The following is a 61,105-nucleotide window of genomic DNA, read 5'->3' as shown; positions in this document are numbered from 1 at the left end:
TAAAAACAGATCAGCTCTGCAAAGTCTTTCATTGTGAATTTATCAATTGCATCTTACAGATTCGACTAATTCTCTACTAGTTACTGTTTTTTAACTCACCTAAATATCACATGCAGCCCCTGTCTGCATAGGACAATAGGATTTACCCCATATAAGACTCATTTCTTTGGTGAAAGAGCGCCACCTTGTGATTCAGCGTGAACATCATCCCTTTCTTAAATGTGAAATGTGTCATTTCTGTGACACCAAACACAATTGTAACCTCTCTGAGCAGCCCGCCATTAAGATTAGCTCAACCAATAAAGATTTTCAGTGAATAAAGACTTAAATTCGGGGTTTGTTTCTTACACAAAGGTTCTATTATGATATTTATGGTGCTTTGTCTTTTTGGAGCTTGACAGATGTGTTGTATGTAACGTTGTAAAAGAGCTGCATCTTCTTTTGTATTCCACAGGAAAAATAACCGCATACATGTTTGGAACGACAAGAGGGTGAGTAAATAATGACAGAATCTTCACATTTATGTGAATTATTTCTTTAAATCTTTGGATTGATTTAATTATGATTACACCTGACAATACAAGCACAGGATGATTTTTAATCATTAATGTATTTACATTTGAGCAATCAGCTTTAATATATATATATTTAGTAGTGAAGAGCAGAACATTTCAAAACTGAGACGTTAACAGAATTAACAACATAATTGTGAAAATAATGAAGATTTGAATGTTTATATTTGAGCTGCTTCTAAATGGTTTATTAAAGGGACAGTTCACCCAAAAATGAAAATTCCCTCATAATTTCCTCACCCTCATGCAATCCCAGATGTGTGTGACTGACTTTCTTCTGCAGAACACAAATGAAGATTTTTAGCAGAATATTTCAGCTCTGTAGGTCCATACAAATCAAGTGAATGGTGACCAGAACTTTGAAGCTCCAGAAAGCACATATAGGCAGCATAAAAGCAATCCAGTGTTTTAATCCATGTCTTCAGAAGTGATATGATAGGTGTATTTTGTGAAGTCCTTTTTTATTATAAATTCTCCTCCCTGACCAGTAGGTTGTAATATGCACGAAAAATGTGAATCGACAAAACCAAAAGAAGAAAGTGAAAGTAGAGATTTATACTACAAAGTGACTTAAATATTGATCTGTTTCTCACCCACACCTATCAACATCACTTCTGAAGACATGGATTAAACCACTGGATTATTTTTATGCTGCCTTTATGTGCTTTTTGGAGCTTCAATGTTCTGGTCACCATTCACTTGCATTTTGTTGTATGGACCAACAGAGCTGAAATATTCTTGTAAAAATCGTAATTTGTGTTCAGCAGAAGAAAGAAAGTCATACACATCTGGGATGGCATGAGGATGAGTAAATGATGAGACAATTTTGTAATTTTTGGGTGAACTGTCCCTTTAAGTTCAGAGTCAACGCTTCTATTTTTCAAGCCATAATAAACTCGTCCTGATGTTTTATATCCTTCGTGCTGTGTTAGTAGAAGTCGAGTCACTCTCTGAGCACAAGCAGAATGGGAACGTCCCGCAGCACGGCTGTAACCACGGTTTCCACAGGATGTTCGCCCAGGTCAGCTGATTTTCCGCAGGCATTAGTGTTTTGCGATGCCCCTTCACAGCCAGCTCGACTCGCTGCAGCACCTCAGCGTACCGTGGTTCAGTTTCTGCTGAGAGAGGACGGCTTTCTGACGGATCCCCGCTGAGGTCAAACATCAGAGGAGGGTTGTGAAACGTGACAAACTCTCCATAACACTGGCAGATCTTTGTGTCGTAACAACCAACGGCTCCAGGAGGAGAGAAGTTTGGAGTGAAGAAATGTACCTTGAAGACAGAGTCACCTGAATAGGTAAAGAAGACAACAGTCTTTATAACGATTTCAGCCGTTTGGCTAACTCCAGCTTAGACTAAAGAAGACATATCAGCCAACCTGATGTAAGCTAACCTGAATATGCTACATGATTGACAGGCAGAGAGTAATAAATAAAAAAATCACATACAGCACCTTTAATCTTAATTATTAAAATGAATAACAATATGCTATTTAATTACATCTGTAGTCTATGATTAGTTATGATAACCAGATGAACATCTTCTCAACATGATATCTCAATATCTCTTTAGCTAACAACACACAGACAATTATAACCTTTCATGTCTTTATTGAACACATCCCATTAAACAATCACAGTGCTGTGGAAAAAGTATGTGAACCTCTAGGCTAAAGACATCAACAAAAGCTAATTAGAGTCAAGAGTTGGTAAACCTGGCATCCAGTTAATAAAACGAGATTGTAGGTGTAGGTTAGAGCAACTTTGACTTATAAAAAGCACTCACAGTGAGACAAACTGTCTATAAATGGAGAGGATTTAGTACTATAGGTACTCTCTCTAGAAGTGGCCGTTAGATATTCATCTGTCCACAGTTAGACAAACTGTCTATAAATGGAGAGGATTTAGTACTATAGGTACTCTCTCTAGAAGTGGCCGTTTGATATTCATCTGTCCACAGTTAGACAAACTGTCTATAAATGGAGATGATTTAGTACTATAGGTACTCTCACTAGAAGTGGCCGTTAGATATTCATCTGTCCACAGTGAGACAAACTGTCTATAAATGGAGAGGATTTAGTACTATAGGTACTCTCTCTAGAAGTGGCCGTTAGATATTCATCTGTCCACAGTTAGACAAACTGTCTATAAATGGAGATGATTTAGTACTATAGGTACTCTCACTAGAAGTGGCCAGTTAGATATTCATCCGGTCCACAGTGAGACAAACTGTCTATAAATGGAGAGGATTTAGTACTATAGGTACTCTCTCTAGAAGTGGCCGTTAGATATTCATCTGTCCACAGTTAGACAAACTGTCTATAAATGGAGGTGATTTAGTACTATAGGTACTCTCACTAGAAGTGGCCGTTAGATATTCATCTGTCCACAGTTAGACAAACTGTCTATAAATGGAGATGATTTAGTACTATAGGTACTCTCTCTAGAAGTGGCCGTTAGATATTCATCTGTCCACAGTTAGACAAACTGTCTATAAATGGAGGTGATTTAGTACTATAGGTACTCTCACTAGAAGTGGCCGTTAGATATTCATCCGTCCACAGTGAGACAAACTGTCTATAAATGGAGATGATTTAGTACTATAGGTACTCTCTCTAGAAGTGGCCGTTAGATATTCATCTGTCCACAGTTAGACAAACTGTCTATAAATGGAGATGATTTAGTACTATAGGTACTCTCACTAGAAGTGGCCGTTAGATATTCATCCGTCCACAGTTAGACAAACTGTCTATAAATGGAGAGGATTTAGTACTATAGGTACTCTCTCTAGAAGTGGCCGTTAGATATTCATCTGTCCACAGTTAGACAAACTGTCTATAAATGGAGGTGATTTAGTACTATAGGTACTCTCACTAGAAGTGGCCGTTAGATATTCATCCGTCCACAGTGAGACAAACGGTCTATAAATGGAGAGGATTTAGTACTATAGGTACTCTCTCTAGAAGTGGCCGTTAGATATTCATCTGTCCACAGTTAGACAAACTGTCTATAAATGGAGGTGATTTAGTACTATAGGTACTCTCTCTAGAAGTGGCCGTTAGATATTCATCTGTCCACAACTAGACAAACTGTCTATAAATGGAGATGATTTAGTACTATAGGTACTCTCTCTAGAAGTGGCTGTTAGATATTCATCTGTGCACAGTGAGACAAACTGTCTATAAATGGAGATGATTTAGTACTATAGGTACTCTCACTAGAAGTGGCTGTTAGATATTCATCTGTCCACAATTAGACAAACTGTCTATAAATGGAGATGATTTAGTACTATAGGTACTCTCACTAGAAGTGGCCGTTAGATATTCATCTGTCCACAGTGAGACAAACTGTCTATAAATGGAGATGATTTAGTACTATAGGTACTCTCTCTAGAAGTGGCCGTTTGATATTCATCTGTCCACAGTGAGACAAACTGTCTATAAATGGAGATGATTTAGTACTATAGGTACTCTCACTAGAAGTGGCTGTTAGATATTCATCTGTCCACAATTAGACAAACTGTCTATAAATGGAGATGATTTAGTACTATAGGTACTCTCACTAGAAGTGGCCGTTAGATATTCATCTGTCCACAGTGAGACAAACTGTCTATAAATGGAGATGATTTAGTACTATAGGTACTCTCTCTAGAAGTGGCCGTTAGATATTCATCTGTCCACAGTGAGACAAACTGTCTATAAATGGAGATGATTTAGTACTATAGGAACTCTCTCTAGAAGTGGCTGTCCAGTCAAGATGACTCAAAGGACACATCGCAGAATGCTCAATGAGGAAATAAATAATGATTTACACTCCACAACACTACTGGGAAAATGTTTTGTGGACTGATGAAACTAAGGTTGAATTGTTTGGGCATAAAAAGGGATCCCATACCAACATGAAAACATAATTCCAACGGTGAAAAACGGTGGAGGGAGCGTCATGATTTGGGGCTGAACCACTTGCCATAATTTAGGGAAAACTGAATTCCCAAGTTTATCAAGATACCCTACAAGATAGTATCAGGGTGTTTGTGTGCCAGCTGAAGATCAGTAGACGTTGGGTGATGCAGCAGGACAATGACCCTAAACATCGAAGTTAATCCACTACAGAAGGACTTCAAAAAAAGAAAATCCACCTTTTGGAGTGTCCCATTCAGAGTCCAGACCTGAACCTAATAGAGATGCTGTGAGTGACCTCAAGAGAGACACCAGACATCCTAAGAATATGAGCTGAAGCAGTTCTGTAAGGAAGAATTATCCAGAATTCCTTCTGAATGATGTGCAGGTCTAATCCACAGCTACCCAAACACTTGATTGAGGTTATTGATGCCAAAGGAGGATCAACCAGTTATTATATCCAAGGGTTCACTTACTTTTTCCACAGCACCGTGAATGTTTAAAGGGATGTGTTCAATAAACACATGAAAGATTATAATTGTTTGTGTGTTGTTAGTTTAAGCCCACGGTTGTCAAACTGGGGTACGCGTACCCCCAGGGGTACGTGGACTGATTTCAGGGGGTACGCGAAAAAATATCTAAGGGACTGTTCGTTTTTTATTTAAGGGGCTACTGGAGGAGTTTTGAGATCTGTAGTCAAAAAAGACGTGACCCTCCCTTCGCCAGCAATAATTTTTTCTATAACCCTCCAAAATGATTGTGAAAAAAGGCATGACCCTCCCCGATAATTTATTGATTACTTCTGTACTGGTTTGCGCTTGGCAAAGATGTTCAGATAGCCATTGTTTTTTTTGCAACCAAACGACTAAACTCCTGCTTTCTCATCTTACTAGGGCTGTAACGATAGACCAAACCTACAATTCGGTTCGTATCACGATTTTTGATTTTAAATTTGAAAAAAATCATGTTTTCGGTGCTGATGCAGTGGTGACGCGTTCATGTAACATGCAAGGGTGGCGCTGCCAATAAAGTATCTAAAAGCTGCCACAAAGAACCGGCAAAAGTAATGATTATGAATATGTCAAATATAGCAAGGAGACATTTTAATTGTTTATTAATAAACAAGTGTTTGTCAGTGTCGGCTGCAAAGATGAAGTTGGCGATGTTGACTCGCGATCTTCAGTAGTGAACGCGCCAGAGAGAAATGCGCATTTCATACAGATTACATAAGCAGAGAGTCTGATTTCTTTTGTTTTGAATTGTTCTGTTAAAAAGTAGACATTTCAAGTTTTCTATATATTTCTCAGGCCTGTGAGGCAAGTACCTTATACGCTGTGTTTCGGTTCATTTATTAGACGAGAGTCCAATTCACGCGCCGGCGCCTCCGTGTCATGATGATCTATTTTCTACTATATTTACTTCTTATTTATTAAATCCAGGCAATTGGTTGATGAAACATTGATTAAAATTAAGATACAATTAATAAAAAACGAAATTCACTTTAAACAAAGTTTTAAAGTCACTTTCAGAGCGGTCATGTCCGTAACGGAGAACTGTCACGTCCGTAACATTGTTTTTTTCCTCATAAATGGGAACACGAAAAATTAAATAAAAATAATATTTTAAGTTCTGTGGAGGCCGACCCTCATCCGGTGGGTAGTATTACTTTTGTTTTGTGCAGTGTAGTTCATAGAATTACTAAAACATATTTTGCCACAGGTCTAAAAGTTAAAGATTTTTTGTGTCACGTCACATGTGTATTTCCCTCATATTAAATATAAAACGCATGTGTAGACTGATATTTTTCTAATGTCTGGAGCTTTATTAAGGGAGTATGGATATATAAACAGACATTTCAGTATTAAATGCATTTTCTGAGAATTTATATTTCAAGTTTTGACTGCAAATGTCACGTCCATAACGCTGGAATTGCCCAATTTTAAAGAATTTATCCTCAACTAGTTTTTTGCCGTAGGTCTACGTATTTTATTATATTAACTTCTACTAATAGTAATTTAAAAATGTGGTAGCCCTACATCTAACACATCACACTCCACTGTTATGGTGGCAATTTCAGTAGATTTACTCACTAACATTGTTGTGGAAACACAATAAGAATGGAAACTAAAATATGGCAGTATCGTGCTACAGCGCACACATCAGCTACAGTTCTGGGTCCTCAGTCCCAATACTATAAAACTCGACGTAGCCTACGTTCACTTCACATGTTAATGCAGCGGTAGAGTTACACTCACATGACACTGCACTTATTCGCAATCACAAAAGTTCATTATTTGCTCGTGCTTTAAAGCTTTGCCGGGTAAACATTTCATTGCCGTTCTGATCTGACATGATCGCACTTTTTCTATTAACAAAATATTCGAGAGTGGAGATTGGGTTCATATCTGTTTAAAATCATTATATTCAGCACATTTGTATCATATGTTGACTTTTGATGAGATTTGTATCATATTTTTATGATTCTATTCACTATTCTCGACAAAATTGATAAAAATAAATATTATCAAATAAAAAAACCTTGTTGTTAACAATTGGTGGTGTTGGGGGTACTCCGGAAGATCTATAATGTCTCAGGGGGTACATGCCTGTTAAAAGTTTGGGAACCACTGGTTTATGTAACGTCTAGTGCTGACACAGGACAAGACGGACAAGAGGTGCCGTAGGGGCCTTTAGGGGCGGAGCCGTAGGAGGCTCGGTAGGCGGAGCCATAGGAGGCTCAGGAGGCGGAGCCGTAGGAGGCTCAGGAGTCTCTGGGAGCAGAGCTGTAGGAGGCTCGAGAGGTGGAGCCGAAGGCTGCTCGAGAGGTGGATCTCTAGTAGGTTCTGGAGTCTCTGGGAGCAGAGCCGTAGGAGGCTCTGGAGGCGGAGCCGTGGGTGGCTCGAGAGACTTGAGGGGTGGAGCCCTTGGAGGCTCGAGTGACTTGAGGGGCGGAGCCCTGGGAGGCTCGAGAGGCTTGAGGGGCAGAGCCCTGGGAGGCTCGAGAGGGGCCCTGGGAGGCTCGAGAGGCTTGAGAGGCGGAGCCCTGGAAGGCTCGAGAGGCTTGACAGGCGGAGCCCTGGAAGGCTCGAGAGGCTTGAGAGGCGGAGCCCTGGGAGGCTCGGAAGGAGAAGCCCTGGGAGGCTCGAGAGACTTGGGAGGCGGAGCTCTGAAAGGCTCGGGAGGAGCCCTGGAAGGCTCGAGAGGCGGAGCTCTGGAAAGCTCGAGAGGCAGAGCTCTGGAAAGCTCGAGAGGCGCTGACTCTTGGACGGGTACGACCACTGGCGCCGGCTTTTGGACGGTCGTGGCTACTGGCGCTGGCCCTTGGACGGTCATGGCTACTGGCGTTGGCCCTGTGACGCTCATGGCTGCTGGCGCTGGCCCTTGGACGGTCATGGCTGCTGGCGCTGGCTCTTGGACGGTCATGGCTGCTGGCGCTGGCTCTTGGATGGTCGAGGCTACAGGCACTGGCTCAGGGACGGTCGAGGCTACAGGCGCTGGCTCAGGGACGGTCGAGGCTACAGGCGCTGGCTCAGGGACGGTGGAGGCTACAGGCGCTGGCTCAGGGACGGTCGAGGCCACAGGCGCTGGCTCAGGGACGGTCGAGGCCACAGCCGCTGGTTCTCTGACATTTGGGGCATCTGGCTCTGGCTGGTTGGCCGTGGCATGCGTGGGCTTGGGCTCGCTGACCAGGGGTGACGTGGGCACAGGCTCGCTCACCGTGACAGGCGTGGGCTCTGGCTTGCTCACGGTGACAGGCGTGGGCTCTGGCTCGCTGACCGTGGCTGACGTTGGCCGGAAGGCGGAAGCCCGTCTTCTTCTCCTCCTCCGGGCGGACGAAGTCGACCGTGTTGGCTCATGGACAACGACAGGCGTGGGGGCGAGCTCGCTGACCGGTGGGGCAGGTGGAAGAGGACGAGCCAAGGACGACTGGAGGGCCACCGCCGTGGGAGGAGAGGCAGGATCCTCAACCACATCCACAGTAAACAGTGAGCCGCAGTGTAGTGTCTCCTCCATGAACTCACAGAGCGTCCAGCCAATGGGCGAACCGGTCAGGCTAGCCTGGAAGAACACCACCAGGGAGGAGTCAGGATAGTCGGTGGCACTCGCTAGGTGCAGGAAGTCCCTAATGTGATCCTCCACCGGGCGGCTTCCTTGCTTCAGGTCCAGGAGGCGGCAGCATGCCCGGATAACCGCTGGATCCATATTGGTTCGATCGTTCTGTAACGTCTAGTGCTGACACAGGACAAGACGGACAAGAGGTGCGGATCCAAACGCGGTTTTAGTCAATGCATAATAAATAAAAGGGTAAAACACAAAGAAAAGTCCACGATAGGAAAACAGGCAGCTGAAACACAATGGAACAGATAAAACACGAGGAAGCAAAGTACTAACAACACTAGGATTTAACACATAAGAAATAAAAGGGTAAACACAAAGAAACATCCACGATGGGAAAACAGGCAACTGAAAACACAATGAATCAGATTAAACATGAGGGAACAAAGACACTAAACAGAACTAGGAACTCGGGTAAAGGATACAGACCAGGCTAGACGACATACCGGAAACAAACAACGATCAACAGTGATTAACCAAAGAATCAGGGTTTAAATACACTTACAATGTGGAGACTGAACGAGACACAGGTGAAAACAATGATGAATGCAGGCGGTAAGGGAGGCCGGGAATTGTGGGAAATGTAGTTTAGACAAGGACAGTGAAACACGGGGCGAACAACAAGGAAAACGCGACATGGAGCGTGAACGGTGACGGGTGAAACGGAAAACACGGAGCAGACCAGGAAATATGACATAAACGTGATAGTGCGACAGAGAACACAGGGCAGACAACGGGGAATCGTGACAGTTTAAGCACATTGTGTTTGTCTATACATGTGACTTTGATGAAGTTTAGATCTCATTTTATGAGCAAACCAGCTCATTCCAAAGGGTTCACATACTTATTCTTGCCACTGTATATAATTACCGGTATGCATTGGCTCTGAAATGGCTCAAACATTGGAACAACCATCATTTTATCCAAACATGCATTGTAGGCAAGTAGATTCAAAATATTTAATTAAGTAAAAATCTAATAATTAATAATGTAGGCGTGTAAAAATTACATTAAATAGTTTTCATGTATATGCACCAATATATACAACATGGTTATAAAAAGCTATATTTACCTACATATTTTACTACGGTCGCATTTTTTTATTTATATAATAACGTGAAGCACCTTGAACTGCTCTGAGCCACGATCACAATGATTTTAATGCACTTTTATTTTGGCCAGTGAGTTTCCTGAAGAGTTTGTCAATACAATAGTTTCATGATACCAGTCTCAAAAGTATGAGAGCATTAAGATCAATTCATTTCTGTGACAAAGTTCAAACTGTCCATTTTAATGAATTGATTCATAACTCTGATTGACTTATTTCATGTTATGTTGTGTACGTGCTGTGACTCACTGTCGGGAGGGTGCCAGCGTGCAGCGTTGAGATACATGCCACAGTAATGAAACATGAACTCGTGCTGCGAGCGATCCGTTCTGCCCTCTAACAGCGGCATCAGATCATGACCGTCCACAATTCTGACCGCAAACACACACAAACACAATCACTTCACAACATCATCATTCAATTTTAAATAAGCATTTGCACAACTGAAGAGTCAATGGCAAAATATGATTGGCTACTTGCTATTGACTACAAATATAATTACAAGCTAGTGTTATTTTACCGGTCTTGTGGTAGCTCTCCGCCCGCTAGCTTGACCAGTGTGGGATAGACGTCCATCAGACTTGTCGGCTCAGTCACTTCTTGCCCCACGGGGAGTCGCCCGGGCCAGCGGAATATTCCGGGCACGCGAATGCCCCCCTCCCAGCCACCCATAGCTTTACCACCTACAAACAATAACACACATTTGCTGTATCAATGGTCACTGTAAACACTAGGGGAGACAATATTTTGTTTTAATTGACTGTTACAGATTTTCATTCCATCATTTTGGTATTAAATACTTGAAATATATGTGCAACATTTATAGAAGTTAATATAGCTGCAAGCATCAATTACAGGGCCAAGCTCGCCAATAGCAAACATTTTGATTGAATTTAGAATTCCAATGATGATTTTAAGCTGGGTGGTGAAAAAAGACACTTAAAGTGTATATATAATGTGCTAATAACTTTTGACCAATAGGTGGCACTGTCACCAAATTGATACGGTGTTGTCAGGGCTTGGGCACAATGCCACATAAGAAGTTTCATGCCAGTATTCCAAAGCGTTCATGAGATGAGAGCCTCAGATCCTTATTAGCATCTTGCCTTATCATTTGTTTATGTGTTACATGAGAACGGTTTGGTCTCATCAAAAATTGCTTTTTGTCACGAGTGTCCCTTGCAAATTTAAGGAAGAAGTAGGGGGGCATTCATCAAAAAAAGGTTGAGAACCAATGTTCTAAAGTGTTGTGAAGATACAGCCTCACATCACATCCATTAGTGAAACTTTGAGTTGTTGGTGGCTCTAGAGGGTTTGAGTATGAGGCCCCAAATTGTAGTTTAAAAGCCAAAATTGAAGTTATTTAACTGCTTTTAACCAGTACGCTGTGCTGTCACCAAATTTATATGGGATTGTCAGGGCATGATCAAAATGACACATGCACATTTTCATGCATCAAACATCTTAGGTTCGTTAAGTAGGGTCTGAAAATTATCTGACCCAATAAATGCTATAGGAGGAGTTCGAAAAAGTAGGTTTTTAAATAAGCATTTTTTTTTTTTCATTCTGTTATATTTTTTTTACCACTAGGTGGTGCTGGCCCTAAACTTCTCAGGTACCTTTATGGCATGGTGCCGATGATACATACCAAGTTTCGTAATGATAAGCCAATTTGTTTATAAAATATAGCATTTTTTTGTTAATTAGATTAGGCATCATTTGACTCTGTAGGCCAATAGGAATATTAAGAGATCAGTCTCAATTTTAGTCCAAACTCCAAACTATTCAGAAGTTAGAAGCAAAAATAGCCATATTTCATATTTCTTGCCCATTAGTTGGCACTGTCATGATGCCTGTGACATATACCAAGATATATCTCCACAACATCTTTTTCGTGCTCACCATCAAATTCACTGAAGCATTATACGAGAACAGTTTGGTCTGTTAAAATGTTTTGTCATGAGGGTCCCTGGATGATACATGCCAAGTTTTGTGTAAATCAAACATATGGCTTAGGAGGAGTTTGAAAGATTAGGTTTATCGGAAAATGTAAAAAGGGCGGAAAATACGGTCAGGCGGAAATTGTAACAATGGTGTCCATTCGACTCAGCATAAAAAGAAGTCCAACTTTGAACTTATGGTGGTGCTAGAGGGTTTGTGTTAGAGACCCAAAATTTTCTATAGTATAAGTTCAGACCGTCCTCTAGTAATGTGCCAAATTTTGTAACTTTCCTCCAAATGGTTCTATGGGATGACATAGACTTCAATGGCGGAAGAAGAAGAAGAAAACAGTTACAATAGGGACTCCGTACATTCAGTGCTTTGCCCCTAATTACAGAAGTGACAAAAAGTCAAACATACAAGAACCTCCATGTTTTAACCAGCAGTCCTGTCCTGTGTGTGCAATGTGAGTCTTTTTATGTATATTTATGTAAATCGACTGTGTTCTCTCTGTATACTAGTGTGGCGTTAATCCAATGTCATGATTTCACAGCATACCACGATAGATGCCGTTCCAGCCTCCTTTCTGACTACGAGCATCTGAGTCTTCGATGTAACCGCCGTGATCAGATGTGAAGTACATCATGGTTTTATCTGACAGGCCGAATCTTTCAATGGTCTGTACCATTCGACCTAAAACATCATATTTACTGTGAGTGCATACAATCAAACATTTAACCTTTACTGAGAGTCACAATGAAACAAATAATACTTTGAAGCTTTCTAGACATTTCTGTCATTACACATATTATACGCATCTGCTAAAGGACATGGGGGAAATTACACCTCCGCTAATTGGGTGAGTGGGCACAGTTATTAGCTGAATCTGATACATCTTAAAATAGCCATATTTGGGTAGATTAATCAGACAGGTTAATAAATGACTCTATAATCAATCATGACATCTGTTATCTCTTACCAACCATCCAGTCGACTTCTTCAACATTGTCTCCATAAAGACCATGTTTGCTCTTTCCGGCGAAACCCTCGGACACAAACAGTGGCGTGTGCACGTGTGCAAATGACAGGAAGAGCAGGAAGGGCCTGTCTCTGTGTCTGTAATCATAAATCAAATGATCGATAATCACTTTCAGCAGAAACCAGAGAAGTTCCCTGCCTAGGGCACATGAGCGTCAGCAAATGTGCGTGGGAAGACAATGAGGCTAAACACTGATCTGTCAGGACAAGTCGAATATTTTCTGCATTAGCACACTGACTGTGATGAAGTACGCAAGCATGCATGCTAATGAAGACAAAAATTAGGGCATTCCTAGTGAATCAAAATCTCAAATCAAACAAAGAAATTATATTTTGCATGAAGAAAATGAAGGACCATTAAGAGTAGGGATGGGAATCGTAATGATTTTTAACAATGCCATTTCCTCTTAACAATGCTGGATCAATGCTGGATCCTTCTTTTAGTATTTTTGAGGAAGAAATGTTTGGAAATAAGACAGTATTTAGGGCCTCTGAGCAATCTGTCGCCACATTCTTACAGGTGTTTTTAAACCGACCAATATATATATCATTGGGGGCCTGGGTAGCGAGTATTGACGCTGACTATCACACCTGGAGTCGTGAGTTTGAATCCAGGACGTGCTGAGTGACTCCAGTCAGGTCTCCATAGCAACCAAATTGGCCCGGTTGCTAGGGAGGGTAGAGTCACATGGGGTAACCTCCTCGTGGTGGTGATTAGTGGTTCTCTCAATGGGGCGTGTGGTGAGTTGTGTGTGGATCGTGGAGAGTAGCATGAGCCTCCACATACTGTGAGTCTCCGCGGTGTCATGCACAACGAGTCACATGATAAGATGCGCCGATTGACGGTCTCAGAAGCGGAGGTAACTGAGATTCGTCCTCCACCACCCGGATTGAGGTTTTGACAAACGGCACCTGACCTTTCCAACTTATCGCCTTCCATTGGAACAGCTGCTAATCAGACATCTACGTATGTATATCTATGGTTTCAATAGAACGGCTTGGTTCAACAGTATAACAGCAGCCTCTAGAGGTTGTCAATGTCAATGTATCATGCAAAGAAAAGTGATTACTTCAAACTACAGTCTCGCATAGACCTATATCCACACTTTGCTTTAGCTCTGTTCCAGCATTGGAAGGTCAAATATAATACACATTCTCAAAGTTTGTAGTAAAACAATCATAACTGTGTCATTTTAATTATGCAACCTCATCTGTCAGCATGATGTCGGTGTACGTGTGTCACGTCATTGTTTTGGATGCTCACGTCACTGTAACTTAACACTTCAGTTCACTTAACGGCCACAGGTGTCACTAATAACAAGCGTTTCTCAATCGTACATACTGCACCTGAATAAGAGATGTGTGAAACACACTCGCACCTTAAGAAATTTGACAATTAATATGCCAATTAATCGCGAAAGCCCTAAAAGTGTCAATTAATCGTCATAATCGCAATTAGTTGCTTGATAATTAATCGTGACAGCCCTATCCAGTAATGAGAATCTAATAACTGAAAATAATGAGAATTACAAGGATGCATTACAGTAATCAGAATTTGTGGTGAAAATGTGCTTAAATGTAAACCGACTTCATTTTCATTGTTTATCACCTCTCCACAAACTTCTCTGCTTCCCTCATGAGTCTTGCGTTGAGCGTCTGCAAGTTTATCGGCTGCTCCACCACCTGCTCATTCCTCATGATGATGCAGTTCCACATGCGCAGGAGTTTAAAGGGCACGTACCACACCATGAAGCACAGAACTGCGAGGACGGCGAGGAACACCAGGAGTCTCACGCTGACCTCCAGCAGGCCGACGGCTCGCACCAGCAGCAGCGTTAGAAACCCGAGTGACACCAGCGCCGACATCTGCCACAGCGTTTGCTGCAGATCCACCAGCACGTCTGAACCTTCGTCCGGCTTACAGTCGTTAAAGTTAGTGAAGGGCAGACCGTAGAAGAAATCAAAGCCGTGATTGTTGGGATGGTGACAGTGATCGTTTCTGCTCTCACAGTTCACACCTAAATGCCACTTACCTGCAGAGGAAACATCATTAGGTCTCTTTCCAGCTCTTTCGACATTTAATCGTGCAGGATATCAAATATAGATATTGATCCCACTTTATATTAAGTGTCTTTACTATGTACTCACATTAACATACATAATACAATGTGAAAATTTTAATGTTAATTTGAGATATCTGTGATGTGAATTTACCTAGTAAGAAATTAAAGATAAAAAATGAGTGATGTCATAATTTTTACTATAACAAATGTAACTAATGATATGCATAAAAAAACGATTCCATTCCCAATATCAGGAATTAGCATTATAACTTGCGATAATTAAAAAGTTGATATCTATAATTCATATTTTGCATGTGATTAAATGTCGAAACGGCTTGCAATATTTCCCACGTAATGACAGTTTTACTAGTAGTAACTGTCTCCGGTGGTTTAATCCATGACTTCAGAAGTGATATGATAGTTGTGGGTGAGAAACAGATCAATAATTTAAGTCCTTTTTGCTATAAATTCTCCTCCCTGACCAGTAGGTGGCGATATGTAAAAATGCTACTCACCAAAAACACAAGAAGAAGAACTCTTAAAAGAGATGAGCTCTTAAGTGGCGTTCACACTGACAGCGACTCCATCCCATTCATTTTCAATGAGAGCACAGCGACTTCCGGCGACACGATCTGTCACGACCATTGGCGACCAGATGTGACCGTGTCCAGTGACGCGACAAAGTGGAGACAAGTTTAACTTTATTCAAATGAAGAGCAATTTACGGGAGCGACAGCCAATAGGAGAGCAGATACTAGAGCTCACTTGATCCTTCTCTCTCTCTCTCTCAGCTCCTGCAGTAATGGAAAGATCAGGGGATCCACCCTCTGCAGCAGCTCATCAAACTGGGTCCTGTCAAGCCTAAAGTACTGCTGCAACCGGACTTCATCCAGCCACAACTCCTGCACCAGCCGGTGGTACTCACCATGCTAACTCAGAGATTTAATGGTTTTGTGGACCCTGACAGACCGGCGTTTGCGTTTTCGCCGCAGATAAACAGCCGCTATGGCAAACAGCACGCCTTGTTTCTCATTCATCTTTGATATAAAGCATTTTATGTACTGATTCATTTATATTTAGTCTTTTCCCTCCAAAATGTTGCTTTTAGCGCCAAGAAAACTGATTCGCTGTCAAGAGCAATGGAATGGCATCCGTGAATGTAATTTATAAACGTTACTAGGCAACCGGTAGTGGGAACGCCCACTAGTGACCTAACCGCCACCCACTGGCGACCTGCAGCGATAAAGTCACTGGCAGTGTGAACGCAGCTTTAGGAGGGCTCTTTGAAAGTGGAGATTTATAGTAAAAAAGGTCTTTAATATTGATCTGTTTCTCACCCACACCTATCATATCACTTCTGAAGACATGGATTAAACCACTGGATTACTTTTATGCTGCCTTTATGTGCTTGTTGGCGCTTCAAAGTTCTGTTCACCATTCACTTGCATTGTGAGGATCTACACAGCAGAAATATTCTTGTAAAAATCTTAATTTGTGTTCAGCTGAAGAAAGAAAGTGTCACGCATCTGGGATGGCAAGAGGGTGAATAAATATTAAGAGACTTTTTTGGGTGAACTGTCCCTTTAAGATATCTATCTTCTAGGAAAGCCTTGATATGTATGTGTCTTACCCACGATGCCAGTGTAGTACCCCTGCTGTTGCAGACGTTTGGCGAAGGTGGTTTCATTGGGTGGAAGCCCTCCAGATCCTCCCAGGAATAAAATCACCTGCACTCTTCCTGTGCTGCCCAATCCTGTCACACATATAAACATCTCACATTTACATACGTTCAAGTACCTCGGGGTCTTGTTCACGAGTGAGGGGACAATGGAGCTGGAGGTTGGCCGGAGAATCGGGGCAGCGGGGGCGGTATTGCACTCGCTCTATCGCACCGTTATCACGAAAAGAGAGCTGAGCCGGAAGGCAAAGCTCTCGATCTACCGGTCAATTTTTGTTCCTACCCTCACCTATGGTCATGAAGGCTGGGTCATGACCGAAAGAACTAGGTCACGAGTACAAGCGGCCGAAATGGGTTTCCTCAGAAGGGTGGCGGGCTTCTCCCTTAGAGATAGGGTGAGGAGCTCAGTCATCCGTGAGGAGCTCGGAGTAGAGCCGCTGCTCCTTTGTGTCGAAAGGAGTCAGTTGAGGTGGTTTGGGCATCTGGTAAGGATGCCCCCTGGCCGCCTCCCTAGGGAGGTGTTTCAGGCACGTCCAGCTGGGAGGAGGGCTCAGGGAAGACCCAGGATTAGGTGGAGAGATTACATCCCCACACTGACCTGGGAACGCCTCGGGGTCCCCCAGTCAGAGCTGGTTAATGTGGCTCGGGATAGGGAAGTGTAGCCAGAGATTATTTAGCAGAGACGACCCACTTCTATTCAAATGAATGGGAGAAACTGGAACGCTCAACCAATCATCTCTGAGCACCCAATGGTCAATGGATGTAGAAAGGAAGTCTCGCCTAATGGTGCGTTCACATACATAGTGAAGCGAGCGTTCCACGCAGCGCGTTTACATACAAAGTCAATGTAAAGATGTGAATAGACACGAATAGATGTGAATGAATGGTGCAACTTGAACACCAGAAATCGTTTTATTCGCACAAATTGACATTTTTCAGCTCGAGCGAAAAATCCGCATGACGCGTTGTCGCGAAAGCCTATCAGCATTGAGATTATCCGGATGTCCCTTACATACTGAAAATTTACTTTGCATTGTATGTGAACGCACCATTAGAGGTAAAAGAGCCAATCACCTTTCAGATACAGACATCACCTGTCAATCATCTCTAAAACGCACATGCGCAAGCCGGGAAAATTGCATTTTAGCATCATATGAGGTCAAGAAGCACAATTTATGATTCCAGTGTTGTCAGATTTTATTGCTGATTTGAAATATGTTCTTTGATCGTATTCTTGACTAGCCGTTTTTTAGATTTCTCCATTCAAGTAGAGAGGAGCTGCAAAGCCATGACTGGAAATAGCGTCCCGAGAGCGTTCCCACCCACATTCGTTCCCCGTAAGACCCCCAGGAAAAAGGTGGATACATTTCCAGTAATGCCAGTGCAGCACATATCTACTTGGATGGGAGAACACTGAAATCTCAAAAACGTCTTAACTGGCTCATATTACACTAAAAAAGCCGTTTTCCCGGCTTGTATAGTTAATGTGCATGCACGCTTTAGAGTTGAGTGACAGGTGATAACTGTATCTAAAAGGTGATTGGCTCTTTTACCTGTAAGGCGGGACTTTCTAAGTCCGTTGACCGTTGGGCGCTCAGAGCTTCTTGGTTGAGCGTTCCAATTTCTCCCATTAATTTGAATAGAGTGGCCCGTCTCTGCTAAATAATCTCTAGCTCAATGCTCCTCCTTTGTTCAGGTGGAACTCCAGCATCTTATAAACACAGAAATATAAAAGAGAAATGCTTCACGTGTTTGACAGACTGTGTTTGTGTTACCTGAGCGTAGAGCGTAGCGGCCGGTCATGAACGCCGTTCTGCTGGGAGTGCAGAGAGGCGCAGCCGCGATGTGTTGAGTCAACTTCACCCCATCTGCCGCCAGTCCGTCGATGTTTGGTGTTCTTCAAACAGATGAAAACAACTGTGACTGTCGCTCACTTTCGAAGAAAGACATTTACAGATCAATTAACCTTTCGCTAAGCTCCTCCCCTCTTAGTTACTATTGCTAGGGCTAGAGGTTTCATGAACAGTGCAATCTTCCATAAAACGTGCTGTAATATATTCGCGTGAAGGGTCAAAGTAAGTGTAGCTTTATTTACCTGATGGTGTTGTTTCCATAGCAGCCGATATCTCCGATGCCCAAATCATCTACCATCATGAGAACAAAGTTTGGTCTGGTGTCATCAGCTGCATTTGTGAAATACTGTCTGGAATGGACAAGGACCAGAAAACCAAAAACATACGACCTGCAAATGCACACAGCAAAATTACATTCGTTTAATCTAATGAATCAAGCACTGTCAAATCATCGTTAATGAAATATGCAAACTACACTTACCTGCATCTTATCATTTCCATCAGCATCTGTGTAAACTTCTTCTAAAGGGCACATAAGATAACGTGTTAAGATTGATGATCCGTTATCAATCCGTTATTGTTAAACATACTGATAATCCAAGAACATTTATCATTCGTTCAAAATTGTGTAATAAATAAAACTTAAAACTTTGGTAATTATGGTCACTGTAATAAAAACATAACTTTACTATAGTAGTGCCATGTTTTTTTGTTTGTGATGGAATCATGGTTTTACTATAGTAATATTGTTGTAACCATGACTGTAGTAAGCTAACCATGTTTGGGTTTTATTTATTAAATTTATTTGACCATAGTTTTCGTTTTCTTGTATTATTACTGTGGTTTCTATGGAGCCCCTAAGAGGACAGGGTGGGAATTGCTTTTATGAAATTGTTTTGTGTTCCCTTGCAGTAAGTTTTGCGTTCTCTCGCAATAGTTTTAAGTTCCCTGGCAATAGTTTATGTTCCCCCTCAATAGTTTTACGTTCCTTCACAATAGTTTTGCATTCCCTCGTAATAGTTTTGCGTTCCTTCGCAATAGTGTTACGTTCCCCCTCAATAGTTTTGCGTTCCCTCGCAATAGTTTTGAGTTCCTTCGCAATCATTTTTTGTTCTCTCGCAATAGTTTACGTTCCCCCTCAATAGTTTTGCGTCCCCCCTCAATAGTTTTGCGTTCCTTCGCAACAGTTTTACGTTCTCTCACAATAGTTTTGCGTTCCCCCTCAATAGTTTTGCGTCCCCCCTCAACAGTTTTACGTTCCCTCACAATAGTTTTGCGTTCCCTCACAATAGTTTTGCGTTCCCCCTCAATAGTTTTGCATTCCTTCGCAATAGTTTTGCGTTCCCTCTCAATAGTTTAAATTCCCTCGCAATAGTTTTGCGTTCCCTCTCAATAGTTTAAATTCCCTCGCAATAGTTTTGCGTTCCCTCTCAATAGTTTTGCGTTCCCTCTCAATAGTTTAAATTCCCTCGCAATAGTTTTGCGTTCCCTCTCAATAGTTTAAATTCCCTCGCAATAGTTTTGCGTTCCCTCTCAATAGTTTAAATTCCCTCGCAATAGTTTTGCGTTCCCCCTCAATAGTTTTGCGTTCCCTCTCAATAGTTTAAATTCCCTCGCAATAGTTTTGCGTTCCCTCTCAATAGTTTAAATTCCCTCGCGATAGTTTTGCGTTTCCTCTCAATAGTTTAAATTCCCTCGCAATAGTTTTGCGTTCCCTGGTGATAGTTTACGTTCCCTCGCAATAGTTTTGCGTTTCCTGGTGATAGTTTACGTTCCCTCGCAATAGTTTTGCGTTCCCTCGCAATAGTTTTGCATTTCCTGGCGATAGTTTACATTCCCTCGCAATAGTTTTACGTTCCCTCGCAATAGTTTTGTGTTCCCTCGCAATAGTTTTGCGTTCCCTGGTGATAGTTTACGTTCCCTCGCAATAGTTTTACGTTCCCTCGCAATAGTTTTGTGTTCCCTCGCAATAGTTTTGCATTTCCTGGCGATAGTTTACGTTCCCTCGCAATAGTTTTGCGTTCCCTGGTGATAGTTTACGTTCCCTCGCAATAGTTTTGCGTTCCCTGGTGATAGTTTTACGTTCCCTCGCAATAGTTTTGCGTTCCCTCGCAATAGTTTTGCGTTCCCTGGTGATAGTTTACGTTCCCTCGCAATAGTTTTGCATTTCCTGGTGATAGTTTACGTTCCCTCGCAATAGTTTTGCGTTCCCTGGTGATAGTTTTACGTTCCCTCGCAATAGTTTTGCGTTCCCTGGTGATAGTTTTACGTTCCCTCTCAATAGTTTTGCGTTCCCTGGTGATAGTTTACGTTCCCTCGCAATAGTTTTGCGATCCCTGGCGATAGTTTACGTTCCCTCGCAATAAATTTACCATGCCTTTACTACAGTAACTATATTTTAACCTTATATTTGTAGTGAAACCATAGTAATTAAACAGGAAAGCGAAAACTATGGTAATAAAAATCAGAATTTTGTTGTTATTATGGTTTTACCACATATACCATGGTATTTGTAGTAAAACCATAGTAACCACAAGATTAATCATGGTTAATCTATAATAAAAATAAAAAACATGGTTACTTTTCAGTTACTACAATATTACTGTAGTAAAACTATGATTTCACAATATATATTTTACCATAGTTTTCATTTTCCTGTATTATTACTATGGTTTCACTAAGAATATCATGATTCACATATGGTTACTGTAGTAAAACCATTGTATAATTATTGCGAGTACACGCAAACAAACCACTGATGAGGGAACCACTGATCTATAATATACATCAGTGGAGGGAATGCAAATCTATTTTAGAAAATAAATAAATAAATAAATAAATAAATCCCAACCTGGTACTCTGTGTTTCTGTGGCCCTATTATCATCATCAAACAGAACTGCAAAAATAAACGTTGTTTCCAAACAGATTTCCGAATACGCCCTCCGCCTGCTATTGGTCATACTAATAGATAGTCCCGCCTCCAACTCACGTCATTGCTCGAGCCAATGTTGCAGTGATTCCGACCACAAAGCCAACACTTTTAGGTGAAATCAAATCAAACTATGAATGGTTTATGTAAAGTCGTCTCTGCATACTAAACTAAGATACGAGAAAGTATTTCAGCATCGGATAATAAAAACATACATCAGCGCTACACTTTAAAAAACGCGTCTCGCGACACCCGCGTTCTGTTATACAATTTGCGTTGCGTCACACTGTTTTTAGCGTTCGGTCTGAACCACTTTTGGACCCTGTCTGTAGTGTGTACTTCAGTGTACTTCTGTACTTTTGTGTACTTCAGAAGAACAGCAGCACAATATCCGGGATATTTCCCTGTTGCTGCGACGTGAATGAACTAGTTCGTAACATTAACAGACAATTGGTTTCAATTGACAGTCATTCATACATACAAATAATAAATAAATATTTAATACGGTTATCTATACTTTATGTGCACAAAGCAGACCAGCAGCTTCAATTATTTTATGCTTCATTCATGGGCTTACCTTCATAAACACCGATTGAATCGCATACTTCACTTCTCACCTAAGATTTCACATTTCTTCTGCACGCGAGAAATATTTACCGTAAATGCTGATGTATGTACACCAACACATTAACAATCACACCTTAAAAATGTAAATAACTTGTAAAAGTCATTTTAAAATGTATATATAGTTTGACTAGTTAATGTGTTCCAGCTGTGCTTAAATAAAAGCACAGATATAAATGTACACAGTTCATTAAACATTATATTAGACACTGTACGGTAGTGATGAACAACGGTCCATTCATTGCGCATATTTTTAAAGTATGTGTGACTGGAAAAACTGTTTCTGAACAACTCAAGTATTTATATATAAATGTGTGCAGTAATTGATTATTTGCACAAATATTAAAAGATCTAAATCTTGAAAAAGTGTATTTTATATACATTATTTAACATAAGAATTAACTTTATTATAATTCATGTTATTATATATATATATATATATATATATATATATATATATATATATATATATATATATATATATATATATATATATATATATATATATATATATATTATTTAACATAAGAATTACAATTATTATTATTATTAATTATTCATTACTTATTTTCATAAATACTAAAATATATAAATATTATAGAGTTATGAAATATTATTCAATGTATTACAAATTAATATAGTTGTGAAATATTTATTATTATTGATCATAAACAGCAAGTGTACTCTGTGTGATTTGTTTGAAATAAAACTAGTTTTCACTTGTTTGTATAGTTCTGGTTCGGGACATTTAATTTACAATTTGAGATTGCTGAGCTATTATTTGCACAAATATTTCAACATAAATATTATTAAAAAAAAAAGATAGATATTATTTAATATATAAAAAATATTGGTATTATTATGTATTACTTATCTGCATAAATGCAAAAATATATAATTATATTTTCTCATGAAATATGAGTCAATATATAACAAATAAATGTTATGAAATATGTATTATTATTGATCATAATCATCATAGTTATAATAACGAAGTGCATTCTGTGTGATTTTATTTAGATAAAAGTAGTTTTCTCTTGTTTGTACAGATCTTAATTTACATTTTGCAACTGTAATAATGAGCTATTATTTGCAAAAATATTTAAATAGAAATTTTGTAAAAAGTTACAAAAAGAATATTGTTATTATTTAATATTTATTACTTATTTGCACAAACGCTATAAGACAGAAATACTATAAAAAGCATTCATATTAATTAATTCATATGATTTAATAACCAAAAAATATGAAATACAGTATGATTTAATATATAACAAATAAATATATTATAAAAAGAGTTATAAGATATTATTCATTATATATATATATATATATATATATATATATATATATATATATATATATATATATATATATATATATATATATATATATATATGTTATTATTAAATATTATTATTGAGATTTATATCATCATACACTGAGAGATTTGTAGTCTTCTGGTTGGTCATTTTATTTTCATTTTGAAACAGTGTGCAATTAACTGTACAGTCATTTAAACAGAATCAACCCTTTATTCAAAGTCAAAAACAAAGTATTTACAGAATTTAAAAAAATGTCTATTTGGTCAGAACAAAATTTCATTTTGTGAATTATTCCACAGTTTCAGGTCTGATTTATACGTATCAGTGGCTGCTTGACATCAAACAAAACAATGTGATTAACGATATAGCAAGAAACTAATTTTTAATTAAAATGAAAATGCCTCATCCAAAAAAGGCTGTCATGCACGCACACACACACACACACACACACATGCACGCGCACACACACACACACACACACACACACACACACACACACACACACACACATGCACACAACACACCATTTAAACTGTGAAACTACATTCAAAACAAAAACAGTCCTTGTTAACTAGAACTGTAGTCGAAACAGAAGGAAATGAGATTATGAATAAGGACTGTTATCTGACACAGGGACTTTAAATGAATGTGAAATTGACATTTGTGTGTTTATCCATTCAACTGTGAATTTATGATGAAAACCCATTTATTTGTGAAGGGCAGCATGATCCTTAAGCTGTGTAGATATGTGTTGTTATAACATGCTGTTCCGATGTGAACCAGTTCACAGTAGCATCATGGGAATTCAGCGCTCGCACGACACGTTCACTGGTACATTCATGATGAAGGCAGAAGATTGCTTAAAACTGCACATGACAAAAACAAAAACACACATCAATATGTCAATATCATGTGACATTATTTGTAATATTGATTAAAAACTGTTTTTGACAGGTGAAAATGAGCTGTCAAGGAATTGAAGGCTAACCTTGAGGGTCGTTCTGTGTGCCGTTCTCTTCTTTGGCGCTCTCTGGGTCACCTGAGGAGAAACGGACGTGTTTGATGACTGACTGCTGTGAATAATAGAGCTGATCACAATCAATAACAATCACAATTTGTCGCAATAATTCCATATTTGACGTAAATATATAAGCGGTTCTCACGAAAACTGTCCTGGTCGTATTTAACCCATATCAATAATCAATACACAAAATAAATAATGAAATTATATTTTGCATAATTAAGCCAATACATTTAAACAGAAGATTTTTTTTATTTTTTAGCATTGTAACATTATTTTCAGGACAGTTAACCCTTTAAGCCCTGATGAAGTTTTCAAAGATTTCTTGTTTCAGTTGCATTCCCAAAATTAAAGAATTATAACTCGACAAAACAAACAAGCATGTCGACTGTATCTGAGAAACATTTGTGTTGATACGACAAAGCAATCAAAAGTTCCAACATTACAAATATAATTGATCATAGTGTCCAAAAACATCTCCAAACAAATAAAAGATAATAATTGTACATAAGAACTAATTACACATGCAAACACAACAATGACTAAAGGTTTGCATAGCATGCACACATGATTTTAGTCATGAGATTTCACAGAATGAGTTTCATTCTGTGTCATTTGAGTCATCATTGAGTCTGTGTCATGTATTTGGCGCCATCTCCTGGTGGCCATATGTAACATTGTGCTTCATGTGGATTATCTAATGATCTATACATCTGATTATCTTGTGTGTGGACTCGATAGAATGATAGACTCTAAATAATCATATGTGAGATTTTATGTTCCGTTGATCTGTTGTGAAGTTATAAGCAAAAACGCTACATATAAGCAGCGCAACATAATTGTTAAAGATGAAGCTCTGCAGAGATGATTTTCAGTATACAGTATAATATATACAGTATAATATATACTAGAGGTAGACCGATATATCGACAAATCTGTCAATAGTTACCAATAGTTTTTTCATCATTTCAAAATAAAAGTCCTCTGTGTGTTTCAGGCTTGTTTGTACTTATAAGTCCCACGTTATTGGCCAAATCTTCATTTTTTCTGGTTATTATTGGGATTTTAATTGAACAATAAACTGGATCTGGGATTTTATTCACTTTGTATCTTTGTCTTTGTCCATAGTAAAGACATAAATTGACATTTCATTAAAAACAATATATATATATATATATATATATATATATATATATATATATATATATATATATATATATATATATTTTTTTTTTACATTCAGCCAATTAATCAGTTATCGCCCTTTCACACCATCTTATCGTATCGGCAAAATCCACTATCGGTCGACCTCTAATATACATTATATACTGGCTTCATGATCAATCAAGACTGTGATGATGACTTTGTTGTTTATTATAATCAGTAAAATATTGTCAAAGACATATTCTAATGAAGCTACAAACCTCTTTGGACTTTGAAACACAGTTTTTTCTTCTGATATGTGAAGTAACCTGCAATTGCACCCACGGCCGCCACTGCGATTCCACAAACAACACCAACAACAGTACCAGATCCACGGTCTGAAACACACACGAGAAGAAATGTGAGAGCTTTGATCTGTTTGGTTGTTTACTGGTCCACCAGATAAGAGTCTCTATAATATTCTGCTCTTCAGATATGACGAGTCTCTCCTTCAATGTAAGTCTATGGGAGTAAAGCAGCAGCACAACTCTCGTCAACAACAGTATAATTAATGTCTGGAGCACAAACACTGCAGGACGACCTAAACACTGAATGTTTAATACTTAAGAGTTAGAGGTTTGATCAAATCAGTGACAGATGAATGCATATGATTCGTGGGCCATTTATAAAACATCATTTTGTGAAGGAAATTAACCAGTGACAGAAGTTCTGAGAGATACGCATAACCCTCCACTAGATGGCAGCGTTACATTAGACCCACTTCAGATCAAATTCAGAATATGCAACATGGACAACTGTAAGTACCTCCAATAAATGCAGCAGTGTCACTTCAAATCAACATGAAACAGTTCACAACCCATCTTAACAAAGACGTTTCAAACATAAAATTTGATCACAAAGGTCTATGACACTCATTCATTTATTTTTTTATAATGAATTAAAATAAGAGTAATTTGTTAGTGAATCAGACTACACTGATCAGCGCTGTGTGTTTCATGCTTTAGATTCAAACGAACTGACTCATAAGAGTCATTTGTTTGGGAATCAAACTATGCTGGTCACACTGTGTGTTTCATGCTGTAGATTCAAAAGAACTGACTCATAAGAGTCATTCGTTTGGGAATCAGACTACACTGGTCACGCTGTAAGTTTCATGCTTTAGATTCAAAAGAACTGACTCATAAGAGTCATTCGTTTGGGAATCAGACTACACTGGTCACACTGTGTGTTTCATGCTGTAGATTCAAAAGAACGGACTCATAAGAGTCATTTGTTCGGGAATCAGACTACACTGGTCACGCTGTAAGTTTCATGCTTTAGATTCAAAAGAACTGACTCATAAGAGTCATTTGTTTGGGAATCAGACTATGCTGGTCACACTGTGTGTTTCATGCTTTATATTCAAAAGAACTGACTCATAAGAGTCATTTGTTTGGGAATCAAACTATGCTGGTCACACTGTGTGTTTCATGCTTTATATTCAAAAGAACTGACTCATAAGAGTCATTTGTTCTGGAATCAGACTGTAGGAATCACTATCAGAGTATTTTAGTCTGGTGTTCCATCTGCATCAGCAGATAATTTCATATTTGGGTTTGGAAGGACATGAGGGTTAGTAAATGATGACAGAACATACATTTTCCCTTTAAAAATGTGTTTTATGTTCTTGTTTGCACTAGTGCAGGTGTGGCACTTATCAGCAGTCTTTGAACAGAAAGTCATTAGTACACATGTCACAGTCATCCCTCTGGAAGCTTCTCTAGAATCTGACAAAGCGCAGCAAGAAATGACACATTCACTGACTGGAATGTTTGTGTGCAAAAACCCCTCAAAACTAATGACAGGCAAGACTGAACCTGTGAACCTGATTTATAGATCCTACAGCAGATAAACAAGTGAAAGTGATGCCCAAAACAAAAGAAGCTTAACAGCAGTTTACAAGAAGTAAAAGAGAAAGTGTGGCTTCTGTCATCATTTACTCACCCTAATGTTGTTCCAAACCTGTATCACTTCCTTTCTTCCGTGGAACACATTCGAACACATTTGAACACAGTCGTGGTCATAATAAACTATAATTATATGGAATTTAGCTGCATGAAGAGTCTTCAAAATGTCTTGGAACTGACATGCGGGTGAATAATTAATGCTGAACTACTCATTTAAATGGAACAGGAAGTAATATGTGCAATAATTGCTGATTGTTTTCACTTCAGTAAACATAAAGAGAAGAGTTTGTGCAGTTTGCTTGGGTGGGGTAGCAGGTCTGTATTATAGATTATGAAGTCATGCAGTAGATTCCGATGAATCATTTGTGCTGTTTGCTAAGTCAAGCATCATTACATCTATTGATCACAGTGACTTAAAGTGTTAAATGTTCTGTGTAAGTGGTCCAGCAGTGGTTGTGCTCCAGACATGAATCACGTGTCTTGTTGTGCTGTTACTTTACTAAGAGATCAAACTTACCAGTTTTACCTGAAGAAAAGAAAAAAAAAAGGAAAACGCCCATAGACTTACATTGAGACTTGAGGGTGCACCTGGAAGCAACAATCACTCTTCTTAAAAAAAAATGTCAAAATCAAGTTAAATATATCTTACCACTTGGGCCAGACGATGCTCCGGCACTGTGTGCTACAATGAGAGGACAGACCATAGAAATGATTAACACAAGATTTTGGCAACAACCATATAGATAAGAAACAAATGACAAAACAAGCCGAACCTTTCCCAGGACCGCTGTCACTTGCGCTGTGCGTGTCTGCATCGCCAAATTCATTCTCTGCTTTAAACAAACATCTATTATTGTCTAATTCCACTGGTGTACAACTGAGGCCAGTTTTTATAAAAAATGACTATGCAGTGTAAAATGTCCCCAAAGGTATATAAAACATGCGGATGCATGAAGGATTCGGAGTTCAGCGCGTCAAGCGCCCCCTACAGGAATAAAACAGTATTTCTCAAAAGACACAGTCAGTGGCTGACAACATGTGTAATTTCGTTCTGTAGGTCTGTTAAGCACACAAAACCTTCATATGTGGAGTTAGTGAAGATGTTAAAGGCGTCCATAACCACCCCCCCCCCAACAGTGGCATCTTGGTGGTGCTGGGGCTTGAACCCCCGACCTTCTGGTCAGTAACCCTGAGCCTCAACCACTGAGCCACCACTGCCCCAGTGCCCCATTAACAGCATGCATTAAAGATAGCAATGTATGTACATGTCCAATTCTAAATCCAATAAGCACATTACCTAAATCCTCTTCTAGTTGAGGGTCCTCATCTACAATAAAACATACATGATAAATTCTCTGGGAATGGATTTGTTTATTTGCACCGTCTGCGTCACTTTACTGCCATGATTCACTACAGTAATTATGCAAATCATGTGCTAGTGCGAACATGCCCATTAAACAGGAGCTGCTTGCACAACATGATCACAAACATATAGATTGACTAATAATCTATTTCAATTTACAGTTCTCGAACAAAGCAAGCAAATGGGTGTATGTTGTGATCACATGGGAAGGTGCAAACTAGAAGTTATTGGAGACACTAAACATTCGTTTTTCATTTCTGCTACAACAATGTGATCTTCAGCTGTTACACATTATTCAAAATCGTCTGATTATTTATTCCGATCACTGTTTAAATTCCAATCACATATTTTCATCCAATTAGGAGAATTTAAAATAAATACAGAAATGGCGTTCAAATCAAATGTATGTTTTTAATGTTTTTAACGCAAAGCGCTCCGGTTTTATGTGCATATAAAATCAAATTTGGGTTGGCAGAGTTCAGCTACACTAAACGGACCAAAAAGAGAAATATTTTAAACATTTGTAAACGTTTTAATATTTAAAATACTATTATTACAGACATTTAATCCTGTGCGTAATTTATTTAGAGAGGAAATCATTCATTTAATTGCATGTTTAGGTACATATACATATAGGCTAAAGAAAACATTGTTAATTGCAATTAATGTATTTGTTTGACAATTAATTCTCATCCATAGCATTAAGACAATTCTAGTAAAAAAAGGACACAAATTAAATAGTTTTGTATTCGCCTCTTACCTAAATCAGGGAAAGTGCCAGACAGAGCAAATCCTGCAGATTTTACAAGGAGGAAAATATACATAAACTTACAGCAGAATGCAACATACAGTCAACAGTAGCAAGGCAGGTTTGCAGGTATCAGATGCACGTAACCTTTGACCTACACTGTGTGCAAAACTAAAGACAGCTGCATAGTCAGTGAATGACTAAACAAGCTTTTGTGTGAGTTTAAAAGATGACCTAGTGAATATTTATGAGCTCAACACTCATTTCCTAGTGAAATTACATAATATTAATACTATTAGGTGCAGCATTCAGAACCAGAACTATCAGTTTCATATTGTACTTTAACCCTTTAAGATTTCCTGTTTCAGTGGCATACCCAAAATGAAAGGCTCATAACTCGAGGGTCAAGTGTTTCGTATCATTGTATAGAAAACGTCTCACATTTTTTTAATGATATAGAATATGATATGATGTAGACTGAGACTCTCAGCCAAAGAAACTGATGAAAAATCACAAAACAATTTGAGACATTGAGACAATTGAGATTTCACAGAATGAGTTTCATTCTGTGTCATTTGAGTCATCATTGAGTCTGTGTCGTGTATTTGGCGCCATCTCCTGGTGGTCATATGTAACATTGTGCTTCATGTGGATTATCTAATGATCTATACATCTGATTATCTTGTGTGTGGACTCGATTGAAAGATAATCACAGACTCTAAATAATGATGTGTGATATTTTATGTTATGTTTATGTTTCATGAAGTTATAAGAGAAAACGCAGCATATAAGCAACACCAACATAAATGTCAATGATTTAGCTGTTACTCGCTATATTTTTGTCTGTGAGTAAAACAAATAGGCTGGTTGCATTTTACTCTTTAAGAGCTTTCCAACAACATATGACACATGAATATTTGATCAGTTTGATGTTTTTACTAATTGCAATAATACGCACAATTCAAAACGGAACATTTCTGATTTATCTGCAGATTTTAAAGCACTTGTTCAGTTTTGGTCTAATGTCTACATGCATTATAAAGTAGAACTTCTAAATTATTTTGTGTTAGTCAAGACTGTAGTTATTAATATTTTGACTATTATGTTTTTTCTCACGCGGGCCCATCAAAGCGTAAAGGTTTAATGATAGTAAATGATTGACAGTTACAAACCTCTCCCAGCTTTCGCAATTTCTTCAACTGTTTCCTCTGTTACTTCACTGGAGTCTGCAGAAACAATGCAAAACATGTTTCAATTCAGTGCTGGAAAAGACACTGATAGAAATGACGTTTTTAACATTTTAAAATAAAAAAAGACTCTTTTGTCTTGCTAAGGCTAATTTCATAGCTAACATTTGATGTTTCCTAAATACACACAATTAAATCATATTTTCACACTTTTTTGCATAATTTGGCAAAATTACAGCTTGATAGGAAATGATGCACCCTAAAAAGTGATATTTCACTTTGTTTTGTCTCATATTTCAACTGTGGGACAGTCGTGAGTTTTGACAAATTGACAGAATCATTTTCACACAATAAATATTGAAATGGTTTCTGCTTATTTCACTCTTTGTTTAGATGATCATAGTTTCAAACATGTAATAATTACTATTTTAGTGATGTATTTTCATAGTTTAATATTGAAAGTCTGGGTCAAACAGTCAAATCTACACATAAGAGACATTTGAAAAGTGCCCAAAATAAATGATGATGACATTGTAAAAGGTTTTTTGTATTGCAAAAAGAAAAAGTTGATATCCTGGTGATCGCATTCATTTTTTCTAAATTAAGCTGAAATACATGAATTCATGTTTTAACTCTAATGCTTTCAAGTTTTGGAGGAAATGATTACAACACACCTGTTTCAGCAGGACCTTCAGGTGTATCTGCTTCATCTAAACATGTAACACATGTGGAAAAAAAGTTGAATTTGTTACCATAAACATCAAACTAACGATGCAATGTTTTTAGGAGCATAAAAATACATAGCACACAAATATTGGAGAAGTTAGTACATTTTTAATCTTCTTGGTATTTTTCAGTATTAAATGAATTATAAGTATATTTATAATCCTAAAAGGCATCACCGGGGTCTGTGTATCTCAGTGAGTATTGACGCTGATTATCACACCTGGATAGAGTCACATGGGGTAACCAAATTGGGCTGGTTGCTAGGGAGGGTAGAGTCACATGGTGTAACCAAATTGGGCTGGTTGCTAGGGAGGGTAGAGTCACATGGGGTAAACAAATTGGGCTGGTTGCTAGGGAGAGTAGAGTCACATGGGGTAACCAAATTGGCCCGGTTGCTAGGGAGGGTAGAGTCACATGGGGTAACCAAATTGGGCCGGTTGCTAGGGAGGGTAGAGTCACATGGGGTAACCAAATTGGGCTGGTTGCTAGGGAGGGTAGAGTCACATGGGGTAACCAAATTGGGCCGGTTGCTAGGGAGGGTAGAGTCACATGGGGTAACCAAATTGGGCTGGTTGCTAGGGAGAGTAGAGTCACATGGGGTAACCAAACTGGCCCGGTTGCTAGGGAGGGTAGAGTCACATGGGGTAACCAAATTGGCCCGGTTGCTAGGGAGAGTAGAGTCACATGGAGTAACCAAATTGGCCCAGTTGCTAGGGAGGGTAGACTCACATGGGGTAACCAAATTGTCCCAGTTGCTAGGGAGGGTAGAGTCACATGGGGTAACCTCCTCGTGGTGGTGATTAGTGGTTCTCTCAATGGGGCGTGTGCTGAGTTGTGTGTGGATCGTGGAGAGTAGCATGAGCCTCCACATGCTGTGAGTCTCCGCGGTGTCATGCACAACGAGTCACGTGATAAGATGCGCCGTTTGACGGTCTCAGAAGCGGACACAACTGACACTTGTTCTCCGCCACCCGGATTGACGCGAGTAACCGCGCCACCACGAGGACCTACTAAGTAGGCATTCTACTAGAATTGGGCATTCCAAAATTGGGAGGAAAAGGGATCAAAATAAATAAAATAAAATAAAAAAGAGGCATCACCATTGTGGTCCTACAATATAAAGCTGCCTTAAATTGCAGCCTATGTAGATAGCACACTAGATTTTGAAAAATACAGTAGTCCTGAACCTGAGAGGAATATTGTGCATTATTATTGTTGCATTGAGTCATTTCTATTTTAAAACTCCCGACATTCTCTCACACACACGGACTTTGACAGGAAACACAATCCTAATAATTGATGTCTTATAAAAGAATAATTCAATGACTTCTTTCTTACCTTCACTTGGTTCCTCTTGTGCTGGTTCCTCTGGAGCTTCTGAAAAACAAACATTAACCACTTCAGATGGTTTCTAGAATAAAGCTGGTGGGTCTGATCGGGTCACAGACAGCAGACAAAATGCTAAATGCAACTAAATATTTAATTGTGCATAGTTATAGTGAAATAAAGACTTTTAAATGGGAGGAGATGATGTCAAACGTTGTAAATAAAACCAGTTGAGAAGCACTGATCTAATGTATGGAATTGTAATAAAAGTATAACAATAAACAATTTAGTTCCTAACTAAACAATAAGACATTTTAGTTTAAAAAGATGTATACCCCTGTTTATTGGGTCGTGTACACGTGTGATATAGCAATGTGTTGACTCTGTTATAGTTTAACTGTGGCTATAAAAAGTCGCACATAAAAATGTATGGATATTGTTTCTGCGTAACCAAAACTAAACAGACGTCACAATATAGCTTTGTAAAAAGATGCTATCAGTCTGTGAGATACCAGAGAACAGTAAATCTTTAATTTACCTGTTTGAGTGACTTCAGGTTCATCAACCTGCGGATTGACTTCAGAGAGACGAAAAGATTCAATCAAACAGTCAAATATTCAATGTCTGTTCCCTTAAAACAGCAACTTACAAACATGACATGACATTAACCTGCCTACCTGTTACATCTGCATCGCCTGCAGCATCTACAAATACAATGAATAAACACTAATCAATACAAAATACTCAAGAAGAGAATTATTCAGTATATAAACCAGCAGGCGAGACATGCACCAAACAGAATGCATTTAATATGCTTTAAGCTCTCTCTTTCTCACTTTCCTTTTCTCAATCTGACACCTATATACATGATAAAACATGTAGCAATGCCTAGCTACATGCTAAAACATGCTTGAATAATGAAGATAATGCTAGCTACATGTTAAAACATGCTAGCAACCCGTAGCTACATGATAAGACATGATAGTAATGCCTAGCTACATGCTAGACATTGAAAAATTACAAGAAAGCAGCTCACCGGCATCTGCATCACCTGCAGCATCTACAATTGCAATAAATAAATACTAATCAATACAAAATAAACCATCTAAAGCAAACATCTTCATGCTAAAACATGATAGTATCATGCAAACAACATCTAGCTACATGGTAAAACATGCTAGCAATGTCTAAATACATGTTAAACATGCTAGAAACACCTAGCTACATGTTAAAACATGCTAGTAATGCCTACCTGTATGCTAAGACATGTTAGCAACATTCTACCCATTCCTAGCTAAGTGCTATGATATACTAGCAGTGACTAACTACATGTTAAAACATGCTAGTACTATGCTAGCAATGTCTATCTTCATGTTAAAACATGATAGTATCATGCAAACAACATCTATCTACAAGCTAAACCATGCTAACAACACCTAATTACATGCTAGCAACCCCTAGCTACATGCTATATCATGCAATGTCTAGCTACATGCCAAAACATGCTAGGCATTGAAAAAAGACAAGAAAGCAGCTTACCCGCATCTGCATCGACTGCAGCATCTACAAATACAATAAATAAAAACTAATCAATACAAAATACTCAAGAAGAGAATTATTCAGTATATAAACCAGCAGGCGAGACATGCACCAAACAGAATGCATTTAATATGCTTTAAGCTCTCTCTTTCTCACTTTCCTTTTCTCAATCTGACACCTATATACATGATAAAACATGCTTGAATAATGAAGATAATTCTAGCTACATGTTAAAACATGCTAGCAACCCGTAGCTACATGATAAGACATGATAGTAATGCCTAGCTACATGCTAGACATTGAAAAATTACAAGAAAGCAGCTCACCGGCATCTGCATCACCTGCAGCATCTACAATTGCAATAAATAAATACTAATCAATACAAAATAAACCATCTAAAGCAAACATCTTCATGCTAAAACATGATAGTATCATGCAAACAACATCTAGCTACATGGTAAAACATGCTAGCAATGTCTAAATACATGTTAAACATGCTAGAAACACCTAGCTACATGTTAAAACATGCTAGTAATGCCTACCTGTATGCTAAGACATGTTAGCAACATTCTACCCATTCCTAGCTAAGTGCTATGATATACTAGCAGTGACTAACTACATGTTAAAACATGCTAGTACTATGCTAGCAATGTCTATCTTCATGTTAAAACATGATAGTATCATGCAAACAACATCTATCTACAAGCTAAACCATGCTAACAACACCTAATTACATGCTAGCAACCCCTAGCTACATGCTATAACATGCAATGTCTAGCTACATGCCAAAACATGCTAGGCATTGAAAAAAGACAAGAAAGCAGCTTACCCGCATCTGCATCGACTGCAGCATCTACAAATACAATAAATAAAAACTAATCAATACAAAATACTCAAGAAGAGAATTATTCAGTATATAAACCAGCAGGCGAGGCATGCACCAAACAGAATGCATTTAATATGCTTTAAGCTCTCTCTTTCTCACTTTCCTTTTCTCAATCTGACACCTATATACATGATAAAACATGTAACAATGCCTAGCTACATGCTAAAACATGCTTGAATAATGAAGATAATGCTAGCTACATGTTAAAACATGCTAGCAACCCGTAGCTACATGATAAGACATGATAGTAATGCCTAGCTACATGCTAGACATTGAAAAATTACAAGAAAGCAGCTCACCGGCATCTGCATCACCTGCAGCATCTACAATTGCAATAAATAAATACTAATCAATACAAAATAAACCATCTAAAGCAAACATCTTCATGCTAAAACATGATAGTATCATGCAAACAACATCTAGCTACATGATAAAACATGCTAGCAATGTCTAAATACATGTTAAACATGCTAGAAACACCTAGCTACATGTTAAAACATGCTAGTAATGCCTACCTGTATGCTAAGACATGTTAGCAACATTCTACCCATTCCTAGCTAAGTGCTATGATATACTAGCAGTGACTAACTACATGTTAAAACATGCTAGTACTATGCTAGCAATGTCTATCTTCATGTTAAAACATGATAGTATCATGCAAACAACATCTATCTACAAGCTAAACCATGCTAACAACACCTAATTACATGCTAGCAACCCCTAGCTACATGCTATAACATGCAATGTCTAGCTACATGCTAAAACATGCTAGGCATTGAAAAATGACAAGAAAGCAGCTTACCCGCATCTGCATCGACTGCAGCATCTACAAATACAATAAATAAAAACTAATCAATACAAAATACACAAGAAGATCATTGTTTAGTATATAAACCACCTAAAGCAAACACATTTATGTTAAAACATGATAGTAAAATGCAAACAACATCTATCTACAAGCTAAAACATGCTAACAAAGGCTAACAACACCCAATTACATGCTAGCAACCCCTAGCTACGTGATAAAACATGCAAGTAACCCCTAGCTACATGCTAAAACATGCTAGTAATGCCTAGCTACATGCTAGCAATTCCTAGCTTCATGCTAGGCATAGAAAAATTACAAGAAAGCAGCTTACCTGCATCTGCATCGCCTGCAGCATCTACAAATACAATAAATAAACGCTAATCAATACAAAATACTCAAGAAGAGAATTATTCAGTATATAAAACCTTAAGTTACATGTTAAACCATGCTAGTAATGCCTAGTTACATGCTAAAAATGCCTAGGTTCATGCTAGGCATTGAAAAATAACCAGAAAGCAGCTTACCGGCATCTGCATCGCCTGCAGCATCTAGGCCTACAAATACAATAAATAAACGCTATTCAAAATACTCATGAAGAGAATTATTCAGTATATAAAACCATCTAAAGCAAACATCTTCATGCTAAAACATGATAGTAAAATGCAAACAACATCTATCTACAAGCTAAAACATGATAACAAATGCTAACATTACCTAATTACATGTTAGCAACCCCTAGCTATGTGTTAAAACATGCAAGTAACCCCTAGCTACATGCTAAAACATGCTAGTAATACCTAGCTACATGCTAGTAATGCCTAGCTTCATGATAGACATTGAAAAATTACAAGAAAGCAGCCTACCTGCATCTGCATCGCCTGTATCATCTACAAATACAATAAATTTAATTTAATTTAATTTGACCAATTGTCACACATTATACATACATTTCTGCATATACATGGTGAAATTATTTATTTTCACATATCCAGCTAAGCTGGGTCAGAGTCAGGGTCAGCCATGATACGCCCTGGAGAACATCGGTTCAAGGGCCTTGCTTAAGGGCCCAACAGTGATGTCTTAGCGGTGTTGGGCTTGAACCACAACCTACTGATCAGTAACCCAGAGCCTTAACGCTGAGCCACCACTGCCCTAACAAATGCTAACAACACCTAATTACATGCTAGCAACCCCTAGCTACATGATAAGACTTCCAAGCAATGCCTAGCTACATGCTAAAACATGCTAGCAATGCCTAGCTACATGCTAGCAATTCCTAGTGTCATGCTAGGCATATAAAAATGACAATAAAGCAGCTTACCTGCATCTGCATCGACTGCAGCATCTACAAATACAATATATAAATGCTAATCAATACAAAATACTCAAGAAGAGAATTATTCAGTATATATAAACCTTAAGCTACATGTTAAAACATGCTAGTAATGCCTAGTTAAATGCTAAAAATGCCTAGCTTCATGCTAGGCATTGAAAATGACAAGAAAGCAGCTTACCGGCATCTGCATCGCCTGCAGCATCTACAAATACAATAAGAAATAATCAAGACAATATACGCAAGAAGAGAATTATTGAGTATATAAAATCTATCTATCTATAAATTCTTAATTACTTACTAAAACATGATAATAACCTCCCAGGAATTTGCTAATAATGCCTAGCTACATGCTAAAACATGTTCGCAATGTCTAACTATATGTTAAACATGCTAGCAACAACTAGCTACATATTAAAACATGTTAGCAATACCTTTCCTGCATGCTAAAACATGCTAGCAACATTCTAGCAATTCCTACCTACATGTCAAGACATACTAGCAATGCCTAGCTACATGCTAAAAACATGTTAGTAACATGCAACCAACATCTATCTACAAGCTAAAACATGCTAACAAATGCTAACAACACCTAATTACATGTTAACAAACATTAGCTACATGCTAAAACATGCAAACAATGCCTAGCTACATGTTAAAACATGCTAGTTTTCCCTAGCTACATGCTAGCAATGCCTAGCTTCAGGTATTTTTCTAACTGATCGGACTTATGGTTTTCGCACAGTAGACGATCAAAAAACAGAAAAATCCCATTCAATTATATAAAAGGGAATGTTCAGGTGAGCCAAGACTATTCGAACTCCAACTATCAAAAATTCAAGGTAGTAATGCCTAGTTATATGATAAAACATGCCAGTAATGCCTAGCTGAATGCTAAAACATGCCAGCAACATTCTAACAATGCCTAGCTACATGTTAAAACATGCAAGTAACATGCTAGCCACATCTAACTACTAGCTAAAACAGGCTAAAAAATGCTAATAATGCCTAACTACATGCTAACAACTTCTAGCTACATGCTAAAACATGAAAGCAACATATGTTAAAACATGTTAGCAATGCCTAGTTACATGCTAGCAACATGTTAGCCATGCCTAGCTTCATGCTAAAACTTGCTAGTAACATGCTTGCGACATCTAGCTATGTGCTTAAACATGCTAATAAAGGCTAAGGACACCTAACTACATGATAGCAACCTGTAGATATGTGCTAAACGATGCTAGCAACATGCTAACAATGTCTAACAACATGCTTGGAAGGCCTAGCTACATGTTACAACATCTGTATCTTTCATGTATCTGTAGCCTACAGGTATCTTTAAATCTTCCAAACTTTCAATCTGTCTGTCTGACTGAAGGGCTTTTTAAACCTTAAACATTTTTCAAACTACTTGAACTAGGCCAACCTCAAAGTGTGTACAATCTTTTCAATGGAGTTCAGTATGTATTACCGTCTCAAGCAGTAATAATGTTTGACAGATGTGGCCACTATGAACTGTGAACAGCATATAGGTTTGAAACAGCATGAAGGTGAGTAAATAATGACCGATTGTTCATGTATTGATTAACTATTCCTTTCTCCCTGAGACTGAGACACAAACATCAAGATTGATGATATTTTTTTCTTTCTTTTTTCCTCCTTGATCATGTTTTTAGGAAGCAACTGATTATAAAAACCATACATTTTTAAGCACATTTTGCTTTAAGGTGACTATTGTGTGACTTTAGCGAGCTGTTATGATATGTAAAAGCAATCTACAGACTAACATACTAATACCACACATGAAACAACATGAAGTGAAAATCAATAATTCAATAATTGCTAGCATGACAAAAAAGTAACCAGCCTACCTGTTACTTCCTCATCACCTGCATCATCTACAAATACAATGAATAAACACTAATTAAGCATTAATTATATTTTGTGTCCATTTTGTAGCTTGAGAGTCATGGTCACTGTAAATCAACATTGTTTAAAAAAAGCTCAAAAGCAGTAAAGCCGTAAAAACTGACGAGAGTATTTATAGATTATTACAGTATAAAATAGTCTTAAATCAGCAATGTACATTTTATACCACACATAAAATATAAAATGACAAAGTGAAATTCAATAACTACAATAATGTCATGAAATGAACCTGCATACCTGTTACAGTCACATCACTTCCATCTAGAAACACAATAAACAATCACTAATTAGCAATATATGATCAAGAAGAGAATGAAACGTGATACGGCTGTTCAATATACACTTATCAGTCAATAGTTTGGACACATTTATGTGGATAAATTGTGAGGGAAAATCTGTGAGTAGTTTATGTAAATTGTATGTTACAAAAAGCTCAATATATATTTGGAGCTACATACTGTATTTGTTTACCAATATAGGACAAAAGGAAGGGAAGTTTCCCCAAATGCATTGTTTGAGAATGTCAAAAAGTTGAACTATTTCCAGCCCCAAGTGCCAAAACATCACACAAATTCTGAGCGTCATATTTCTACCTGCGTCCGCAGGAGCTTCTTCTTCTTCAGCAGGTTCTGCTTCAGCTGACGAGATGGGAAAGAGTGAAATATGAGTCATCTTAATCCACGTCAGTCGCATATCATTATGACATTGTGAAGTCTGTCTATTGTGCGTATGTTTGGTCCCCGCGACTGATTCATAGCTTCAGTTAATTTGACACGATCAGTCCTCGAGGGTGTATCCATCACGAGTCTGTGTGTCAATAATGGCATATTTTGTTGGCAGATTCGCCCAAAGTGAACAAGACGATTGTCACTCCTTGTGTACATGAGCACACTTGGCAATAAAGCTCATCCTGATCCTGATTAGAGATTAAACTCACACAAAACACTTCCTAACAGACGAAATATTTCAGTTCATGACCAGAACAATTTCTATTATCTAAGTTTGGAATGGGATGATAGTTTACTATTTACTGTATACTGCGCAGTACATACTACATAGTGTTCACCATCCTTTAAACATAGTAAAACATACAGATATTTCATCCCTCCTTTTCTTACATTTACATTTATGCATTTGGCAGACGCTTATATCCAAAGTGACTTACAGTGCACTTATTACAGGGACAATCCCCCCGGAGCAACCTGGAGTTAAGTGCCTTACTCAAGGACACAATAGTGGTGACTGTGGGGATCAAACCAGCAACCTTCTGAGTACCAAAGTATTATACAGAGCACTTATTACAGGGACAATCCCCCCGGAGCAACCTGGAGTTAAGTGCCTTACTCAAGGACACAATAGTGGTGACTGTGGGGATCAAACCAGCAACCTTCTGAGTACCAAAGTATTATACAGAGCACTTATTACAGGGACAATCCCCCCGGAGCAACCTGGAGTTAAGTGTCTTACTCAAGGATACAATGGTGGTGACTGTGGGGTTCGAACCAGCGACCTTCTGATTAACAGCCTTGTGCTTTAGCCACTACGCCACTAGAGGGTTTGAAGGCAGAAATGTGACGCTTATGATTTTAAAAGAGCACTTACATGAATTCTTCTTCTTGCTTTTATGATCGTTTTAGTGTTTTATGCCATTATGTCATCATGGCAATGAAGTGTTGCCAACTTCAACACTTTACACAGTTAAGGCGAGTATGTGATTTTACAGCAGTAAAATCATGTTAACACACACATATGGTTTACATCTTGTGGCTTTTATAGTAATAAAGATACTTGTATATCCTTCATAAAACTTTATATCAGACAGTATTATCTGATGGATATATTGTTGTAAAGGGATTAAGACGGGCAAGGAGGAGACGAGAACCGGCTTGACAATATAAATAGTAGTTTAATGAGACGCAAACACACACATATGATGGTCAGCTGACCGTAAACGCTCTCTCTCTGTCGCACCACCGTCCACAGTCGGCCTTTATCCCTCTCAGAGGCTTGATTAGCCTGATAAGGTACCGGGTGTGTATAATCACGACCCTCCACCCTGTCACAGTTGTATTTTGTGTTTGGGTTGTAACGCTATTTTGTAGATTTTTTTTTTTTAAAGCAGGGTTCATCAATTGACAAATAAATAATTCAGGCTGATTTGTGAGTCATTTTGACCATCACTGACCCAAAGGGATTCTTTCAAAAATCGGACATCACTTGCAGGCAAGTTGTAGGGTTCGTTCACACTGTGCGCGTGTTTACATCCACTGTTTTCCAATTGTTTTACTAAGTAAAAAATGCGCTTATTTTAAATGTTTTGCACACCATTAGAGACCATGTCAAGTTAAACTGAACGTCTCGGGACACCTGTGTTCTGCTTATAGCTTTATATTAGCGCGATAAACGTTCTGTCTGAACGGCCCCTCACTCTACACAAGAGCAATATGTAGATGATGAGATAATTTTAGAGTAGAGGACAAATAGAAAATTTACATTCAGCTAATGTACAACCAAATCAAAATTCAAAATGTTCTGGCATGGGAATCACATTTAAAATTCCCTGATATTTCCAGGTTTTCCATGATTGTGGGTATCCCGTTTAACATGCGTGTTGTATTTTGGCTTCACTATATGCAACACATCATTTAAATGAATTGAAACAGACTGATCTCCGTTGAGGAGACTCTGTGTTGTCAGTAAAGGGTTAAACTTTAGACGTACATGGTCATGTGACCGCTTGCGGCGTTTGTGTTTGGTTGAAACTGCAATAAAACTACATCTATTAAAGTCTTTATATTAAAACCTGTTTGAGTTAAAAGATTAGAGTCTCTAGTTTCATCCGATATGCCATTTTGTACATTTGAGCGAATTATTGCGAAACGGCACGCTGATAAACACAATGACCACATACGTGGACTGTAGCACTATTCTTCCTTATAAATCCTATATTTACTTGAGAATCAATGGATGCATCCAGAAACTGATAAATGTGTCTTTCAGAGGCTTTATATGGAGTTAACTGTTCTGAGACCAGTACAGACAGACAGCACACTGGAGGTTAAGTCATGCACTAAATAGGGAGCCAGGGAGCATCCTATAGCTCCCCTATAACTGTTCTGAGACCAGTACAGACAGACAGCACACTGGAGGTTAAGTCATGCACTAAATAGGGAGCCAGGGAGCATCCTATAGCTCCCCTATAACTGTTCTGAGACCAGTACAGACAGACAGCACACTGGAGGTTAAGTCATGCACTAAATAGGGAGCCAGGGAGCATCCTATAGCTCCCCTATAACTGTTCTGAGACCAGTGCAGATAGACAGCACACTGGAGGTTAAGTTGTTCACTAAATAGGGAGCAAGGGAGCATCCTATAGCTCCCCTATAACTGTTCTGAGACCAGTGCAGACAGACAGCACACTGGAGGTTAAGTCGTGCACTAAATAGGGAGCAAGGGAGCATCCTATAGCTCTCCTATAACTGTTCTGAGACCAGTGCAGACAGACAGCACACTGGAGGTTAAGTCGTGCACTAAATAGGGAGCAAGGGAGCATCCTATAGCTCTCCTATAACTGTTCTGAGACCAGTGCAGACAGACAGCACACTGGAGGTTAAGTCGGTGCACTAAATAGGGAGCAAGGGAGCATCCTATAGCTCTCCTATAACTGTTCTGAGACCAGTACAGACAGACAGCACACTGGAGGTTAAGTCATGCACTAAATAGGGAGCCAGGGAGCATCCTATAGCTCTCCTATAACTGTTCTGAGACCAGTACAGACAGACAGCACACTGGAGGTTAAGTCATGCACTAAATAGGGAGCCAGGGAGCATCCTATAGCTCCCCTATAACTGTTCTGAGACCAGTACAGACAGACAGCACACTGGAGGTTAAGTCGTGCACTAAATAGGGAGCAAGGGAGCATCCTATAGCTCCCCTATAACTGTTCTGAGACCAGTACAGACAGACAGCACACTGGAGGTTAAGTCGTGCACTAAATAGGGAGCAAGGGAGCATCCTATAGCTCTCCTATAACTGTTCTGAGACCAGTGCAGACAGACAGCACACTGGAGGTTAAGTCGTGCACTAAATAGGGAGCAAGGGAGCATCCTATAGCTCTCCTATAACTGTTCTGAGACCAGTGCAGACAGACAGCACACTGGAGGTTAAGTCGGTGCACTAAATAGGGAGCAAGGGAGCATCCTATAGCTCTCCTATAACTGTTCTGAGACCAGTGCAGACAGACAGCACACTGGAGGTTAAGTCGGTGCACTAAATAGGGAGCAAGGGAGCATCCTATAGCTCTCCTATAACTGTTCTGAGACCAGTGCAGACAGACAGCACACTGGAGGTTAAGTCGTGCACTAAATAGGGAGCAAGGGAGCATCCTATAGCTCTCCTATAACTGTTCTGAGACCAGTACAGACAGACAGCACACTGGAGGTTAAGTCATGCACTAAATAGGGAGCCAGGGAGCATCCTATAGCTCTCCTATAACTGTTCTGAGACCAGTACAGACAGACAGCACACTGGAGGTTAAGTCGTGCACTAAATAGGGAGCAAGGGAGCATCCTATAGCTCTCCTATAACTGTTCTGAGACCAGTGCAGACAGACAGCACACTGGAGGTTAAGTCATGCACTAAATAGGGAGCAAGGGAGCATCCTATATCTCTCCTATAACTGTTCTGAGACCAGTGCAGACAGACAGCACACTGGAGGTTAAGTCATTCACTAAATAGGGAGCAAGGGAGCATCCTATAGCTCTCTATGCAGTTAAGTGTGTTCAATCCTAAAATCGAACAAAAGTTCAGTTTCAGGCTGCAGATGATGTTTTGATCATATTTTTCAGATTACCTGCTGTTGATTCTTCAGAACTCTCTGCTGTGGGCTCAACGTCTGATGCAGCTTCTGACAAACAGATGAATCATAAATCTATAAAAGCTAAAAAAAGCTTTCATATACCTAAAAGGACATCGGGGTGGTGTGTTGCTTGTTTTGTTCAGGCTAAATGTGTCACATAGGTGTGCAGTTAAAGTGAAACCACACTAATAATTTAAATACAATTACATATATTTAAAACATGTTCACCTGGTTCAGGGATCATGTCTTCAGCTTCAGGATCTATAAACAAAAGAAAGACAATAACTGGTCTGTTATTGTAAAACCGATCGCTCTGACTCTATTCTGATTGAACGAGCAGTGTTCAATGCACATTGTACATAAACAGAGCAAATATATTGAACGAGTCACATTTGAAGCTTTTAAATAAAAGCACATTTCTGTCCATATTCACTTGATGACTTGGTGGATTATTTTTTCATATAATTTATGTGTCTTTTAACATGTCGCTGTTCTGTACAACCAATAATCCACTGGAGGCCGTGTCTTAAGCACACTGTACGATTTTGGCCACTTCGAGACAAATTTCGGGAATCCTAAAGAATTTCTGTCGTCGTAGGGCAAAATCAGCAATCTTACAACGTTCAGTGTGACGTGTTCTCCGACGGCCGATTAAAAATGCGATGATCTTCTGGCAGTGCCTGAAATTGAGCATTTCTTAACACCTTTATTTTTCTTTACATTTATCATACATTTTCTTTACAACTTTATTTTAATTACTATTTTACTTATAATAAATTTACTTTAAACATCTATAAACATCTTTAGTTAAGATTCACACCACTCCAAAGTATTTTTATTTCCACAATGAATGTTTTTTCTCGCGTTCATTCTCAACATCTGTAATTTCCAGTATTTGTGATCAGTCACATGTTTGACAAAATATATCTTTCTTTTTATATGTTAGCATATGCTCGTGATGGAGTGGAAAATGCTGATGTCCTGACTATCAGAGAAACGATTTCAGAGTAACGTGGGTCACGTTCACTGATCGGGACGATTGGGCCCTCAGTCGGCTCTGATGTGTATCGTACAGTCTGATATAATGTCGCACAGTGTGCCGTGGCGATATCAGTGTGTTCATATCGTACAGTCTGACAAGCAACAATCGTAAAGGACTGTAAAAGTCCTGCCGTGTATAGCGGGCTTTACAGTGATCTGAGCCCAGTTAAGGTGGCCTCTTGTTGCTTATGGTTTTATTGCATTGTATGTTTTCAGTAGTGTGTGTTTGTGTAGTGACCTGCAGGGATCGCAGGCTCTTCTACATCTTCAGGCTCTACTGGATCAGCCGCAGCAGCTGCACATGACACAATCAGAGAGAAGATAATGTCATTTAGATTGATACACTTTTAGTCTATAGGCCAATTTATATTCCCAGTCCGCTCCTGTCTCAAAGTACTGCGAGTACAGCGCTATTGGTTAAACTATGTTAACTTCGTTACTATATTTTAGTTTTTTTTTATTACTCAAAGTACTTTGATTACTCAGCCATTATTTACTTTGATTACTTGAAGTACTGTAAATACTGCACTATACTATTTACTTTACTCAAAGTAGTGTGATTACTCTGTGTTTATTTTACTTTGAGTACTCAAAGTACTGTGAGTACAGTAACTTTTTTTACTTTAATCGAAGTTTTTTTTTTTTTTTTAACCTTTATTTAACCAGGATAATCTCTCTGAGATTAGAAATCTCTTTCACAGGAGTGTCCTGGCCAAGAATGGACAGCAGTTACAGTCACAAAATTACAAATCAACAACAAATATAAAATTTCAACACTTAAAACAGTTGCACATCATTGAGTCTTCTTCTACTGTGTGTATTCAGTAATTTTTTTTACTTTGATTATTCAAAGTACTGTGAGTACTGCACCATTTTTTAATTGTTGATGTTCATATATGTCAGACAAACACATTGCATTTGGTCTTGTTGTTATTTTAGTGTTTCACATATTGATTATTGTAGCCTGTTACAAAAAGTCTTTATTAAAACATAATAAAAACATACAGCATCATATTTTGTCATTATGTGAATTGTTGTCGAACCTCGTACTTTTCTTACACGTGGCTTCTAATTTCTGCCTCAAGCATGACACAACCTTTTGCTCAACTTTAAGCAAATGCACAGTAAATAAATCACAGTCAAGAACGCTCATGTCGTAACTCACCCTCTCCATCAGCATCACTGACAGATGTGTCGTCTGAATCTTGCGGTAAATCTTCTGCAGCGGTGTTGGCTGTAGATATAAAAATCTATATGTTACATGTCAGGACAGTTCTGAGTTTCTACTATTACATGACAAAAATCTAGTGAGCGAGTTTGTCTTGAACAAACCTGTTAGAGGCCCCTACATATCAAGTTTCAAGAGCTTTGCATTAAACGTATTGAATGACACCAGCTAAGCATGCTTTTACTTGAACAAGACAATAGGTTGCATAATAGCTGCAGAGTGGCAGGAACAATAAAAAGGCAGTAGTAATGAAGTGCAACATCACTATAATAAAAGTTCAAGAAATAGCAGACTGCATATACAAAGCGTGGACAGAATAACAAAAGACTTCACCTAGCAATGAATTATCTGTAGTTGTTAGGCAGTTATTCAATATATTTCTGATTCTATGAACACAATCCACATACGATCAGAAAAGGATGTTGTTATAGACACTTTGTGAGGTTTTTAAGTTTGGAGAAGCAAAAATAGCAAACTTTGTGTTAACTGTCATGTGAACATTTAGCTTTATGCTAAGCTAAAATGCTATTTCTTGCCTTTACATGCATCTGTTACCAGACGTGATTACAACCCCAATTCTGAAAAAGTTGGGACAGTATGAAAAATGCTTATGAAAACAAAAAGGACTGATTTGTAAATTATTGTTTACCACTGTGAAACATCACCATTTCTTCTAATAACACTTATTAAGCATTTGGACACTGAAGACACTTTAGAAAGTGGAATTTCCTCCATTCATCCATTATGCAGGTCTTCAGCTGCACAAGTGTACAGGGTCTTCATTGCCAGATGGTTTGCTTAATAATGTGCCACATTCTCAATTGGAGATGGTCAGGACTGAAGGCAAGCCCAGAGTCTCTCATTATTCGAAGTTGTCCTGCTGAACATTCCAGGACATCCCTGGAAAAGACGGTGCTGGATGGCAGTATGTGTTGTTCAAAATGTGTACATATCTGTCTGCATTAATGGTGCCCTCACAGATGTGCGAGTTACCCATGCCATGGGCACTGACACACCCCTGGCCCATACAGACACTGGCTTTTGGACCTGACGCTGACATCAGCTTGGATGGTCCTTTTCCTCTTTGGCCCGGAGAACACAACGCCTCTGTTTTTCAAAAACTATTTGAAATGAGGACTCATCAGACCTAAAAACACACAGTTCCACTGTTCTACTTTCCATCTAAGATGAGAGCGAGTCCAGAGAAGTCGGAAGCGCTTCTGGACAGTGATGATGTACGGCTTCTCCTTTACATAGTAAAGTCTGAACTTGCCTCTGTGGATGCAGCGGCGAGTGCTGTTGACTAACAAAGGTTTACTAAAGTAATCCCAAACCCATGTTCATGATATCCATTACAGATGAATGATGTTTTTTAACGGATCAGAGATCACAAACATTCATAAGTGGTTTTCATCTTGCCCTTTACGCACAAGATTTGACCAGATTCCTTGAATCTTTTAACTATAGTGTGCACTGTAGAGGGTGAAATGCCCCAAATCCTTCCAGTTTGTCTTTGGGGAACATTGTTCTGAAAGTGCTGGATTATTTGCTGAAGCATCTGTTGGCAAAAGTCTGGCATGATCGTTGCTCTTGAAGGACTCGGCTGTTTTTGGAGCCTCACCTGTTTAACATCTCCTGTTTCACATCGACTAGTTATTTCAACTCGTCAAATTGTTATAAGTCTTAAATTGCCCCTGAGAGAGTGATGGAGCGTGTTGCAATCATCTTATTTGAAATTACTGTACATTTAAAAAAAAAAAAACAGTAAACTTCACAAGGTAAAACATCATTTAATGTGTAGTTTTAGTGCTTTCAATATAACAAAGGAAGAATAGAATTCTTTTTGTTTTTATTATTTATTATTTTACATACTGTCTCAACTTTTTCGAAATTGGGGTTGTATATTTTATGATGAATACTATGAAGAAAATGCACGTTGGAGCATAAATTCTTCCTCTTGTAAGACCTTTGATTTTAGGGCTGAAAATTTTGAATTAATTATCTTAAAATCCTTAAAACAAGATGCATTTATTTGAGTGGCAAAACTGCATAAAATATTGAGACGCTTTTTCAGAGAACATTTTTATTTACTTGTTGTAACCCGCACACACAAACACAAGTTGAGACAGTCACAATGTCGGAGAAAACTGCTTTATTCCAACAAAGCAGGCAACAGTACAAAAACAGGGCAAATCCAGTGAAGAATGGTCAGGGTGAGCGTTAAATCGAAGCCGGGGAATCAAGATAGAGTAAAGGGGCAAATCCAGCAGACAGTGGTCAACGAGAGCGTAGGGGGTCAAAGCCGGGGTAATCAGAATAAGAATAACAAGTGGGAGCAAAAGACAGGGGAACAAGGGGAGCTAGCAAGCTAAGAGGTGAACGAGAGGAGGTCAAAACTAGATGAGACTAGTGGGGGCAAAGACACGGGAAACTAAATACAATAACCAACAACCGTGAGACGAAAGGGTAGTGATACATATAGGGGCGAGTGCAGGTGTAAACCATGACAGGTGATGAGACGAGTGCAGGTGAAACTAATGTGCAGGAGTGCAGATGACACGAGTGCAGGTGGTCATAATGTTCTGGGGGATTGGAAACGCGTGAGAAACTCGAGGAAGGGAGATTGCCTACGAGCATGCAAGCGAGTAGGAGCAAAGTGGGCGTGAGGGCTTGAGCGAGCAAAAAGAGCGTGCAAGCTCGAGGGGCGGAACGAGCGTGGGAGCTCGAGGGGCGGAGCGAGGAGCGGGGTTCGTGACAGTACTCCCCTCTAAAACGGACGGCTCCTGACGGCCGGCTCGGTTGCAAGGAAGTGGTGCTGGATGAACCCAACAAACAAAAAACCCTGAACAGACAACCCACAAAACACACAAACAAAATTGAGGGCAGTCCAAGGGGCACAGAGGGAAATGAGACAGTCCATGGGGTCAATGGGCAGTATCAAGGCAAGGTCTGGGGGAACATAGCGGACAGGCGGGTGGTCGGGAGATCTAGGGGGCAGCCGTAGGGCAGAGACTGGGTCAGGGGGTCTGGAAGGCGACTGGAGGACAGGGACTGGGTCCGGGGGTCTGGAATGTGACCACCGGACAGGAACAGGGTCAGGAGGCCAGGGAATAGGCCACAGGACAGGAAGAGTGTCAGGGGGCCACCGGACAGGGTCAGGGGGCCAGGGAAGAGCCTTGAAAGGCGGTGCCGTCAGAGGCGGCACTGTAGGCAGCTCTGGAGGTGGGGTTCTGGAAGGCTCTGGAGGTGGAGCCAATGACGGTGGCGCCATGGGAGGCTCTAGAGGCGGAGGCCTGGAAGGCTCAGGAGGTGGAGCCAATGGAGGTGGCGCCGTGGGAGGTCCCCAAGGCGACGACCTGGCAGGCTCTGTAGTCTCGGGGGTAGAGCCGTAGGAGGCCCGAGAGGCGGAGCCATAGAAAGCTCTGGAGTCTTTGGGAGCAGAGCCGTGAGGGGCTCGGGAGGTGGAGCCGTGGGAGGCTCAGGAGGCGGAGCCGTAGGAGGCTTGGGAGACGGAGCCGTAGGAGGCTCGGGAGGCGGAGCCGTAGGAGGCTCGGGAGGCGGAGCCGTAGGAGGCTCTGGAGTCTCTGGGAGTAGAGCCGTGAGAGGCTCGGGGAAAAAGGTCGTGGAAGACTCGAGAGGCTCTAGAGGTGGGGCCCTGGAAGGCTCGAGAGGTTCGAGGGGTGGAGCCATGAAAGACTCGAGAGATGAAGCCCTGAGAGGCTTGGAAGGGGGTGGAGCCCTGAAAGACTCGAGAGGAGAAGCCCTGAGAGGCTTGAGGGGAGGAGGAGCCCTGAGAGACTCGAGAGGGGAAGCCCTGAGAGGCTTGAGAGGGGGAGGAGCCCTGAGAGACTCGAGAGGTGAAGCCGTGAGAGGCTTGGGGGTGGAGCCATGAAAGACTCGAGGGACGGAGCCCTGAGAGGCTCGAGGGGAGGAGCCTTAGGAGGCTCGAGAGGAAGAGCCCTGGGAGGCTTGAGAGGAGCCCTGGGAGGCTTGGGAGGAGGAGCCTTGGGAGACTCGAGAGGCGGAAGCCGCGAGGGCTCTGAGGGGCGAGCAGAGGCAGGCAGAGCCGTGGAAGACTCTGAGGGCGGAGCAGAGGCCGGCAGAGCCGTGGAAGACTCTGAGGGCGGAGCAGAACCCGGCAGAGCCGTGGAAGACTCTGGGGGCGGAGCAGAACCCGGCAGAGCCGTGGAAGACTCTGGGGGCGGAGCAGAACCCGGCAGAGCCGTGGAAGTCTCTGGGGGTGGAGCAGAACCCGGCAGAGCCATGGAAGACTCTGGGGGTGGAGCAGAACCCGGCAGAGCTGTGGAAGACTCTGGGGGCGGAGCAGAACCCGGCAGAGCCGTGGAAGACTCTGGGGGCGGAGCAGAACCCAGCAGAGCCGTGGAAGACTCTGGGGGCGGAGCAGAACCCGCAGAGCCGTGGAAGACTCTGGGGCGGAGCAGAACCCGGCAGAGCCGTGGAAGACTCTGAGGGAACCTCTGCGGTCTTGAGCACAAAACGAGACTGGGGAGAAGGGGCCCTCTTCCTTCTCTTGCGTCCTCGGCCAACAGGGGACGTGGCCATGGGGACGGTCGAGGTTACAGGTGCTGGCTAGCCGACCGTGGCGGGCATGGGCGCTGGCTCGTTGGCCGTGGCGGGCATGGGCGCTGGCTCGTTGCCCGTGGCGGGCATGGGCGCTGGCTCTCTGGCTGTGGCAGGCATGGGCGTTGACTCACTGGCCGTGCCAGGCTTCGAGACTGGGGCCGTGACAGGTTTCGGGACTGGGGCCGTGACAGGCCTCGGGACTGGGGCCGTGACAGGCTTCGGGGCTGGGGCCGTGACAGGCCTCGGGACTGGGGCCGTGACAGGCTTCGGGGCTGGGGCCGTGACAGGCCTCGGGACTGGGGCCGTGTCAGGCTTCGGGACTAGGGCCGTGTCAGGCTTCGGGACTAGGGCCGTGTAAGGCTTCAGGGCTAGGGCCGTGTAAGGCTTCGGGGCTAGGGCCGCGACAGGCTTCGGGACTAGGGCCGTGTAAGGCTTCAAGACGGGGGCCGTGGTAGGCTTCAAGACGGGGGCCGTGGTAGGCTTCAAGACGGGGGCCGTGGTAGGCTTCAAGACGGGGGCCGTGGTATGGAACGCTGGTTCAGTTTCTGCCTCCCCACAGTAAACGAGGAACCAGCTGCACAGTAGGGCGAGGTCAATAAACTGAGCCAGGTTGAGAGAGCAGCCACCACCAGGCATGAATGATGAGGCTGGCTCATTCAGTCCAAATTGAAAAATGTCTTTCAGAGCCACCTCATCAAAATTCACCTGGTACGCCAGGGCACAAAAATCCATAATATAAGCCTCCAAGGGTTGGCTCCTGGCGCAAACCCAAGAGTCGGGCTGCTGGCTCCATAATGTCAAGGACGGGTTATGAGTTACATAACCACTGCCTTGCACGGAAAACCCTTGGTTCAAGGTCCGATGAGCCATAAAACCTCTCCGGGATGGAGAGCATATGGCGCCAGCGGATGCGCGGAAAGCATCAACGGGCTCAGGGGCAGACACAGGTGAAACAGGGTGACATAAATCAGACAAAGAACATACCTGCTGCCCCTGGGCTGCGAGCCTGGTCCTGCCTCCAAACTGTAGCTCCTCGCGCCGAATGTGACGTGCACCTCCGCTCTAGTGAGCTGCGCGAATCCTCATGCGGGCATTGTGACTGTATTCGGTAACGGTTGGTTATTCTGTAGCTGAATACAAGTTGAGACAGTCACAATGTCGGTGAAAACTGCTTTATTCAACAAACAGTACAAAAAAGGGCAAATCCAGTGAAGAATGGTCAGGGTGAGCGTTAAATCGAAGCCGGGAATCAAGATAGAGTAAAGGGGCAAATCCAGGAGAGAGTGGTCAACGAGAGCGTAGGGGGTCAAAGCCGGGGTAATCAGAATAAGAATAACAAGTGGGAGCAAAAGACAGGGGAACAAGGGAGCTGGCAAGCTAAGAGGTGAACGAGAGGAGGTCAAAACTAGATGAGACTAGCGGGGGCAAAGACACGGAAACTAAATACAATAACCAACAACCGTGAGACGAAAGGGTAGTGATACATATAGGGGCGAGTGCAGGTGTAAACCATGACAGGTGATGAGACGAGTGCAGGTGAAACTAATGTGCAGGAGTGCAGATGACACGAGTGCAGGTGGTCATAATGTTCTGGGGGATTGGAAACGCGTGAGAAACTCGAGGAAGGGAGATTGCCTACGAGCATGCAAGCGAGTAGGAGCAAAGTGGGCGTGAGGGCTTGAGCGAGCAAAAAGAGCGTGCGAGCTCGAGGGGGCGGAACGAGCGTGGGAGCTCGAGGGGGCGGAGTGAGGGAGCGGGGTTCGTGACACTTGTTTATAGTCTAAAGAAGTGAAAAAAATCTTCCATTGCTGAAGAAGTAATCCCAAGTATTTAGATTACATTAATGACCTTGAGTAATCTAATGGAATGCGTTACAAATTACATTTTACAGTATGTATTCAGTAATACTTTTTAAAAGTAACCTTCCCAACCCTAAAAGCAACACAATTCAACTAACAGATATTCAGAAATGCCCGTTAGTCATTAGAGCATTGGCTCAGACAGACAAATACTTAACTAGTTACTAAATCCCACAAATGTACGGCTCAATGACCACATAATCAAATCAGTGCCAATGTGACCCAGTTTGGACAAAAAGTTCACTTCATGATCAGAACAAAGATTAAGTTTAGAAGAGGGACGTTATTTGGAAACTATTCGTACCCAACACCAAAGCACAGCCACACAAAACCTGGTAAATGGTTTGCTTTTGGAGGAAGCCAAAACGGTTGCCAACAGTTAGAATTGGTGGGGAATCTGTAATGCCATGAGCTCATCTTGAAATAGGAATTTGGTCCAACGATTGCACGAATTGGGGACATGAGGCCCATTGACAACATGAGGAGCAAACACTTATTCCTAATGATATTCACCAATCTCAGGATGATAAAGCCCCATTATAGAGCTGCTGAACGAGTTCGAAAAGGGCTTTATGATCACAAGTCAACCGGCCAGTGACTCTAAAAACACATCAGGCTAGAGCGCTTTTCTTGCGTTTCAAAAAGCAGTTGAAGGACTTCTAAAGGCAAAGGATGCCCTTTCTTTCTTGTTGGGTCATGGAAATTAAGGTACAATATGTATTTATTTTCTGTCCACCTCCAGAACATCAATGTTTCTACAGAAATGATCTTCAAAGCACTTTATTGTTACTATAGCAGTGTGGAAGAACAAATCAAGTGATGTTTCTTGTACCAAACACCTCTTCTCAGCTGGTTTTGCTCCAGGATTTTATGTTGGACATCAAGTAGACACAACAACGTACCAAACCCATATTTAATGTAGTCTGGCTCATGTTTTCTTTTGCATAGTTTTGTTTATGGTTTTCAAGGATGAGGGCGATTTGGCTAGCTCTTCGTCAAAATATTGTGGAGCTTTACTGGACCTGATTGGCCTTTACTGTCAACAACAAAAGATATGGGAACCCGTTTCCTCCTTCATTTTAAAACTGGCAGAACATGGTGCTAGCAACTCCAAGGTCATGGGTTCAATTTCTAGCAGATGTATCTTGAACAGATGTATCATTAAATGTACTTTAAGATAAAAATGCGTGGCTAATGCATGATGTTTAACCCTTTAAGATCTGACGTGGTTATTAAAGATTTCCTGTTTCAGTTGCATACCCAAAATGAAAGGCTTAAAACTCGACAAAAAACAAACCAAGGAGGGTCAAGTGTTTGGGATCATTAGATCATTAGCCAACCATTCATTAGCCAACGATTTTTATATGCATTTTGAATATGTGCATAAAAAATCCTAATTGGAAACGCTCGATATGCGAATAAACTCGTAAATTTGTATAAAATGTAACACGCTAGGAGGAGGTGGATTTTCGAGAGTTTCACGTTAGTTAAAATGCGCATTAAAGTGATGGAAACGGCTTATTCGTGTGAACGATGACACGTCACGACCATTTGCACGGACCACTTACACCGAAGGTCTCGCCAACAACTCGGTAATCGGCACAGGTTGTGAGCTTGTAAAGCGCAATGACATTTGCCCTCGTCGGATGGTACAGGTGAGCAAGAGCTTGACGTGACTGGCTCAACGAAAGGCCCGACCATGGCACAAATTCCTCAAACGTATCCCTGGTAAGTCAAAGTGCGGATCACCCACAGATCGTTGTTAAAGTGGGTCATCCTCACAATCCACCAGGACTGTTTTGAGCACGGGCGCTCCCGGGTATATGGAGGCTGTCAGCGAATGGGAATAACCATTTGAGTCCTCATTATGTGAGCTATTGCACTTATTCTGGAACATCTCCTGGAAGCATTTAATAACATAATGTAAAATTGCTTTATTACAGCAGATGCAAGAAGTCATTCAGCTGTTGGTCTCCCTCAATATAATGTGCATTTACAGTTCAGGGAAACGTGCGATATTTCACATTTTCTTTAATCTAATTTTCACATTATAAATGTGCATTAGAAATATGAAACATTTTGATGGAAACCCAGCTATTGTAAAGAACATTTTTCAAATTGTTTAATGTTATAGATTATGAGACATTCTGAGACTCTCAGCCTAATAAACTGCTGAAAAAATAATTGAGCCAAATATTAACTTTTTGCTTTTTTGACATTATATATATATATATATATATATATATATATATATATATATATATAATGTGTGTGTGTGTGTGTGTGTGTGTGTGTGTGTGTGTGTGTGTGTGTGTGTGTGTAAATAAGGCAGCTCCGAAGAATTGTTTTTGTTTTGTTCTCAATCATGTCGACTGTATCTGAGATAAATGTTGTGTTGATACGACAAAGCAATCAAAAGTTCCAACATTACAAATATAATTGATCATAGTGTCCAAAAACATCTCCAAACAAATAAAAGATAATAATTGTACATAAGAACTAATTACACATGCAAACACAACAATGACTAAAGGTTTGCATAGCATGCACACATGATTTTAGTCATGAGATTTCACAGAATGAGTTTCATTCTGTGTCATTTGAGTCATCATTGAGTCTGTGTCGTGTATTTGGCGCCATCTCCTGGTGGTCATATGTAACATTGTGCTTCATGTGGATTATCTAATGATCTATACATCTGATTATCTTGTGTGTGGACTCGATTGAAAGATAATCTCAGACTCTAAATAATCATATTTAATATTTCGTAAAGTTATAAGCGAAAATGCGGCTTATAAGCAACACCAGCATAATTGTCAAAGACATATATTTAGCTGTTACTCACTATATTTTTGTCTGTGAGTAAAACAAATATTCTGGTTGTATTTTACTCTTTGAGAGCTTTCCAAAAACATATGACACATGAATATTTGATGAGTTTTATGTTTTTACTGATTGTAATAATTTGTACAGAATTATTATAATATTATTATTTTTATTTTTAATAAATTATCAAAATGTAACACTTCTGATTTATCTGCAGATTTTAAAGCACTTGTTCATTTTTTATCATAATATCTACATGCATTATAAAGTAGAGCTTCTAAACTTTCATGCAAAACCTGTTTTGTGTTGGTAAAAGTCTGTCGTTATTAATATTTTAAAGATAATTTTTTGGAGTTATTCTTGCCTGCTGTCCGTGAACCACTTATAAATGTAGATATAAACATAGTGGGTAATTAAAGCTTATCATCACCATTATCAGGAACCGTTGATTCCTTTCCATCTGCTGGGGCGAGGTCATCTGCCGCAGACTCTGGATATGAGATAAAGGTCAATTAGCAACACAGACGTGTCATATTTATTGTGGGCACAAAAACTGCAAAGTTCCTCAGATGGTGTGCCAGGTGATTATTTTGACCATGGAAAAGTTTCGCTTAAATATGTTGTGAGACTGCTGTTAAGAGAGATCGTAAAATAAACCTGACATGATAGCTGTAAAATCTTGCAATCTCTAATTTTATTGCTGTGGCACAAGAGGAAGTTGTTACCATGTTTGCCACCAGACCTAGGTGTGTCACGGCACAAGTACGGCAGTTATACGGCGGCATATGACATGAGGTAAACTTACCAGCATTCTCAGCGTCTTCAACAGCATCTTCTGCAGGAAACAACAAATATTTTACATTGAGAATCTCAGAACTAACATCCCAAATATTTGGCAGACATCATTCTAAAGTTATTGTGTTGTTACGGTTCATAAACACTACCAGTCAAACGTAAGGACACAATTTATTTCTCATGATCTTACTTTTTTTTTTACCTGAAAGCTTTTCCTGAAATTACAAAAGACAAAAATAAATTGTGCCCATGTACAAAGCTAAAATTCTCAGGTTTTTTTATTATTAGATGAGTTGGAGCCGATAGCTGGGATGCACCGATGTATTGGCTGTCAATATTTATCAACTGTTCCTTTGAATTTGGAGTAAATAAATGTTTGTTCATATTGATTTGACTGGCAATTAGCAGATATGAACATATTCTGAAATAAATGGCTGAACTTGATTTAATCGTTCCACACGTTTGAAAATAGTTTTCTTAACCATTTAAGCTCTGAAGGTGTTTTTAAAGATTTCCTGTTTCAGTGGCATAAAAACAAGGAGGGTCACGTGTTTGGTATCATTGTAAAGAAAACATTTAAAAACTTTTATTGATATAAAATATTTTTCTTATTTTCTGATTTGACATTATATATCTCTGGGTGTAAATAAGGCGGTTCCGAAAAACTGCTTTTGTTTTGTTCTCAATCATGTCGACTGTATCTGAGAGAAAGTTTGTGTTGATACGACAAATCAATCAAAAGTTCCAACATTACAAATATAATTGATCATAGTGTCCAAAAACATCTCCAAACAAATAAAAGATAATAATTGTACATAAGAACTAATTACACATGCAAACACAACAATGACTAAAGGTTTGCATAGCATGCACACATGATTTTACTCATGAGATTTCACAGAGTGAGTTTCATTCTGTGTCATTTGAGTCATCATTGAGTCTGTGTCGTGTATTTGGCGCCATCTCCTGGTGGTCATATGTAACATTGTGCTTCATGTGGATTATCTAATGATCTATACATCTGATTATCTTGTGTGTGGACTCGATTGAAAGATAATCACAGACTCTAAATAATCATATGTGAGATTTTATGTTCTGATTATATTTTCTGAATTTATAAGTGAAAATGCGGCATATAAGCAACACCAACATAATTGTCAAAGACATATATTTAGCTGTTATTCACTATATTTTTGTTTGTGAGTAAAACAAATATTCTGGTTGTATTTTACTCTTTAAGATCTTTCCAACAACATATGACACATGAATATCTGATCAGTTTGATGTTGTTACTGATTGCAATAATATGTAAAGTGCACTTTTGTTTTAATTAATGATCAAACGGAACATTTCTGATTTATCTGCACATTTCAAAGCACTTGTTCAGTTTTGGTCATAATATCTACATGCATTGTAAAATAGAACTTCTAAACTGTCAAACGAAACCTGTTTAGTGTTGCTCAATTATTAATAATTTGATGATAATTTTTTTTTTATGCGGGCCCATTCAAGCTTAAAGGGTTAATTTAAAATGACTATGTAATCAAAAACAAAATTAGATAGACTAACTTGTGAAAGTGAATGTTAGCATGATAAATACATGCTGGTTCAGAGTAGTTTAGTAGTTTACAGGAATTGTTTATTGAAGCGAGCAATCAATATGTATCTGATATTTATGGGCCAATTACTGACCAAGTTAAAACCATCAGCATATCAGTTATAAGCAAGAAAAACGCTGATATGAAAAATCAATGGTTTATTTATAATTCATTAGTGACACACTTTGGAGAAACTGTGAATTTAAAAGCACAATCCAGAAATAATAAAGTCAAATAGTTGGCACTGCTAAGAACACGTAATATTTAACTTTTATTCTTTCTCGTTTTCGTAATGGGGAGATCATAAACGGATGTGACAGTTTTGAAAACAGCACTTAACTACAGCATACAGGCTACATGATGAGACCATCGAAAACCATCGAAAACACTTTGAAACCAGCAGACTTTGACTTCTGAGACATCAGTATGATATCCACGAATGCTGCACGATTGATTGAATTAAGATTGAAATCACAAAATGGCCTTGTGCGATTACTAAACCTTAAAGACTGAGTTTTAAACGGCAGAAACGTTCAGTGATCAACTGTCCAGCACACATGCGAACTCCCTCAATCCTAAAATGTGTTGATATTAATAATACAGAGTGAATATACAGTAAGTCTGACCAAACGTTTGACTGATAGTGTGCATATTTATTTTATAGTCTGGTATTGAAGAGAAACAGCTTGAAATCATCTACGATTTGATTTCTCTCGAACAAATTCAACTTCTGTTTTTATGCAAATGTCGTGGTGTGTGTAGTGCGCCGGTGGTGTTGTATTATGAGTTAATATACTCAATGGACACCGCACAGACAGCAAGTCTTTTTTACGCTTTTAAGTCCTAAATTATGCAACACATTTCCTTGAAGTGTGTCGTATTTTTCGGTGGCGTTCAAATAAGCCTAGGCCATCTTTTTAAAGGAAAATCCTTCTTTTATGTTTAATATAAATGATAATGACTATACAACATGCCCACAGGATTTCTATAGCTCTGCGTCTCCAGAGCTGCTCTTTTATTTGATGCTGTCAGTTGTTGTCGAATTGAAGGGACACAAAAGAAGTTTACTCTATGTGAGCCACAGCTGAGAGAAAGAGAGGAAGTTGGCCACACACCTGCCCAAACACACACACACACACACACACACAGGAGCCGAAACAAAGAGCGTCTCTTTGCACACTCCCTCCAAAAAAAGGGAAAAAAACCCAAGGCCGTAGTATTGCTGTCTCACTCGCACATGGACGGAGAGAGAGAGACATGCAAAGTCCCCAGGGTGCATCCAAAGCATCCCTTTCGTAACTCAAACGTGTTGCCTCCGTAGGGTGCGGTCTACATCTGGGACTGCACGCCAATGCTCATTTCACAACAGTATAGCTAAATGCACGTCTCTCGCACACATCTGGATTAAAAGTCTTTTCATTTTAAAAGAAAGATAAAGCATATGTGTAATAACCACAAACAGTCTGATATTACATTAGTGATCAATCGTTATTGGATATTCAGAGACAGATTCTTAAAAATGCACATTTGGTGCACCCAAACCAACATATGGTTATTAATGGTAATAAGACATTTAAAAGAAATGTAAATGATTATAAATGAAGTCATTGAGAATCTGAGCAGAGCGTGCTGCTAGTCAAGAACAGAATGTACAAAGAGAGTCAATGAAGTGGGCTGTGTTGGCATAGGTGGGCAAGACTTCACCACTTTAACATGTTTGAAAACTCACATTTCTCTGTGGATCTTGATTTGGTGACTAAAACAGATTCATGTTAATAGCAATCAATGGAATGATGAATAGTTCTTTTGTGCATTTCAAGCATGTGGTCATTAGAGAACACAGACTCATCAAGAAACAAAAGACGTGTATGTTCATAATTCTTCCATTGTGTTATTTAGATATTTATTCACACAGTTGTTTTAAAACGTAGAGTATTTTTAACACTATATATTTATGTGTGGTATCACAAAAAAAAAGACTTTTCTATTTATTGGCTATTAATGATTTATTTCTGTATTAATTTTACAGAAAGCTTACCTTGCATCCTCACTCCAGTGACGATTAAACTTCCCAAACAGAAAATCCACAAGTATGACATCATTGTGGGTTGAATTAAACTAAGCTAATGCGGTCCCCAAGAAAAGAAATACTTTAAAATTCTATAGTTAGGTTTTTTATGGATTTATCAATGAGCTACAACGTGTTCGCACGCATGCATAAAGTTGGTGTGCAACTTTCACACAACCTTTTGTTGAACAAACTTTAATGGGTGTGCCAGCTCCGGCTTTACTGCCCACCCACCCACATGTGCGAGTGACTCGCATGGGATCCAATTGCATCTCTCTCTCTCTCTCTCTGTTTCTCTGACTCTGTCTCTCTCTCTCTCTCTCTCTCTCTGTTTCTCTCACTCAATCTATCTCTCTCTCTCTCTCTCGCTCTCTCTCTGTTTCTCTCACTCAATCTATCTCTCTCTCTCTCGCTCTGTGTCTCTCTCTCTCTCTCTCTGTGTCTCTCTCTCGCTCTCTCTTTGTGTCTCTCACTCAATCTATCTCTCTCTCTCTCTCTCGCTCTGTGTCTCTCTCTTGCTCTCTCTCTCTCTCTTTCTGTTTCTCTCACTCACTCTGTCTCTCTCGCTCTTTCTCTCTGTCTCTCTCACTCTGTCTCTCTCTCTTGCTCTCTCTCTGTTTCTCTCACTCACTCTATCACTCTCTCTCTCTTGCTCTGTGTCTCTCACTCTGTCTCTCACTCTCACTCTGTCTCTCTCGCTCTGTCTCTCTCTCTCTGACTCTGTCTCTCTCTCTCTCTCTCTCTCTGACTCTGTGTCTCTCTCTCTCTCTCTCTGACTCTGTCTCTCTCTCTCTCTCTCTCTGACACTGTCTCTCTCTCTCGCTCTCACTCTCTCTCTTTTTACACGAGGGGCCCCTCATGACATTAGACGATTGTGAAGAACAACAACAAGTTAAGTGTGTTGCATGCACGATGCATTACAGATTATCTCTATTATTTCTTCTTTAACTAAAGAAATGTTTTTTTAAATTCACAGAGGGGGTTCTTGACCTCCACGAAAGAGTCAAACATGCCCGGAAAGCCCTTTGCCCTCTGCTGACCCTCCGACTGCGCTCAAGTACTCTATTATGGCTTTGTCTTGAAACTGAGCTGCCTACTTACTTTTCTGAGTTCCTTTGATAATTTT

At 39.9% G+C, this 61,105-nt stretch overlaps 2 protein-coding genes across 54 annotated transcripts; both read right to left on the bottom strand.

The window, feature by feature from the left end:
- Positions 1 to 529: 529 nt before the first annotated feature.
- On the bottom strand, positions 530 to 21,848 carry arsh (arylsulfatase H). 4 transcript variants are annotated; one of them, XM_052143140.1, is made up of 11 exons: positions 21,775 to 21,848; positions 18,749 to 18,789; positions 18,510 to 18,656; positions 18,190 to 18,311; positions 16,367 to 16,489; positions 14,283 to 14,706; positions 12,615 to 12,751; positions 12,194 to 12,328; positions 10,215 to 10,377; positions 9,944 to 10,065; positions 530 to 1,861 (listed from the first exon to the last, which is right to left on the bottom strand). In XM_052143140.1, the coding sequence occupies exons 1-11, from the start codon at positions 21,778 to 21,780 to the stop codon at positions 1,482 to 1,484; spliced, it is 1,800 nt and encodes a 599-aa protein (XP_051999100.1). In that variant the 5' UTR covers positions 21,781 to 21,848; the 3' UTR covers positions 530 to 1,481. The 4 variants fall into 4 exon arrangements, with proteins under 4 accessions (XP_051999100.1, XP_051999101.1, XP_051999103.1 ...); XM_052143141.1 differs by having other exon boundaries at positions 18,749 to 18,786; positions 21,775 to 21,803; XM_052143143.1 differs by lacking the exon at positions 21,775 to 21,848 and adding an exon at positions 21,119 to 21,505.
- A 1,432-nt stretch (positions 21,849 to 23,280) lies between these two features.
- On the bottom strand, positions 23,281 to 60,184 carry LOC127655377 (serine-aspartate repeat-containing protein I-like). 50 transcript variants are annotated; one of them, XM_052143156.1, is made up of 33 exons: positions 59,950 to 60,182; positions 56,324 to 56,353; positions 55,949 to 56,008; positions 46,187 to 46,255; positions 45,260 to 45,316; positions 44,209 to 44,241; positions 43,975 to 44,028; positions 39,716 to 39,760; positions 39,360 to 39,383; positions 39,065 to 39,091; positions 37,375 to 37,398; positions 37,182 to 37,205; positions 36,724 to 36,747; positions 36,385 to 36,414; positions 36,192 to 36,215; positions 35,855 to 35,878; positions 35,352 to 35,375; positions 34,996 to 35,019; positions 34,493 to 34,516; positions 34,167 to 34,190; positions 33,664 to 33,687; positions 33,305 to 33,331; positions 33,166 to 33,204; positions 32,640 to 32,678; positions 31,250 to 31,285; positions 30,561 to 30,614; positions 29,401 to 29,433; positions 28,575 to 28,604; positions 28,051 to 28,110; positions 27,927 to 27,959; positions 25,592 to 25,708; positions 24,135 to 24,185; positions 23,281 to 24,012 (listed from the first exon to the last, which is right to left on the bottom strand). In XM_052143156.1, the coding sequence occupies exons 1-33, from the start codon at positions 60,011 to 60,013 to the stop codon at positions 23,984 to 23,986; spliced, it is 1,281 nt and encodes a 426-aa protein (XP_051999116.1). In that variant the 5' UTR covers positions 60,014 to 60,182; the 3' UTR covers positions 23,281 to 23,983. The 50 variants fall into 50 exon arrangements, with proteins under 50 accessions (XP_051999116.1, XP_051999117.1, XP_051999119.1 ...); XM_052143157.1 differs by having other exon boundaries at positions 28,051 to 28,107; XM_052143159.1 differs by lacking the exon at positions 33,664 to 33,687 and having other exon boundaries at positions 59,950 to 60,183.
- Between the last annotated feature and the right edge of the window lie 921 nt (positions 60,185 to 61,105).

The sequence above is a fragment of the Xyrauchen texanus genome, chromosome 14 (assembly GCF_025860055.1).
Source record: "Xyrauchen texanus isolate HMW12.3.18 chromosome 14, RBS_HiC_50CHRs, whole genome shotgun sequence".
NCBI classification, from domain to species: Eukaryota; Metazoa; Chordata; class Actinopteri; order Cypriniformes; family Catostomidae; genus Xyrauchen; species Xyrauchen texanus.
The sequence above is the reverse complement of the archived record's forward strand: the minus strand, read 5'-3'. Positions and strand labels throughout refer to the sequence as shown.

What these genes read in the sequence shown, in the direction of transcription:
- LOC127655377 (XM_052143156.1), bottom strand. Translation starts at nt 60,013, where the DNA reads ATGATGTCATACTTGTGGATTTTCTGTTTGGGAAGTTTAATCGTCACT. An exon ending in TGGCACTTTCCCTGATTTAG is followed by an intron (nt 28,605 to 29,400) that starts GTAAGAGGCGAA and finishes GTTTTATTGTAG; the next exon opens with ATGAGGACCCTCAACTAGAA. An exon ending in GTGTTTCAAAGTCCAAAGAG is followed by an intron (nt 24,186 to 25,591) that starts GTTTGTAGCTTC and finishes GTTTCTCCTCAG; the next exon opens with GTGACCCAGAGAGCGCCAAA.
- arsh (XM_052143140.1), bottom strand. An exon ending in AGAAGTCGACTGGATGGTTG is followed by an intron (nt 12,329 to 12,614) that starts GTAAGAGATAAC and finishes ATGATGTTTTAG; the next exon opens with GTCGAATGGTACAGACCATT. An exon ending in CTGGAACGGCATCTATCGTG is followed by an intron (nt 10,378 to 12,193) that starts GTATGCTGTGAA and finishes TATTGTTTGTAG; the next exon opens with GTGGTAAAGCTATGGGTGGC.